This window comes from Fundulus heteroclitus, chromosome 12 (assembly GCF_011125445.2).
Source record: "Fundulus heteroclitus isolate FHET01 chromosome 12, MU-UCD_Fhet_4.1, whole genome shotgun sequence".
Classification (NCBI taxonomy): domain Eukaryota; kingdom Metazoa; phylum Chordata; class Actinopteri; order Cyprinodontiformes; family Fundulidae; genus Fundulus; species Fundulus heteroclitus.
This window is the reverse complement of record NC_046372.1, coordinates 19,579,133-19,651,221: the sequence shown is the minus strand read 5'-3', so window position 1 is coordinate 19,651,221 and position 72,089 is coordinate 19,579,133. Positions and strand designations below refer to the sequence as shown.

General features: G+C 41.4%; 4 protein-coding genes across 4 annotated transcripts; all 4 read left to right on the top strand.

Annotated features, from left to right (window-relative positions):
• Positions 1-11,623: 11,623 nt before the first annotated feature.
• On the top strand, positions 11,624-13,135 carry LOC105923235 (nuclear factor 7, brain-like). Its single transcript, XM_036144215.1, has one exon. It carries the CDS (start codon positions 11,708-11,710, stop codon positions 13,133-13,135), a length of 1,428 nt encoding a protein of 475 aa, XP_036000108.1. The 5' UTR covers positions 11,624-11,707.
• Positions 13,136-34,422: 21,287 nt separating this feature from the next.
• Positions 34,423-35,862, top strand: LOC118564884 (nuclear factor 7, brain-like). Its single transcript, XM_036144218.1, has one exon. It carries the CDS (start codon positions 34,441-34,443, stop codon positions 35,860-35,862), a length of 1,422 nt encoding a protein of 473 aa, XP_036000111.1. The 5' UTR covers positions 34,423-34,440.
• An 11,063-nt stretch (positions 35,863-46,925) lies between these two features.
• LOC118564880 (nuclear factor 7, brain-like) lies at positions 46,926-48,692 on the top strand. Its single transcript, XM_036144213.1, has one exon. The coding sequence runs from the start codon at positions 46,926-46,928 to the stop codon at positions 48,372-48,374; it is 1,449 nt and encodes a 482-aa protein (XP_036000106.1). The 3' UTR covers positions 48,375-48,692.
• A 14,645-nt stretch (positions 48,693-63,337) lies between these two features.
• Positions 63,338-64,839, top strand: LOC118564883 (nuclear factor 7, brain-like). The gene has a single exon (XM_036144217.1). The coding sequence runs from the start codon at positions 63,415-63,417 to the stop codon at positions 64,837-64,839; it is 1,425 nt and encodes a 474-aa protein (XP_036000110.1). The 5' UTR covers positions 63,338-63,414.
• The last annotated feature ends 7,250 nt before the right edge of the window (positions 64,840-72,089 follow it).

The window sequence follows — 72,089 nt, the reverse complement described above, 5'->3', positions numbered from 1 at the left end:
TGGGTAACTATAAGAAATTTTTTTTTGCAGTCTTTCTGATGGAAGTGTACAAAGAAAACAAAAAAAATGGAGTCAGAGGTTCCAGAACATGACTCACCGTTGGAGACCAGCCTTTACCGCTGTCTCTGTTGACATGTGAAAGACCACTACATATCCGCTTCAAGCAGCATGCAGAGCTTGGAGATAGGTCTAAGCAGAACACTTGTGCTGGTTTTCACCTTAGCCTGACGAACATGCCCTCTGCAGTCTTCTATTGTTTCCATAACCCGACCCATGATCCATGAATTCCTCGGGACTGTGTCGTCAATGATGAGAACAATATCACCTTCAGTGATATTCCGCCTTGGGAGACACCATTTCTGCCTCTGTTGTAGTGTCAGCAAATATTCCTTCGTCCAGCGTCTCCAAAATAAATCGCTCAGGTATTGGACCTGCCGCCACCTACGTCTGGAGTAAATGTCATTTCTGTCAAAGATACCTGGTGGTAATGGTGTTTTGGCTTTCATCAACAGAAGGTGATTTGGCGTTAATGCCTCCAAGTCATTTAGGTCATTGGAGACCTTTGTAATGGGGCGGCTATTCAAAATAGCTTCAACTTCACAGAGCAAAGTTTGCAGCCCTTCCTCATCAACTGTTTGCTGCTTTACAACTGAGTTGAGCACCTTCCTTATTGTCCGTATCTGTCGCTCCCAAATACCGCCAAAATGAGACGCCGCAGGGGGATTGAACATCCAAGTGATGCCTTTTGCTGTCAAGGTGTTCTGAATCTTTGCATCATTCAAAGCTTGCACTGACTCTCGCAGCTCACGCTCTGCTCCTACAAGGTTGGTTCCATTGTCGGAGCGAATAAGCTTGACTTGCCCTCTGCGAGCAATGAATCTGCGCAATGCATGAATACAGGAGCTTGTATCCAAAGAACTTGCTAGCTCAATATGTACAGCTCGCATTGTTAAACATGTGAAAATCACACCATACTTCTTTATCATGATTCGACCTCTCTTAATTTCAAAAGGGCCAAAATAGTCCATTCCAACGTTTGTAAACGGTGGTTCATCAGGTACAAGCCGTTCACTAGGCAAATCTGCCATGAATTGATGTCCTGATTTTCCATGCTGCCGTTTGCAGGTTACACATCTGGATAGAACTGTCCGGATGACTGAATGTGCTCTCAATATCCAGTATTGCTGTCGCACCTTTGACAAAACATGATTTCTGCCACTGTGCCCAAGATCTTCGTGCACAGATGTGAGAATAAGAGACGTGATGTGCATATCTTTGCTTAAAACTGCAGGATGTTTTAACTCCTCTTCCATTGAAGACTTATTCAACCTGCCACCAACTCTCAATATGCCCTTCTGCAGGACAGGTGCCAGCTGATAAAGACAGTTCCCCTTTGGCATCAGCTTACCTTCCTGAAGCAGCCTGATTTCTTTGTGGAATTTCTTTGCTTGACTGAGACGAACTACCTCCAACTCTGCTTCTACGATGTCACTCACGGATATTGACTGTCTTGGAAAGGAAGCTTTGATGTCCGTCATTTGTTTCTCAAGCTCAATCTTTTGACTGTTTTCATCGAGCTTTCTCGTTTCAAGAGACGTTTTTAACTCTTTTCTCTTCTGCGCACAGAGCTTTAACATGCTTTTCAGTTTCAGGTACCATGCAACGCCACGCTTCAAGCGATACCAACTTGAATAATGGTGAATGAGTTGGGAGGCTGGATCCATATCTCCACTAATATCAAGCGTACAAACAGAAACATCTTTGACCTCTGGGTCACAACTAAGTGTCTGATTTACGCTAAGTGGGAAATCTGGCCACTCTGACTCTTGCTTAGTCAAGAAGTCAGGACCCCTGATCCAAGTTTCTGCCTTTAAAAAGGCATCCATAGTAAGTCCTCTGGAAGCAAAGTCTGCTGGATTAGCAGAGGAATTCACAAATCTCCACTGAGATATCTCTGATTTATCTCTTATTGCAGTAACTCGGTTGGCAACAAACGTATGGTATCTGGCACTCTCATTTCGGATGTACTGAAGAACAGAAGTACTGTCGGTCCAGAACACAGACTCCTTCAAGTCAAGATCCAGTTCTTCTCTCATTACCATGTCCATTTTTGCGGCTACAACTGCAGCTGTGAGCTCAAGACGAGGTATGCTGACTGGTTTTAATGGCGTGACCCTGGCTTTGCCAATAACAAAAGCACTGTGTGACTGGTTTTGCCTGTTTATAGAAACCAGGTAGGTGACTGTACCATATCCCTTCTCACTTGCGTCCGCAAAGTGGTGGAGCCTTGCTGATATAGTCTCACCAAAATTTGTTGGTTTGAAACATCTCTTAACCTGAAACGTTGCCAAGTGTTGCAGTGTTGTCACCCACCTTTCCCACTGCACAGAGAGAGCTTCTGGCATGTTGTCATCCCAAGCATGCTTTGTTCTGCATAGCTCCTGCAGGATCTGCTTCACTGGAAGGATTAGCGGAGCTAAAATCCCAAGAGGATCATATATTGAACTCACCATTGAAAGTACTCCTCTTCTTGTCAGTGGCTTGTTCTGGATAACAACTCTAAATTTCAGAGCGTCTGATTCCACGCACCACTGAACTCCTAAAGCTCTTTCTACTGGGAGCTGATCCTTTCTTAGATCCAGTTCCTTGATTTCCTTAGCCCACTCCTCCTCCGGTAATGATGCCAGTACAACTCTACTGTTGGAAATCCATTTAGTCAGTTTGAAGCCTCCTGTTTTACATAAAACCAGAAGATCTTGAATAAGAGCAACTGCTTGTTTCTCAGTAGCAACAGACTTGAGACAGTCGTCAACGTAAAAGTTCTTCAATACTGTGCTTGTTGCCTCCAAGCTGAAACTTTCCCGATGATCCTCAGCACACTTTCTTAATGCAAAATTTGCACAACTTGGTGACGACGTCGCACCAAACAGGTGAACAACCATTCGGTATTCCTTCAGTTCTTGGTTAAGGTCACCTCGAGGCCACCACAGAAATCTGAGCATGTCAGTGTCTTCCTTCGGAACTTTGACCTGATAAAACATGCTTTCAATGTCAGACATAAAAGCAACTGGCTCCTGCCTAAATCTTGTCAGCACGCCAATGAGGGAGCTTGTCAGGTCTGGACCTTGTAACAAACGAGAGTTCAAAGAAGTACCTTGATACGAGGCTGCACAGTCGAATACCACCCGCAGCTTCTGTTTAGTTGGGTGGTAAACCCCGTGATGTGGGATGTACCATATTCTGCTGCAGCTTTTATGAACGTCGTTCATGGGAACTTCCTCAGCATAGCCCTTTTCTAAGGTTTCAGTCATGAATTTTTTGTATTCCTCATGAAACGTTGCATTTCTTAACAACTTTCGCTTTAAGCTTTCCATTCTCTGTACTGCAACAGTGCGGTTGTTTGGGAATGCTGCATTTTTCTCCTTAAAGGGTAGACCAATGCTATAATGACCATCAACAAATTTCACTGACTGTGAAACAGAGTCCAGAAACTGTTTGTCCTCATGAGACATCTCCAGTTTTCCAGTTTGTTGGTGCTCAGGGAAGTCAAACTTTATCTGCTGCTGGGTTAGATCCTCTAACCTTGCCACTGAAATCCTATTTGCTGTAACCTGGGACCACTCAGCATCTGCTTTACCGTGGGTCACTTCTCTTGGCAAAGGCCCATTAATTGTCCAACCCAGAACCGTCTTTATGGCATACGGTCCATTTCCCTGGCTGTTAATGACCTTCCATGGTTCAAGTGCCTTTGGAACATTTGCTCCAATCAGCAAAGCTATTCCTGCATCAACTTGTTTAAGCTGAACCTCTTTCAAATATGGCCACTTGTCTATGTCCTTCTGTTGTGGGACATTTGCTTTTTTAACTGGAATTTTAGTCTGTGAGAAGACTTGGGAGAGCGTCACAAACCTGCTTTCATCCAAGCTGCTAACTTCAAGACCACTGACAACATGTGTGCTGATTAGCTCCTCCTTTCCAATAGTGCGGAGTAATATGTTACTACTTTTACCTGTTACATTTAAGTCCTTCATCAGCTGCTCTGTGCAAAATGTTCCAGTGCTGCCTGGATCTAAGAACGCATGAGTTACAACCGTTCTATTACTTCTTGCACACCTGACCTTCACTGGCACGATAGAAACAGCACAGGTTGCTTCTCCGGCCCCAGTATAACCACAAGTTTCACTATCCGCAGGAAGCGCGGAATGTGGGACTTGTTGCTTGTCCTTCTCACTCTGGCTAACAGAGGGAGGTGATGTATCCTTGTTCAAATGCAAAATGGTAGGATGCCTTAGAGAACATGTCTGACATGTGAGTCTTTGCTGACAGCCTTTGCTCATATGCCCATGTGATAAACATCCAAAGCATAGCCCATTTGTTTTGAGAAACTCAAGTTTGTCTTTGTGAGATTTTTCTTTCAGGAGCCTGCAAACATCGACACTATGACCCATTTTCTGGCAGAAATGACACTGTTTTATGCTTGTGTAAACATTGCTTTCTCTAGCCTTTTTAACCTGTTCTGCATTTTTAGACACAGGTGTTACATCCATAGCAAAGCTGTTTTTCTTGACTTTTGCAAAGCTTTCCTTTCTTGTTTCAGGCTTGCTACAAATTCTAGTTGAAGCTGGCTCTTGCACGTTGCCAAACAACGGATCTGAAGCTATTTTTGCCTGCTTGTCCACAAAACTGACCAAATCAGCAAACCTAGCCCTTATTCCAGTCCTTTCCTGGATGTCAAAGGCAACCCCCCTCCATTTGTCTCTTAACTTGAAGGGAAGTTTGGTGGTGACTGCTCTCATGTTAGAGGGACTATCCATTTCCTCAATGTACTCCAAGCTGTCTACTGTATTACAGCAACTAGTGAGAAACACAGCAAACTCAGTGAGAGCTTTTCCATCTTCTGACCTTATAACAGGCCAATTCAGTGCTCTTTCAATGTAAGCAGAAGCAATAGTGTACTCATTTCCAAAATGCTTCTTTAAAAGCTTCTTGGCTTCCACATAACCTTTGTTTGGATGCATATGGGCACAACTGCGGACAATAACTTTCGGTCTGCCACGAGTGTATTGCTCAAGAAAATGTAATCTGTCTCTGTTGTTATCAGTCCTTTCTTCAATCCCATGCTCGAACGCTTTTACAAAGAACTCAAACTCTAAAGGATCCCCATCAAAGATGGGCACATCCAACCGTGGGAGAGTAGACACTTTCTGTTGCTTTACTAGAAGCTCTGTGATTTCGTTCTGACACCTCCCTGGAGAGGTGTTCCGGGCACGTCCCACCGGGAGGAGACCCAGGGGAAGACCCAGGACACGCTGGAGGGACTATGTCTCCCGGCTGGCCTGGGAACGCCTTGGGATTCCTCCTGAGGAGCTGGCCCAAGTGGCTGGGGAGAGGGACGGCTGGGCCTCCCTACTGAAGCTGCTACCCCCGCGACCCGACCCCGGATAAGCGGAAGACAACGGACGGACGGAACGGACGGACGCTGCATAACACTCAGCAAGTCTACAAAATTATCAACCCTTCTTTGTCCTGTACTCGGTTGTTCATGCAAATCTGAACGTGGCTGATAGAGTCTGCTCTCGCTATTTGAACTTCTTTGAGCAACAACATCTTGCATGACATCTGGCCCTGAGCGGTCATAGAAGCCTCTGGTATTCGAATGCCCAGATCTGAATCTGCCCTCACCACCTTGGCTTGCAGCAGTACTTATGTGAGCAGCCATTCCATCCACAGGTTCTGCTCGAACACTGTTAGCATGCTCTCCTACAGTCAACACCTCAAGCTTTGCATCAGCCATGGCAATAGCTGTTCTCAATTCCAGCTCCTCTTTTCTTGCCCTAAGAGCTGCCTCTTCCTGCTCAAGCTGTTGTTTGAATTTCAATGCATCAGCACGTGCCAAAAGAGCTGCCTTTTGAACTTCTACCTTAAGTCTAGCAGAGGATGCAGTTGAAGACACACTTGAAGATGTCACAGAAGATTCTTCACCACGCTTTCTGTCACGTTTAGATGACACCATTGAAGCACTGTCTGTTGGCTTAATTTCAGCATCAGCTGCTTTAGCCTCTTCGGATCTCTGTTTACTTTCATCCAACCAATTCTCAACTTTCTCAACAAAGGTTTTCAGATAGATCGCCTTTGGTTCAAACCATTGCACCTGGTCATCAAGCAGTTCCTGATCACTGAGATGCTCTTTAATGCTGTCATTTATTCCACAGAACTCCATGTATGTATTTGCAAAGTCCGACTTTATTTTAGCAGCGACCTCATCAGCATTAGTATCATCTTCCATCAAAGCTTCAATTTCCTTTATCCTTTTGGTAAGACAGTTTAACTTAGCTTTCCTTGTTTCTTTAAGCTGATTAAGCTTGCCCTCCAGCGCTTTAACAGTAAGCTTTGACACCCTTTTAGCTTCGTTTGTTAGCTCCATGCTAATTGCGTCCCACAAACTCTTAACGCAAATTAACACTTTACAGACGGACGTCGCTGTCAAAATCCAACGTTGGCTTTTACGTATCGATGCTTAACGTTTGCACGTTCTTACTTCATGTGAAGACGAGCCGCTTTTGGTCCTGGTTCAGCACATGTCTTTTCGATACGGCGAGGCGAGCTTTTCCCCGTTCGTAGCTCCAGTTCTCAATCCGCTGGCTCCACTTAATCCCTTGTGCAGCGTTTTGTTGAGAAATCCTCTTGATCAGGAGCAGTTTTTTGACTTAATGTCAGTGGCTAACCACCTTTTCATTGCCACTTTTGCAGGACGTGAAGGTCTTGACTCGTAGACATTGGTTTAAAAAACTTACGTGATCCAATGTAAGAAAAAATGACTTGTTTATTACGAACGTGAACTTGCAAAAAAGATTGTCAACATTACGGTAAGCAAAAAACCAAAACTTGAATCTTACGGTCAAAAAACTGTAGCTCCTCGCCCTGCACCATTGCTTTATTTTTTTTTTTTTACAGTACCCCGCGCATGCGCACCTATACAGACAAAACTGTGCACCTTTCGCTACTTAAACAGGACATCAAAGGAGCCTCTATCAAATATCAAATATAGAAAACAATACAAAATAAAACCAAATGTCTATCAATACACTAACGGTATACATTCCTCATAATTAAATTATGATAATCAGCAGAAAATAAAACATAATGTCTATATGGCTCTAACAGTACTTATACTCCTCCACAGTTAGGTCTGAGATATTTTTACCTGAGAGTTAGAGAAAAGCTTGGCAGACTTTGTTCTATAAAACAGATAAAAAACATTGATGAATCCTGCTGTTAAAAGGTTTATGTAAAAGGCCAGAAAATGCTGCTGTCCTTTTAGATTACAAACTTTAACCATTCAGTTCAGTGATAGGTTTGCCAATAGATTTGAAGGATTTAAAGAAAAAAAATCAGTTTTTAGGTTTCTTTCTTCATATGCGTGTTCTGATATTTCTATTTCATTGATCCCCAATTAAAACCATTGAGTACTGGAGAAGTTATTTCCATGCACTGGTTGTTCTGATGGAGGAGGCAGGAAAAAAACTTTCAGCCATGAAACATGTTCTCACTGCCATCTGCTGGCGACAAAGAGACACATCAGAGGTACTTCTCAGCAAATTGAACACGTCACTGATACTGTAGACTCAAAGCTTCTCTGCAATAAACAAAACTGATGTCACATTGAGATAGTTTTACTATAAAATTAAACAATAAAGTTATAATGATGCTGATAGTTTTTGTCTTATTTGCAGAACACCTTCAGGTGAAATACTAAACATAAATAACAGGTTCTTTAAGCTTTGTTGTCTCTTGGTTCATTGAAATTTTTGAAAATTATTAAAAGTTAGTATTCAGGTTTTTCAATAAATATCATTTTTAAATGTCAAAAGAATAAATTAAACATTCTTCACTGATCACATATTTCACTGAGCTCTCTTGATGTAAAACGCAGCCGGCATGAATCACAGTTGAATGATAACGAGGGTTCATTATGGACAACCCCATGGTTTCATCAGAGGTGAATTAAACGAAAAAAAACTGTGGACTGTTGCTGAAAATCAGAGAGATGAAACCAGACTAAAATAATCATCTAAAATGTTCTGGGTTTTGTTGAGTTGAATTAATCAGTCAGTTTAGACAAACATGTTCACAGTCATATGACATTTAATCAGGCTGTTACACCTGCAGTTAAAACATGTTGTCCAACAAGTTTATGGACTTTCTTCACTGACATTTCAAGGATTTTATCCTAGACTAAAAGGGATGGAAACAATTCATCTGGTAGAGTGAGACAAAAACCTGTCTGACTGGAAACACGTCACTAAGAGGAAGATGAAAGTAGTATTTAATAATTGTTGAACAGAGCTGAGACGCCATTACTGGGTGTCAGATCTGAGACAACACAATAAAAACAAGTTGAACTAAAAGATTCTTGGAATAAAAATGCCTTCAGCAGCAACTCCATAGAAATAGAAGCAGTTTGTTTAAAAGTCTGGCTGCAGCAGTTTGGAGAGATTGGTCTCCTCAGGTCCTGAAGCGGGTCCAGGATCCACTAGAAGGTTCTAATAAGATGAGCTCAGACTACAGGAGGAGGAATATGTCTGAATAAATTCAGCAACATAGGAAGGAGTCTGTCCATGTACAGCTCTGAAGGTTAAGACTGAGATTTTAAAATGAAATCTAGATCAGATTGGCAGCTAGTGATACGACGTTAAATTAGGTTGAATGAGTTCTTCTGTTTCAGTCAGTTGCCTTGCAGCAGAGTTTTGGACAACCTGAAGACGAGCCGATCTCTTCCTGTTGAAAGAAGTAAACAGATCGTTTCAATGCACACTCCTCTAGTTTAAAGTTTAGCAAAAAACAATCCATCAACATTCATTGTAACATTTCTCCTCTGATAAAAACACAACTAAGAAGGTTTCAGTTCCAGTCATGAACCAACAGAGAAAAGCAAACTGTCCTGCAGATCTTGGAGGTGACTGAGGAGATTGGACTCATCATTTAGCTTCAACCTCCTGTTGCTTCTCTCTTTTTCTTCTTCTCTGCTCTCTGTGGAGGACAGCTGAGTCTCTTCCTCAGTCTCCTGATTCTGCTGCAGCCTGGAGCGTTCAGTTATAGTTGGACCTCCAGGCCAGTTGATGGTTCCTGTGAAGGATCAGAGGATTTTAGACCAAACTTTAAATCTGATGATAAAATAATGTGACATCAAAATGTAAAACAGGCTGAACAAACATGCAGCAGCGAAGGACTCCTGTTGATATTTGACTTTCATCACAGATGATGAACAAAATCAGTTCAGAGGCGTCACTTCATGGTGGCAGCGGTCTTTAAGTCAACCTATGAGACACGTGTTGAAGATCTGTAGCCACAACTGACAACTGCAGCATAAAGGATGCAGAACAAACTGATCAGTGACTGAACAGGAATATAAATATCTGCTCAATCTGACAGCTCATGCTGGTAAAATTCTTTGTGTTTAAAATATAAATGAATTATTTTATCAATCAGTTGAGACTGAGTGAAATGATCGACCCAGAGATGCAGAAGAAATTCTAAGTAATTCAGATTATCTGTAGTGTTCTCAACAGAGACTCTGCTGTTCATGTCAGTTTAGAAGATTCAGGTTTAAAACGTTTTTCTTTCTATATCAGTTTTTGTCAGAAAGGTTTTAATTTGAATTGAAAAGTAGCAAGTTTAAATGGTAAACGGATAGAATGTTATAGAGCTTTTCCAGTCATACTAACCACTCAAAGCGCTGTACACTAGAGCCACATTCATCCAATCACACTCACTAACAGACACAGATATTCATACAAAGTTGCGCAGCTTGGTAGGAAGCTTGGAGTTAAGTGCCATGCCCAGGTACACATCAACATGTGACAAGGGAAAGTTGGAATTGAATCTAGAAGAGTTCATTAATAAAACTTAATGAAAATATACATTAAAGAGGTTTGCCTTTATATGCTTTTCTCTGCTATTTAACATTTATTTATACAGGTTGTCTCATTTAGATCCACGATCTGATTTACAAGACAGACCTGTTTTAATAAAACAAAAACCAACAAAAGTGACACAGTATGAATATGAATAATTAAAATATTTGATTCAGATTAAGTAATTGGTAACACTTTATCTGTGTGTGCATAAAACTGGCATTCACTATCATAGACATGAAGGAGTCTTTATGAATGTTTATGACTTTTATCATTAGGTGTCATCTGATAAAATATTACACATTTAATGGAAAGTTGACATTGTTTAAAATGAAATTGTAATGACAACTTGACAATAACAGAATCTAAAATTTCATTTGTGAGCATCATACCACATCATGACATCTTTGCAACCTTCATGTTTATGACAGTGTAATGTCAGTCTTACCCCTTCAGGTAAAGTGTTACCAAATAAGCAAATAAATTATGACCTAAAAATAAGAGCCAGTTTTATAGGAAGATTTCTCTATTTTCTTATAAGTTTAATTTGTTCCAGAGGAATCAATGTTGAGAGTTTCAGATCCGGCGACAGAGAGATCCAAATTAATGGGACAGAGTAAGAAAATTATTTTGTTCTCAGGTTCTGATCGTATTAACGGAGCACTGAAGTTGATAAAGTCCTGAGAGTGAAGTCTGTAGCTGGACTGTCTGAGTGACATGTAGGAGGATAAATAAAGTGGGAACAATCCAAGAATAACTTTATAGATGAAAATGTACCAATATATGAGTTTAAAGCTTGATAATGATGCCAGTTGATCTGAGAATATAAAGTACATCTATTTACAGCCTGTTATGAACCGTAATGCTCCATGATAGACAACATCCAACATCTGCAGAGAGGTGGCAGATGCATTCATAGAAACAACATCACAGTAATGTGATGTTCAATATGTGACTAAAATTAAAGAAAATTAAAGTTATGGTTGAAGTAAAAACAGACAAAAATTGTCCTAGGCTTTATTTTAGTTTCTGTTTCTCCATAAATTATCTTCATCTTTAAATTTTGTATAAAATAATTGAGTAACTTTTTTGTGATAGATTTCTATCATAAATTATTTAGTGCACCACATGTTCTTCAATAATCTGAGGGAGGATAAACTAATAACTTTAACACAAAAATACCAAAATAGTTTGTTGGACCAATATGAACAATGTTATGTAACATACTTTAAAATAATGCAGTGGTGTAAATATTTTTTGGCTTTTGATACTATAGTCCAATAAAAAAACCAAGCAGGTCCAAAAAATAATTTTAAGGAAAAAAACAATTAACTACGGGAAACTGGACCTAAATAAAATCCTGCCTTTAAAGATGATTTCCACAAATGTATTTCTTTAATTTGTAATGTAATATTACAAGGTAGGTTAAAATAGTGAGAAAGGCAAGTTAATTTGTAAATCACATTTCTGTAACCAGAGTATTAAAGTAAACATTGAAGTCAGTTTTCAACACTGTAAAAAAAAAAAAAAATTCAACTGTTTTATTTCAGCTGTGAAAGAAGTTCCCACAGCACCACCTGCTGGAGATAAACTGATACAGCAGATTGTTTGATTTAACACGTCACAAACCGGTTAGAGAACCAGAAAGTATTTTCAGACGTTATTTACTGAGCTGAGACGCCATTACTGGATGTCAGATCTCTGCTGAATAAACACGGAGATATTTAGAAGATTTGAAGAAGAAGCAGCTGAAACTTTTGGTGAGTTTGGCTGTTGAAATAATTCAATCCAAAATGGCTGAGAAAATCGCTCTTGTTGAAAGTTTCCTGAGCTGCTATGTGTGTTCAGAGACTTTCAGAGATCCTGTGTCTCTGAGCTGCAACCACAGCTTCTGTTCAAGCTGCCTGCAGAAATTCTGGGAACAAGCTGGAAACAAGAACTGTCCCATCTGTAAAAGAAGATCTTCCAAGGATTATCCAATAGTTAACTTCACTTTGAAGGAACTGGCTGACTCTTTAACTGGAAAACAGAAATCGGGATTATCTGAGGCAGAAAAAGGAGAAGAGCAGCTTATGGTGGTCTGCAGCAAACACCAAGAAGACCCTAAACTGTTCTGTAAAGACGAGCAGAAAGCTGTGTGTCCTGTCTGTGAGTTTTCTCTCCACCAGAGTCACAAAGTGGTTCCTATAGAACAAGCAGTCAGTGAGCTGAAGGAGCAGCTGAGATCTGATTTAAAGTCTCTGCAGGACAAGAGGAACAAACACGAAGAAGTGAAGACAGAATACGATGACATGATTGAACACTGCAAGAAGCAGCTGTTGTCCACAGAGAGACAGATCAGAGCAGAGTTCAACAAGCTCCACCAGTTCCTGAGAGAGGAAGAGGAGTCCAGACTGGCAGCTCTGAGGGAGGAAGAGGAGCAGAAGGGGAAGACTATCAGCAGAGAGATGAAGAGGATCCAGGAGCAGATCTCCTCTCTGTCAGACAGCATCTCTGCTGTTGAAGAAGACCTGCAGAAAGACAACGTGTCGTTCCTCAGCAGTTATAAAGCCACTCAGAGCAGAGCCAGAGGTCAGAGGTCACTGTCAAATCCACAGCTGGTCTCAGGAGCTCTGATAGATGTGGCCAAACACCTGGGCAACCTGTCCTTCAGAGTCTGGGAGAAGATGAAGGACAAGGTCCACTTCAGTCCTGTCATTCTGGACCCAAACACTGCGAATGGATTTCTCTACCTGTCTGATGATCTGACCAGTGTGAGGGATGGAGACACAAAGCAGCAGCTTCCTGATAATCCAGAGAGAAACACTAAGTACCCCTGTGTTTTTGGTTCTGAGGGCTTCATCTCAGGGAAACACAGCTGGGAGGTGGAGGTGGGAGACCATCCTGTCTGGAATATCGGTTATGTTAAAGAGTCAGTTGAGAGGAAGGGAGAGTTATATGCTTCACCAAAATACGGAATCTGGTGTTTATTTCATCGTGATGGAAAATACACTAATGGTGCTGGTAAGACTCTCACAGTGAAAAAGAATCTCCAGAAGATCAGAGTCCAGCTGGACTATGACAGGGGGGAGGTGTCCTTCTACAACCCTGAAGACATGTCTCACATCTACACTCACAAAGACACTTTCACTAAGAAACTTTTCCCTTATTTAGATGTTGGAAAAGCTGCTGATGCCACAACTTCTGATCTCAAAATCTGTCAAAGTGAGATTTCTGTTTAAAAATCAAAGTTGTGTTTTTAAAATTCTCTAAACATTTTTTTCCTTTTCAGATATTTTTATTTGCAGTCAGACCAACATTTGTTTTAAATTCTTAATGAACAAATTCTTTAGTGTTTTCAGGGTTTTTAAACCTTAATTTGAAAGTAACAATAGGAAAACATGACAATTATTTTTGAAAATCAAAAATCTTTAACATTTAATGAGTGTTTTTATTTTTGTGAAACAAGTAAAAAATAATCATTTAAGAATGTTTTTACTTCAGTACTTAGTTGTAATTTTTCTAACCAGCATTGGACAATTTTTCATTTGTCAATTTGACTGTTGAAGAAAAACTCTGTAGTTCACTGGACTTCAAATCACAGTCAGAACCAGCAGCCAGTTCTATTAGTCCAGTTATTATTTATGCTGATAGAAAGCTTTAAATCACAAAGGTTTTTTCTCCTGAAACATTTATCAGAATCAGTTCATATTCACCAGCAGAGAGTGGATTAATGGAGAACTGTACCTGATAGCAGTTCTGTTGTTCCTCACAGTAAACTGGATCCAGAACCCGACCTGGTCCAGATGCTCCAGGTTCTGGTCTCTTTGCAGCCTGCAGAGCTCCTGCAGCTCCTCCATGTAGGACAGGGGTGGACAAAGTTTTTGACTCGTGGGCCACAATGGGTTCTTAAATCTGACAGAGGGGCTGGGCTAGGAGAAGATATATGAAGTATTTGTGTCAACTACTAAAAATGACACGTAAAGCCATTGCATAAAAGGTTTTAGCTTTAACAGATAGTAAAGCATGAATATGCAAGGCTTATTGTACAAATTATATATATTTTTTTCACAACATAGTGAAATCATGTTCACTTTCAGTAAGAACAGTTGTTGACCTCCTTTTTTTTGCCAGTGCATCAAAGTTTGGAGTTAGTTTTGTTGTGGCGGTTCTCAGGATGGAGCTCAGGTGTTGCTGCATTAACTTAGATCTGTGATGGACTTTGTTGAAGTTCATGAGTCTGAACGTCTGCTCTAACATGTAGGTTGATCCAAACAGCGGCAGCATCTTCTGGGTTTCCCTCCGCAGGTTTGGAAATGTGACATCATTAAGTGAAGCATAAAAATCATTCAGTTTATGAGAGCTGAAATTGTCCTTTAACACGGAGTCAGACCTGTGGTTCTGTTTCAGGATCTTGTGATAATGGACACCAGCTGAAGTGATTTGTCCATTTTCTCAAAATCAGAGAACCGACAGCAGAATTCTCTGAGTAGGTCGCTCAGTAATTTGCTGTATTTTTTCATGTTTTGGGCAGCCTCTGTTTGCAAGGCTAATGTGGGAAAATGAGTGAAAGATGTTTTTGAAATTTGTTTGGAGAATAAGGTGAATTTGGATTTAAATGATTTCACATGTTGTGAACAAACTGATCTTTCCCCTCCTAGCTGTTCACTGTGGATAACTTCTGTTTATCTTGTGGTTTTATTTTTCTCTAGCTCTTAAAATTGTTTTGAATTGTGCTTTTATGCACTTTTTGTTTTTTTATCTCTTTTTATCCTGTTATTTTCCCTTAGATTTTTATATTTTATCTATTTTGTCTCAGCATCTTTTTGTTTGTATTTTAGATTGTATAGCACGTTGTGCACCATATGGACTGTTGAAAAATGCTATGTAAATAAACTTTGATTGACTTTGATTCCCCTGTAACTTTACGTTCAGGTCATTCATTCATTGAAATTTTTTTGGAGAATAAGGTGAATTTGGATTTAAATTATTTCACATGTTGTGCACAAACTGATCTTGTGATGAATTTGGATGGACCCAAGAAATACCCGAAACAAGTAAGTAAAAAACTTTAACAGTCTTTATTTAGATGCTGGCGGCGCGGCCCCCTGGCACGGCTCGCACTCTGCGACTGGCAACTCCTGAAGGCAGAGTGGTAGGTTAGTGACCAGCAGGAACAGACAGGTAGGTGAGAGAGAAGCAGGGTCACTAACCTGGCCGCACTGTGGGCAGAACTCTGACTCCTGATGTCGATGGGGTCCGAGAGGGGGTTATCCAGGGCTCTTTATCCAGGTCCAGTCCGGGTCTTTGTCAAGGGGGAAATCCGTTTGATCCAGGCAGCGGTTTCCAAGGGAGAGTCCAACAGAGTATCCAAATCCAGGTCCAGGTCCAAAATCCAAAAAGCACAGACAGAATGGGGGCAGGCAATCTCGTTTACTTACAGACAGGCTGGGGTCAGAAACACGGAAAGGCAGTCCAGATCTCTGAGGCTGACAGGCAGAACCCAGGCAGGCAGACAAATCCAAAAGGGGGCAGACTGGTTTCAAAAACAGAGGCAAAAACAGGTCGAGAGGCAGACAGGCAGACAGGATCTCAAATAACAAGGCTGGAAGCGCTCACCGTATGGCTAGAGACGTTCTGGCACTGGAGGCTGCAAAGAGCAGAGCTTTTAAGCAGGGAGGGCGGAGATGGAACAGGTGCGCTGGAACAGGTGCTGCAATTAGCAGCTCCAGTGCCAGAAACGTTACAGAGCCCCTCCCTCAAGGGCGGATTCCAGACGCCCTAGGCTGGTCCGGGTGGGCTCTGTGGAAATCCCTAATAAGGGACTTGTCCAAGACGTGGCGGGCCGGGACCCACTGCCGTTCTTCAGGCCCATAACCCTCCCAGTCAATGAGGTACTGGGTGCCTCGACCCCATTTACGGGACTTCAGGATCCTCTTGACAGTGTATACAGGGGAACCATCAACCAGACGGGTGGGAGGTGGGGATGTGGTGGTGGGAACCAGACTGGAGGTCTTGACAGGCTTGATGCGGGAAACATGAAAGGTGGGGTGGACCTTCATAGCTGAAGGCAGACGGAGTCGGACCGCCACCGGGTTAATCACCTTGGCGATAGTAAACGGCCCGATGAATCGTGGTGCCAACTTCTTACTATCCACCTTCAAGGGAAGATCCCTGGTGGATAACCAAACCCTGTCCCCAACCTGGTATGGTGGGGCTGGAACTCGCCGGCGATTAGCTGCGCGGGCCTGACTCTGAGAGGCGGCGAGTATGGCTTTCTTAGCCCTCCTCCAGGCGCGCTGACACCTCAAAGCTGAGAGACGGGCAGACGGGACTCTGGACTCTATCTCCTCTGTGGTAAAAACTGGCGGCTGGAACCCGTAAACCACATAGAAGGGAGAGAGGCCAGTAGAGCTGGAGGGTGTGGCGTTAATCGCATGCTCTACCCAGGGTAAATTCTGAGCCCACTTGGTGGAGTCTGACTGGCAAAAGAGGCGGATCTTGGTCTCGACCTCCTGATTTACCCTTTCAGATTGGCCGTCAGTTTGGGGGTGGAAGCCAGAGGAAAGGTTCACAGAGATGCCTAGCATGGCACAAAACTCCTGCCAATAACGGGCCACAAACTGGGGACCCCGATCTGACACAATGTCAGAGGGCAGACCGTGCAACCTAAATACCTCCTTGGCAAGGATCAAGCCCATCTCCTTGGCTGAGGGGAGTTTATGTAAGGGGACCAAATGGACCATTTTAGAGAAACGATCCACGATTGTGAGGATAACCGAGTAGCCATCGGAGGAAGGGAGACCAGTAATAAAGTCCATTGAAAGGCTGGACCAGGGCCGAGGAGGGATGGGCAGGGGACGAAGCAGGCCTGAAGGGGGGCGACGAGAAACCTTAGCCTGACTACAGGGAGAACAGGCGGCAACAAATCCCCCGACGTCCTTGGCCAGGGAAGGCCACCAGAATTGGGATCTGATGAGCCGAAGGGTTTTATTGATGCCAGGATGACCGTAAAGTCGGGAACTGGGACAAAACTCAATGACTTTATGCCTGAGGTGGGGAGGAACAAAGAGCCTGTCCTTGGGACAGGCCTCGGGTGTCTGCACAGAGCTCAGGGACTCCCTTACCTCCCTCTCAAGTCCAAGGCGGGAGACAGCACACCTCACAGTATCTGGCATAATGAACCCCCGTTCCTCCTCCGGATCCTCCTCTGTCGCCTCGAAAACCCTGGACAAGGCGTCTGGCTTGGTGTTCTTAGACCCCGGCCTGTAGGAAAGGGTGAAGTTGAAACGACTAAAGAATAAGGCCCACCTGGCCTGCCTGGGGTTGAGTCTTTTGGCAGTCTTCAGGTACTCCAAATTGCGATGATCAGTCCAAACTAAAAAAGGTGTCTTGGAACCCTCGAGCCAATGCCTCCATTCCTCTAGGGCCAGTTTTACAGCCAGAAGTTCCCGGTTGCCTACATCATAGTTCTGCTCGGACTTTGATAATCTCCTAGAGAAAAAAGCACAGGGATGAATACGACTATCATTAGACTCCAGGCTGAGGATAGCTCCAACTCCAGAGCTAGAGGCATCCACCTCCACTATAAATTGTTTCTCTGGGTCAGGAGAAACGAGGACTGGTGCTGAAGTGAACAGTTCTTTAAGAAGCTTGAAAGCTTTGTCTGCCTGTTCATTCCAAGCATATTTGGCCTTGCAAGAAGTGAGAGCGTGGAGTGGAGAAGCGACCTGACTGTAGTTATTAATGAACCTCCTGTAAAAATTTGCAAACCCCAAAAATCTCTGGAGTTGCTTACGATCCACCGGGGTGGGCCACTCAGTAACTGCCCGAACCTTGGCTGGATCCATGGCAATCTGCCCAGGTGACAAAACAAAACCAAGGAAGGAGGTGGATGTGGTGTGGAATTCGCACTTTTCTGCCTTAACATACAGCTGATTCTGTAGAAGGCGGAGGAGGACGGAGCGGACGTGATGTTTGTGAAGGGTGAGATTCTTGGAATAAATGAGGATATCATCCAGATAAACAAACACATATCGACCGACCATGTCTCTAAGAACCTCATTAACCAGATTTTGAAAAACGGCTGGGGCGTTGGTAAGACCAAAAGGCATGACCAGGTATTCATAATGGCCGGTGGGGGTGTTAAACGCAGTCTTCCACTCGTCACCCTCTTTAATCCGGACCAAGTGGTAGGCGTTGCGAAGGTCCAACTTAGTAAAAACCTGAGCTCCTTGGACCTGGTCAAATGCGGTGTTCATTAGGGGAATGGGATATCGGTTCTTCACCGAAATATTGTTAAGACCCCTATAATCAATGCATGGGCGGAGAGAGCCATCTTTCTTACCAACAAAGAAAAACCCCGCTCCCGCTGGTGAAGAAGAGGGGCGAATGATGCCTGCCCTTAGGGACTCGTTTATGTAGTCCTGCATGGCCTGGGACTCTGGGGGGGACAAAGAATAGAGGCGACCTCTGGGTGGAACGGCGCCTGGCAACAGGTCAATCGCACAATCATAAGGGCGATGAGGAGGTAAACTCGTGGCCTTGGCTTTATTAAAAACCTCCTTTAAATCATGGTAAACGGACGGAACTTTGGACAGATCTGGATAAAATTCATCAATTTTACCCTCGGATGAGTGGAGAGGTTGGGCGGAGAACAAACAAAACTCAGAACAGGACGAAGCCCAACCTGTAATCTCGACCCGCCGCCAGTCTAACTGGGGGTTGTGTTTACGTAGCCAGGTAGCGCCCAGGATGACTGGAACCTGCGGGGAGTCAATAATCAAAAAGGTAAGTTTCTCCTTATGATTACCTCCCAAGGTTAACTCCACAGGCTCGGAGACAAGGCGCGACTGGTTGAGTTCGTGCCCATCCAAGGTGAGAACACTGCGGGCAGCAGAACCATTGTGGAGTGGGATGTTAAGCCTCCTGGCCAAACCCTCATCCAAGAACTCAGTGTCGGCTCCTGAATCGATAAAAACAGAAACACTGTGGGATTGTGAGGAAAAGATCAAAGTTGCAGGAAGTAATCGATCGGTGGGGACAGCAAGTTTGGTGTGGCTCAGCAGGGATGCCCCACCCTCTACTGAGCTTGGCCTTTTGACTGGACAATTCCGGACCTGATGACCTGTCCCCCCGCAATAGAGGCAGAGTCCATGCTGCAGTCTGCGCTGGTACTCCTCCCTTGACAAACCCACCTTGCCCAACTGCATAGGCTCCGGCTCGGATGGTTTCTGAGAGATCGGTGAAGTGACAGGGGGAGGAGCCAACACTAGAGGATGGTTAGAAGGGGTTGAACGACGTTCCCTTCGCCGCTGCATGAGACGGAGATCCACTCTATTAGCCAGCTCCTCGAGCTGTTTCAGGGACTTAGGATACTCTCGAGTGGCAAGCTCATCCTTAATCTTGTTGTTGAGCCCAAAAATAAAAACGTCCATAAGAGCAAACTCGTTCCATAGACTCTCTGCAGACAATAAATGAAAATCAATAATATAATCAGAAAGAAATTACGTAGGCGACCTTGGACCGGTCAGAGGGAAATGAGGAAGGTTGCAGCTCGAAATGTATCTCACATTGCGTGAGAAAAGCCCTGCAATGTTCTGGATCACCAGAAAACATCCCCGGCGGAGTGAGACGGGGCTCTGACAAGGGCGACGTCACCGGAAGTGACGGAGGGCTAGGGGAAGCTGCTTGCGGAAGTGAAGGTTGCGGGCTTCCCTGACCTCGAAGATGACTTAAAATCTCCGAAACGCCGGCTTCTAATTCTGAAATGGATTTCTCTACCCCCGCGCGCCACTGGCTTTCGGGTACAGGGTCCATGTTTCTTGGCCAGAACGTACTGTGATGAATTTGGATGGACCCAAGAAATACCCGAAACAAGTAAGTAAAAAACTTTAACAGTCTTTATTTAGATGCTGGCGGCGCGGTCCCCTGGCACGGCTCGCACTCTGCGACTGGCAACTCCTGAAGGCAGAGTGGTAGGTTAGTGACCAGCAGGAACAGACGGGTAGGTGAGAGAGAAGCAGGGTCACTAACCTGGCCGCACTGTGGGCAGAACTCTGACTCCTGATGTCGATGGGGTCCGAGAGGGGGTTATCCAGGGCTCTTTATCCAGGTCCAGTCCGGGTCTTTGTCAAGGGGGAAATCCGTTTGATCCAGGCAGCGGTTTCCAAGGGAGAGTCCAACAGAGTATCCAAATCCAGGTCCAGGTCCAAAATCCAAAAAGCACAGACAGAATGGGGGCAGGCAATCTCGTTTACTTACAGACAGGCTGGGGTCAGAAACACGGAAAGGCAGTCCAGATCTCTGAGGCTGACAGGCAGAACCCAGGCAGGCAGACAAATCCAAAAGGGGGCAGACTGGTTTCAAAAACAGAGGCAAAAACAGGTCGAGAGGCAGACAGGCAGACAGGATCTCAAATAACAAGGCTGGAAGCGCTCACCGTATGGCTAGAGACGTTCTGGCACTGGAGGCTGCAAAGAGCAGAGCTTTTAAGCAGGGAGGGCGGAGATGGAACAGGTGCGCTGATTGCAATTAGCAGCTCCAGTGCCAGAAACGTTACAGATCTTTCCCCTCCTAGCTGTTCAGCTGTGGATAACTTTTGTTTATCTTGTGGTTTTAAGTTTCTCTAGCTCTTAAAATTGTTTTGAATTGTGCTTTTATGCACTTTTTAGTTTTGATCTCTGTTTATCCTGTTATTTTTCAATAGAATTGTATCTATTTTGTCTCGACATATTTTTATTTGATTTTAGCTTGTAAAGCACGTTGTGCACCATATGGACTGTTGAAAAGTGCTATATAAATAAACTTTGATTGACTTTGATTCCCCTGTAGCTTTACGTTCAGCTCATTCATTTGTGAATATATGTCCACAGCAAAAGTAAAGCCACAAAGCCAGTTCTTGTCCCTCAGCTCAGGAAATTCATCTGATTTCCCCATTAATTTAAAAAAAATACCCAAATCTCCTCTTTCAGCTCCCACACTCATTGGAACCCAAACCTAACCAGCGGACACCAGAGGGGTAAAGCAGGTCCTGATGATCGGCATCGGTTTCCTCCAGAAACATAAACTGACGATGCTGAATTCCCCTTTGCTGGTATGAAGTTAACGATTTTACAGCTGGATTAATGATGTGATTAAACTGCTATATGCGCTGACCGGTACACAGATTCCTGATGGAGGATGCAGCTTCATTCTTTCCATGACAGCAGACAACCGGTAATATAAATCCTCTCCCTGCGATTGTCCTTTCAGGGACTCCATGGTCAGAATCTCTGTTATCTCAAAACTGTCATGAATCCCTCGGATAAAACCGAGGAGCTGAACAGTGTTTTTGGTATTGTTACTTTCATCCAGTGCCAGTGAATATAAATGAAGGGACTCCGCCTTTTTGTTTAACTCGCCGCTATATGTTCATCAATTGAGTCACTGTCCTGCGTGATAATCAGATTTTTTCAAACTTGTCTTTTGCTCTCTGGACACAAGACACCTGCAGTCTCAATCATGCGTTCTTTTAAAAAGTCTCCCATGGAGAAAGGTTTGCTAGACTTTGCTAATTTGAATGGCAGCTAAAAACTTGTCTTTTAGCTTCAGTCTTGGATCATAGTTTGTTGATGAAAAACGTTTTGCTGTTTTGTAAATTAGCCGCCAACGACCCGTTCTTGCGTTGGCTGTTTCTGAGTATAGCTGGATGCTTGGTAGCAAAGCTGCAGCTGAAATTATAGTCTTTGTTACATGTCTTCAGGACATGTTTGTGGTGTTTCTCCCCCTCTTGTTTTGTTTCCTCCTCAGGTTGGGTGTACAGGCTGGAGCCACTTGCCCAAATTGGTTCATGAATCAAGGAGCCAATCAAGATTAAAGACAACCGCCATATAAGGTGTTCAGCTGAGGCCAGCTGGAGGGGGCGGATGAGGGCTGACAATCAAGCAAACACACAAACTTTTGATGTTGCTTGGCTCTCGGTTGTGTGAGATGTGGTGGTGGGAGTTTAGAGACTAGGTAAGTTTGGGGACCCCATACATTTCCAGCACGTAGGTGAATCTCTGTTAGAGACACTAGGTAAGTAGGCTGGTGCCACCTATGTAAAGTTTTGTGAGCTGTTTTGTTAGTTTAGGATAGTAAGGTTTATTTTTACTTTTATTTTTGCTTAGCTTAGATGGTAGAAGGTAAGGGTTGTTTTGATTTGTTTGGCACAGTCTAATGGTCTCTTTACTCCCACCCCTTCCCCCCTCAGTTTGTAAAACTTCTTTTGTGGGATTGTTTTTGCATAAACAATAAATCCCGTTATTTATTTTAAAACATTCACCTGGCTCCCGTCTCATATTTGTGGTTGTCGTGTTACCCTCCCTGCTTCAGTGGTGGGGGGGGGGGGTCTGTAACACAAGTGGGGGCTCGTCCGGGATCCTTTTTGTCCTGAGCTAACTACAACCACAATATTTGCCGGGTCCTTGTGACTGTTCAACAATGAGTTTTGACTTAGGTGAGTTCATTCACACTCCTTGTTATGAGAAGTTGGAAAGATGTCGCAAGAATGACTTGTTGTGCATTGCAGAACATTTTGATATTCCTGTGAAGAAGCATTTTGCTAAATGTGAAATTAAGAATATCATTGTGAAGAGATTGATTGAGCTTGAAATCCTCATGGATTCAAGTAAAAGTGACCCAGAGATTTGTGATAACCCTGTTCCTTCTATTGAAGCGTCTGCCATAGCAACTCCCCCAAAGGTGTTGGTGGAACCTGAGGCGCCACCTGGGACTTTACCTCGTTTTGATCCTGTCTCACCAGACTTCAATGGATCTACTGGTAATGTTAAGCTTAAGGTTCGTCTAGCTCGCCTTCAGTTGGAAGCACAAGAGAGGGAGCTAGTACGCAAGGCTGAGTTTGATTACAAACTGGAAGTTCGTAAATTGGAAATTGAGGCTGAGAAGGAAATCAGATTAAAACAGCTCGAGATGGAAGCTATGAAGCTTTCACAGAGCAGATCAGCTGATCCTACGCCGGGTTTGCCTGTTAAGAGCAAGTTTGACGTCAGCAAAAACATTGCTCTAGTGCCGCCTTTTAGGGAATCAGAGGTGGATTCCTACTTCAATGCTTTTGAAAGGATTGCAGTAGCATTAGAATGGCCAAAGGAGATGTGGGCCGTGCTACTACAGTGCAAGCTCATGGGAAAAGCACAGGAGGTTGTCTCATGTCTATCTACAGAGGATGGCATGAATTATGAGGTACTGAAAAAGTCCATATTGCGTGCTTATGAGCTTGTGCCGGAGGCCTACAGGCAAAAATTTAGGAATCACAAGCGATCTAATGGTCAGTCGTATATGGAGTTTGCACGGGAGAAAGGAATGCTTTTTGATAAATGGTGTGTTGCTAGTGAAGTAAAGGAAAACTTTGAATCTCTTCGCCAGTTGATTCTGCTAGAAGACTTCAAGAATACATTACCTGATAAAATGGTAGTTTTCTTGAATGAGCAAAAAGTGTCTTCACTAGCAAATGCAGCCATTCTGGCAGATGAGTTTATGTTGACACACAAAAATGTATTTCTTTCTGCACCTCGCTCAGATAAAATTTTGGCCACCCGTCTGCAAAAACCTGAACCTGTTCAGACAGAAGCCCAGGCTAGAAGGCCAATTCCTCCACGGGAGGTTCGGGAGTGCTTCTTTTGTCATAAAAAAGGTCATGTCATTGCTGACTGCCTTTCCTTGAAAAACAAGGCTTTGTCATCGCAACCAAAAGGTGTTGGTTTGCTTAAAAATGTGTCACCCCCTTTCAACCAAAAAAATAATGAGAACAATCTAGATCCCTGTTTTAAACCTTTTGTTACTCAAGGATTTGTTTCCTTAACAGGAGACCCCAAAGATGAGCTAACAGTAAAAATACTGAGGGACACAGGTGGTTCCCAGACCATTATTCGGGAGGGTATTTTGCCTTTGTCTGGTAAGTCATCTTGTCAGTCCAGTGTTGTTGTCCAAGGTATTGGAATGAATGTTGTGTCGACACCCTTGCATAATATTCACATTAGCTCACCTTTTGTGAGTGGTTTTTTCAGAGTCGCTGTTCTTCCCGTCTTGCCCATAAGGGGGATTGATCTCATCTTAGGAAATGACTTGGCTGGCGGTAAGGTGTTACCTGTGCCTGAGGTTTTGGATACACCTGATACAAGCTCAGAGAGTGAACACCCAATGGCTCCAGACATTTTTCCTGCTTGGAAGAGCCCAGACAAAAAAATATGGTCTTGACTTGTCTGACTCTTTCCTTGCCATGGATCAACCTTCTGAAGCCGTAAGATCTGAGAGTGGCCGTAGATCTGAAAGTGTATTTTCTCTTCCAGATCTAGACCTGGCAGACTTACCAGTTTCGAGAGAGGAACTTATCGCCGCACAGAAACGGGATAAAACTCTGATGAAATGTTTTTCTGCTGTTCTTACACAGGAAGAAGCCAGAGGGAAAAAGGTAGCATTTGTGGTTGACCAAGGTCTTCTGTTGCGTTGCTGGGCTGGTGACAACTCGGAAGACTGGAATGTCACACATCAAGTAGTTTTGCCAACGGAGTGTCGCAGGCAGGTACTAGCTTTAGCACACGATCATCCATTGTCGGGGCATTTAGGCATAAATAAAACTTATAAAAAGGTTCTCAGGCACTTCTTCTGGCCAGGGCTCAAGTCTGCTGTTTCACAGTATTGTCGTACCTGCCGGGTTTGCCAAGTTGCTGGCAAACCAAACCAAGTTATTCCCCCTGCTCCTTTGTCACCGATTCCAGTAATGGGTGAACCATTTGAACGGGTAATAGTTGACTGTGTAGGGCCTTTGCCAAAGACAAAAAGTGGAAACCAGTTTATATTAACAATGATGTGTGCTTCCACCAGATTTCCTGAGGCCGTGCCCCTCCGGAAGATCACAGCTCTTGTTGTTACAAAAGCACTGGTAAAATTCTTCTCAGTATTTGGTCTTCCCAAGGTTGTCCAAACTGACCAAGGCACCAACTTTAAATCGAGGACCTTTGCCCAAGCATTAAAAGAGTTGGGTATAGAGCATGTTACATCAAGTGCTTACCATCCTGAAAGTCAGGGTGCCCTTGAAAGATTTCACCAGACCTTAAAAGCAATGCTTCGCAAATACTGTATGGACACAGTGAGGGACTGGGATGAAGGCATCCCACTTCTGTTGTTTGCTGCACGTGAGGCAGAGCAGGAAAGTTTAGGTTTTAGTCCTGCTGAGCTTGTGTTTGGACATGAGGTTAGGGGTCCTTTAAAAATTCTCAAGGACAAGTTGGTCTCAACCTCTAACCCTGTAAAGAGTATCCCAGAGTATGTTGCAAGAATGAGAGAGCGCCTGCAGGCAGCTCGCTCTCTAGCTCAACGTTCTTTAACCTCAAAACAGGTTAAAATGAAAAAACATTATGACCGGAAAGCAGTGGCTCGTGAATTTAAACCTGGTGATAAGGTTTTAGTCTTGCTACCCACGCCTGGCTCTTCTCTCCAGACAAAATTTTCTGGACCATATGTTGTGGAGAAGAAACTTAGTGGCACAAACTACATTATTCGGACTCCTGATCGGCGCCGTAAGACTAGACTGTGTCATGTTAACATGATAAAACTTTATCATTCAAGAGAAAATGGTGGTGATAAAGAAACTAAAAGTCAGGTAGAGCCTGTAGCCTGTCTAGCTTCACATTCTGCTGAGGAGGAGTATGTGGTCAGGGACAAAGATGGCCCCCATGTTGGAAGGCTTAGTAATAGTGAGGTTCTGTCTAACTTACCACATTACTTGTCACACTTATCGAATGACGAAGTTGGAGACATTGCACAACTCATTATGGACTTCAAATGTCTGTTCGGTGATACTCCTACTCAGACTAATGTAGTGTCTCATGACATTGTTCTGGTTAACCCAGTACCTATAAAACAGCGAGCATATCGTGTCAACCCTACAAAAAGGGAAATAATGAAAAAGGAGGTGGACTATCTCGTTACAAATAAACTTGCGGTTCCAAGTTGTAGCCCGTGGAGTTCGCCATGTTTACTGGACATAAAGGCTGATGGAAGTCCAAGGTTCTGTACAGACTTTCGCAAAGTAAATGCTGTAACAGTACCTGATGCCTATCCTTTGCCACTCATCGATGATTGTATCGATGAAATTGGACCAGCAACATATGTCACTAAACTTGACATGTTAAAAGGATATTGGCAAGTGCCATTAACAAAAAGTGCTTCTGACATTTGTGCTTTTGTGACTCCAGATAGTTTTCTCCAGTACACGGTGATGCCTTTTGGATTGTGTAATGCCCCTGCTACATTTCAAAGGCTTGTAAATAAAGTACTGGGAGATGTGCCAAACTGCCGGGTATACTTGGATGATATTGTTGTATACTCTCGTGAATGGACCAACCACCTTGCCACTCTGCTTGAGGTTTTCAAACGCCTCTCGGCTGCCTCACTGACTCTCAATCTTTCAAAGTGTGAGTTTGGCAAAGGTTCCATTATCTATCTTGGTCAAAAGGTTGGTGGAGGAAAAATGTGTCCTGTGGATGCAAAAGTCAAGGTAATTTCGGAATTTCCGGTGCCGTCAAACAGAAGGGAGCTTCGTAGATTCCTCGGGATGGCAGGATTCTACCGTCGCTTTTGTAAAAACTTCTCAACAGTAGCAGCTCCGCTGACTGCTTTGACTAGTCCTTCAAAGCCTTTTTCTTGGTCCAAAGAATGCCAGCATGCATTTGAGAACCTTAAAGGATTGCTTTCCTGTTCACCTGTTCTTTCCGCCCCAAACCTCAGTCTGCCATTTAAGCTGGACATAGACGCAAGTGCAGTTGGGGTAGGAGCTGTTCTTCTACAGGATGATAAGGATGGTCTGGAGCATCCGGTGAGTTACTTCTCGAGAAAATTCAACTGTCATCAAAGTAAATACTCTACTATTGAGAAGGAAACCCTTGCCTTACTCTTAGCATTGCAGCATTTTGAAGTTTATCTTGGCTCGAGTGAGGAACCCATAACTATTTACACTGACCATAACCCATTGGTCTTTCTTTCCAGGATGTACAATCAAAATCAACGTCTTATGCGATGGGCCTTAATGACCCAAGAGTACAACCTAAAGATTTGTCATAAAAAAGGGTCTGAGAACGTTTTGGCGGATGCCTTGTCACGTGCGTTTTGATGTTGGATTTCCCAAAGGTTTTGGTTTGGATTTAAAAGGGTGGGGGTGTTACATGTCTTCAGGACATGTTTGTGGTGTTTCTCCCCCTCTTGTTTTGTTTCCTCCTCAGGTTGGGTGTACAGGCTGGAGCCACTTGCCCAAATTGGTTCATGAATCAAGGAGCCAATCAAGATTAAAGACAACCGCCATATAAGGTGTTCAGCTGAGGCCAGCTGGAGGGGGCGGATGAGGGCTGACAATCAAGCAAACACACAAACTTTTGATGTTGCTTGGCTCTCGGTTGTGTGAGATGTGGTGGTGGGAGTTTAGAGACTAGGTAAGTTTGGGGACCCCATACATTTCCAGCACGTAGGTGAATCTCTGTTAGAGACACTAGGTAAGTAGGCTGGTGCCACCTATGTAAAGTTTTGTGAGCTGTTTTGTTAGTTTAGGATAGTAAGGTTTATTTTTACTTTTATTTTTGCTTAGCTTAGATGGTAGAAGGTAAGGGTTGTTTTGATTTGTTTGGCACAGTCTAATGGTCTCTTTACTCCCACCCCTTCCCCCCTCAGTTTGTAAAACTTCTTTTGTGGGATTGTTTTTGCATAAACAATAAATCCCGTTATTTATTTTAAAACATTCACCTGGCTCCCGTCTCATATTTGTGGTTGTCGTGTTACCCTCCCTCCTTCAGTGGTGGGGGGGGGGGGTCTGTAACAGTCTTTCAGAAAACTGAAACCATTTCTTGGCATATCAAACATAGAGCGTTGATCGGACTTCATATTTTTGATCCACTCCTTATTAAACACTAGGCAGTTATTGTTCACTTCTTTGATTTCCCTCTGGGATTATTAAAGTATTTCTGATTCTGATTTTTACAGAAGAATTCAAGGAGCAAAGCATGAAGAAGTGTTAATAAAGGCCAATGTGTTTGGAGTGTGCCACCTAAAATGCTAAATGAATGAAATTTGATAATATTTTTGAATTAGACAAGTTTGGTGGGCCAGATTAAAAAACAGGACGAGCCGCATGTGGCCCGCTGGCCGTACTTTGCCCATGGCTGATGTATGAGGATCATAAAGCTCAGACTGCAGGAAGTTAGATTTGTTCAGAGGATCAAAGTGCAGCTCTGGTTCTGATCAGAAACAAGTCATCATCCTGGTTAAATATTAACGTTACATTTATTACTGAGATCATTCAACTTTATCAAAGCAGGTAAAGAAATACAAGATAAAGTCAGAAACTGGTTGAAAACACATCAGAGCCGGTTTTAGAGCAGATAAAACAAGAAGCTTGAAGGTTCTGGAAAGGTCTTCCCAAAGTCCTGACATCAGTCCTGTTTCCAGTTTGTGGACTGGGATTAAAAGTTGGGTCAGTGACGGGAAACCAACCAGTTAATGATTGAACTCCACCTTTTCTGGAAAAAAGAGTCAGAAATTTGCCAGACGCTTGATGGCGGCCACAAACAGTGTGTGGTCCAGGTCCAGCTCACTAAGGGACATTAAACCAAAGGGTAGAGGGTCTGGAGGAGTATATTTCAGCCTGTATGTATAATTATGACCCTTAGTGGATAAAACTAAATCTAAACTTGTTATGAAAGATCATTTAGGCTGTATGTGATCATCGTATTCCAAAAAACAAAACAAAAAAAAACAGTAAAATTAAATTATTAAAAGTCCAGAATAATGACTTTCATTCCCACTTTGAGTGGATTTAAACTTCTGACCAGAACTGGATGTTTTCTGTTAGTCATAGGCTGTTTGTGTTAAACAGGAAGAGAAAGATGAAGGTATATAAAAAATGAGTCAATGAAATAAGATGTATTTAACCTTTTGTTTAAATATATAGATCAAACTGAATCACAACAACATTGCCATTTGCAAAAATAACTAGACTTCATTAAAAAAGTCTGTTATTTTGGTGAAACCATTATATAAAAAATATTTCTTTATGAATGTTCTGAAAGTGTTGGTTTTTGTAATCTCTCTCACCACCATTGGATAATTCTTCACAAAGTTATTTACATAACTTTCAAACTTTTGCGGAAATTATCTTTACTGGTTAAAGATAAAGCGTATGATAATGAATTTCAGGTCATTAGAAATAATGCACATGTAGTTTTTGGAGAACAGTTAAGTGAGTAGGAGATTACATTCCCTTTAAATACAGAGTAACATTCTGCGTTCATATGAGGATTTACTTTCTGGATCAGGCTGCATACTTGGAGTATACTAGAGTCAGACAAACCCAGACATCACTTCAGTAATTCATGCCCCCTGGAGAGAGTCTGTTGCTCTGAAGGACACAACTGAAATATAACTTTAAAAAAGGAAAATCTAGTTATGACAACCAAACAGAAAGATCCTAAAGATTGGGTAACAATAACAAAACCCACCAAAGTTAGGATCTCCACACGATTTGAATAAAGCCACTAAAAGAGAACATTATCCGCTGTACGCAAATGAAGAAGTGGTTGCTGAGACACGAAATACCACATTCTTGTCAATGTTGGAAGTCAACCATGAATTTTAGCAAATCCAGATTGGTGAGGAAAGCTCTCACTTCTGTACGTTCAACCCGCTGTTTGGGAGACACAGGTCTTTATATCGTCAGCACCTGAAGTATTTCAGAGGTTTGTACGTTAGACGTTAGAGCCATTCCAAACTTGGCTGCACCAGAAGACAAAGCTGCTCTTCAGAGGTTCACAGTGTTACTGCAATACCTCTCTAAATTCACCCCAACCTTTCAGACTTTAGGGCTTCTTTAAGGAAGTTAGAAGGAAATGTGGAATGGCAGTGAGGATCAGACCAACAACACAGTTTTGACAAACTTATAGCTCCTGTCAGGTTTGCACCAGTGCTTGAGTACTATAATGTCAGCAAGTCAGTTACTTTATCAGTTGATGCAAGATCTGAGGGTCTAGGAGCCTTGCTTCTCCAAGAGAGTCAGTAGCATCAGCTCCAGAGCATTAACTGACAAATGCTTAAAATTATGTCTGGCTGTGAAAAATTCCCCTAGTATCTACATGGAGGATCTGTCCATGTAGAAAGTGATCACAAGCCACTGGAGGCGATACTAAAGAAATCACTCCTCAGCGCCCCAGACAAATTGTGAGCAATGCTCATTAGACTGCAAATAAACATTTACAACGTCTTGATGTTAATTACAAGTCAGGAAAGGAAATGCACAATGTTGGTGTTTTCAGCAGAGAATGTCTAAAGGAGCATTATGAGAACCTTTTTTATGATGAGTTGGAGGTTATTTATGTAAATCATCAACTACCCGTATCAGATGGAAAGTTACAAGAGTTCAAAGAAGCAACAAAAGGAGATGATAAATTAAAATTGGGCACAATTGCCTTTGAGAGATGCAGCTGGCCAGATAAAAAGAGATGGGTTCCAGACAAAATCAGAATACTGCACATTTAAGGAAGAACTGTCAAATGTTGATTGACTCGTATTCAAGAACTCAAGGTTGGTAGTATAACATAAACTGAGAACTGAAATGCTCAGGAAAATCCACGAGTCACACATTAAGTGTAAGGAGTGACCCTGTGAGGTACTGTTCTGGTCAGGCATTATGGGCTAACAGGCTGAAGGAGTTGTGGCTCGGTGTGCTGCATGAAACACACCCAAGAACAATCATCCAAGAGAGTCCACTCACGTCACATCCAGTGTCTGAAGCAGTGAGGGCAAAGGTTGGAATAGATTATGCAGGGTATCTACTGTGCATAGATTAGTTTACAAAGTTTCCAGAGATCATAAAACTGAAACAAGCACACACATCATCACTGGACTGAAGTCTGTATTTGCATGGAAGGATGTAATGGAGGAGCTAATTTCTGACATTAGCAGACAGTTTGTGAGCAAAGAGATGGTGGATTTCACTGAGCAGTTGGGTTTTAAACACACAACTGCAAGTTCCCTTTTCCACTAGTCAAATGGACAATTTGAGAGAGCAGTTCAGAGAATAAAGGACCCATTGAAAAAATCACAGAACACCGTGGGTGACCCATATCTAGCGTTGCAGGAACACACCATTGTGTGGAGTTGGATTGTCATCTGCTCAGATGCCCAAGGATAGAAGGCATAAGTCAAAATTACCTGCGACAAACACATTGTTTTTCTCCATGAAAATGACAGGAGAAACCTAGTGAAAAGACAACAAGGACAGGATCAATAATTAGACCAAGGAATCAGGACACTACCTGACCTCCAGGATGGTGAGACAGTGAGGATTAAGAAAGCCATCAAGCAGGAACCAACCTCATCTGCTCAAAACCAGGAGACTGTATTCCCACCTGATGACAGCACACCAAAGTATTTATACTATTGACTGACTACTGTCTCCTCTAACAGCCCTGTAACAACAGCTGACTATGGAAGACCTGTTAGAATTACTTAGACTTAGACAACTTTATTTGTCATTTTGTATGCACAGAATGCGTACAGAATGATATTTTGTTTGCATAAAGCTTGAAAAATCACAGTAAATTGCAGTAAATTACAGTAAATTACCGGATAAGGTGCAGCGGTGATTTATGTAAACAATTGAAATGTAAACAATGTAAACAATGCAGGGAAAATAGACAGTGTGCAATTTCACAGTGTACAGGTGAGTATTATTAAAAACTGTGTAGTCTACGAATGTGGTACAGAGTCCATTTGAGGCTTCAGCAGTTCAACGGTCTGATGGCATATGTGCAAATGTGCAATATGTGAATGTGGTACAGAGTCCATTTTGCATTTTGCGGCTTCAGCAGTTCATATAACGCAATTACAAGGCGTTATATGAACTGAAGCTGATTTTATGATTGTCGCCAAAGTTAACTAAAGGACTGCTTTAGACTAAATTAATGTTGAAAAATGAAAAAATAAAGAAAACTGCAGAAAGAAGTGAAATATTATGAATACGAATATGTAGTTGCTTGGTGCTGCCAGTTGGTAGTTCCTGTTTCTCTTTGAAGTCTCTTCCTCATCATAATTAGTAAAAATCAGTAAAAATAAATAAATAATATTTAGCACTTTTTTGTGATAAATTTTCATCATAAATCATTTAGAACATCACGTGTTCTTCATCAATCTGAGCAAAGTCAAAAGGAAAAAAACTTCAGAAAGGGCGCTGTGACACTGGTGGTGTGTTGTTATAAGAGACCAGATAAAGGCACATTAAAAAGACTTTGTTCCCATTACACAATGTATTACAGCCACTATGGCTTCCTTTGTTTCTCCTGTTTCTTTTCTATGTCTGTCTAAGTCTCCCCCGCTCTCCTGCTCTCTGTGTCTGATACTCAGTTATAGCTTTGCTTGCTTTAGCAAAAATGATAATAAAAGTAGTATTTTTGTAACTTTGGAACCAAGTGTGTCAGAATTTCAGGCCCCACTCCACACTGTTGAGAAACTAGCAGAGGCTCTTTAGCTACCATGGAGCCACAAAGATTAGCTTCACGTTGTGCTCCATCAGCAGAACCCGTGCTGCCGGGACCTCAGGCCGGCTGGGTGATGGTCATAGGAAGCATAATCCTTGATCCCAGCCCAGGGGTTTAGTTTTGGAAGTATAATTTTTTACCCCATATGTTGCAGCAGTGGTCACTGCAGCCAACCTCGAGTTTCTGAAGACCTTCCTTTGAGAAACTGTTGTACAACATCTTGCATAGATAAAACTTGTACATAAGGGACTGATTAGTTTGGTGTAGTTGGAGCCAAATTAAGCAGGAGAGACCAGACCTGACCTTCTACTGGGCATGTGTCCCATACTGTTCTCCTGATGAAAAGATAACTTCAGACTTTGATAAAATGCCAATCTCTGACATGGTAATTAAGGAAAGCAATGAGAGAGTTTTTTCCAGTTACAGACCTTAAAGTACGCTACCACAGCAGCAGCCTGAGTTAAGGAATCAGAGAAGATGCACAACTCTCTTCTCACTGCTGCTGAAACTCCAGTTTAAAGATGGAGAAACAAACAAACCATCAATATTCATTCTAACATTTCTCCTCTGATAAAACCACAACTAAGAAGGTTTCAGGTGTGGATATTTTTTTGGCTTTTGATACTATAGTCCAATCAAAACCAAGCATGTAGAAAAAAAAAGATTTAAGGAAAAAATACTGCAGGAAACTGGACCTAAGTAAAATCCTGCTTTTGAAGGTGTTTGATTTCCACAAATGTATTCGCAGGCCAACAATAACCTTAACCACTCAATTCAATTCAATTTTATTTATATAGCGCCAAATCATGAAACATGTCATCTCAAGGCACTTTACAAAATCAAGTTCAATCATATTATACAGATTGGGTCAGATTATACAGATTGGTCAAAAATGTCCTACATAAGGAAACCAGTTGATTGCTTCAAAGTCCCGACAAGCAGCATTCACTCCTGGGGAACCGTAGAGTCACAGGGAGAGTCGTCTGCATTGTACATGGCTTTGCTGCAATCCCTCATACTGAGCAAGCATGAAGCAACAGTGGGAAGAAAAACCACTCATTAACGGGAAGGAAAACCTCCGGCAGAACCGGGCTCAGTATGAACGGTCATCTGCCTCGACCGACTGGGGTTACAGAAGACAGAGCAGAGACACAACAAGAGAGACAAAAAAGCACAGAAGCACACATTGATCTAGTAATCTGTTCTACATTAGATGGTAATAGCGGGTGAGCCGTCTTCTCTGAATGATGTCACAGTTAACAGAACGCCAGACCAGGTGTACCTACTATGAAGAAAAAGAGAGAGAGCACTCCCCATTACTAAGAGGTGGACTTGTTTTGTTTCAATTTGCATGTTACCTAAGCCATTACAAGGCCTTTGCAGGGCAGTACAATAAAGCTTTGAACTCCACATAACTCCAGACATTTTTATTTGAGAAAGCTTTCAGGATGGGAAGTAAAACGTCTTTGAATTTCGGGAAAAAAAGTCCAGTTGTTTTTTATTTTTATTTATTTTTTTATGTTTTTGTAATGACCATGACCTGGATGACTGAAAATCTTCACCAGCACACAAATGTATTTGTTTAATTTATAATGTAATGTTACAAGGTAGGTTAAAATAGCAAGGAAGGCATGGCAAGTTAGTTTGTAGAGCCCATTTCAGTAACAAGACAATTCGAGTAAATGTTCAAGTCAGTTTTCAATTTTGTAAAAATAGAAAAACAAAAGATTTCAACTGTTTTATTTCAGCTGTGAAAGAAGTTCAGACAGCACCACCTGCTGGAGATAAACTGATACAGCAGATTGTTTGATTTAACACGAGGCTCAAAGGTTAAAGTACAGCAAGAAAATTCAGACGTTATTGAACTGAGCTGAGACGCCATTACTGGGTGTGAGATCTCTGCTGAATGAACACGGAAATATTTGGAAGATTTGAAGAAGAAGCAGCTGAAACTTTTGGTGAGTTTGGCTGTTGAAATAATTCAATCCAAAATGGCTGAGAGACTTCTGGAAAGTTACCTGAGCTGCCATGTGTGTTCAGAGACTTTCAGAGATCCTGTGTCTCTGAGCTGCAACCACAGCTTCTGTTCAAGCTGCCTGCAGAAATTCTGGGAACAAGCTGGAAACAAGAACTGTCCCATCTGTAAAAGGAAATCTTCCAAGGATAATCTAGGAGTAAACTTCACTCTGAAGGAACTGGCTGACTCTTTTACAGGAAAACAGAAATCTGGATCATCTGAGGCAGAAAAAGGAGAAAAGCAGCTGATGGTGGTCTGCAGCAAACACCAAGAAGACCCTAAACTGTTCTGTAAAGATGAGCAGAGAGCTGTGTGTCCTGGCTGTGAGTTTTCTCTCCACCAGAGTCACAAAGTGGTTCCTGTAGAACAAGCAGTCAGTGAGCTGAAGGAGCAGCTGAGATCTGACTTAAAGTCTCTGCAGGACAAGAGGAACAAACAAGAAGAAGTGAAGACAGAATACGAGGATGTGATTCAACACTCCAAGAAGCAGCTGTTGTCCACAGAGAGACGGATCAGAGCAGAGTTCAACAAGCTCCACCAGTTCCTGAAAGAGGAAGAGGAGTTCAGACTGGCAGCTCTGAGGGAGGAAGAGGAGCAGAAGGGGAAGATTATCAGCAGAGAGATGAAGAGGATCCAGGAGCAGATCTCCTCTCTGTCAGACAGCATCTCTGCTGTTGAAGAAGACCTGCAGAAAGACAACGTGTTGTTCCTCAGCAGTTATAAAGCCACTCAGAGCAGAGCCAGAGGTCAGAGGTCACTGTCAGATCCACAGCTGGTCTCAGGAGCTCTGATAGATGTGGCCAAACACCTGGGCAACCTGTCCTTCAGAGTCTGGGAGAAGATGAAGGAGAAGGTCCACTTCAGTCCTGTCATTCTGGACCCAAACACTGCAAATGGATGGCTCTACCTGTCTGATGATCTGACCAGTGTGAGACGTGGAGACACAAAGCTGCAGCTTCCTGATAATCCAGAGAGAAACACTATGTACCCTGAGGTTTTTGGTTCTGAGGGCTTCAGCTCAGGGAAACACAGCTGGGAGGTGGAGGTGGGAGACCATCCTGACTGGAATATCGGTTATGTTAAAGAGTCAGTTGACAGGAAGGGGGAATTATTTACTTCACCAAAATATGGAATCTGGTGTTTATGGCATCGTGATGGAAAATACACTAATGGTGTTGGTAAGACTCTCAAAGTGAAGAAGAATCTCCAGAAGATCAGAGTCCAGCTGGACTATGACAGGGGGGAGGTGTCCTTCTACGACCCTGAAGACATGTCTCACATCTACACTCACAGAGACACTTTCACTGAGAAACTCTTCCCTTATTTAGGTGTTGAAAAAGCTGCTGATGCCAAAACTTCTGATCTCAAAATCTGTCAAACTGAGATTTCTGTTTAAAAATCAAAGTTGTGTTTTTAAAATATATATATTTTTTAGACTGCAGTTAGACCAACCTTTGTTTTAAATTGCAAATGAACACAATATTGTTTTCAAGGTTTTTAAACTTTATTTCGAAATTAAAAATAGGAAAACATGACTAAATTTTTTTTTTGAAAATCAAAACATCTTTATCATTTAATGACTGTTTTTATTTTTGTGAAACTAGTAAAACATAACCATTTAGGAATGTTTTTACTTCAGTATTTCGTTGTAATCTTTCTTACCAGCATTGGACAATTTTTCCTTTTTCAGTTTGACTGTTGAAGAAAAACTCTGTAGTTCACTGGACTTCAAATCACAGTCAGAACCAGCAGCCAGTTCTATTAGTCCAGTTATTATTTATGCTGATAGAAAGCTTTAAATCACAAAGGTTTTTTCTCCTGAAACATTTATCAGAATCAGTTCATATTCACCAGCAGAGAGTGGATTAATGGAGAACTGTTTCTGATAGCAGTTCTGTTGTTCCTCACAGTAAACTGGATCCAGAACCCGACCTGGTCCAGATGCTCCAGGTTCTGGTCTCTTTGCAGCCTGCAGAGCTCCTGCAGCTCCTCCATGTAGGACAGGGGTGGACAAAGTTTTTGACTCGAGGGCCACAATGGGTTCTTAAATCTGACAGAGGGGCCGGGCTAGGAGAAGATGTATGAAATATTTGTGTAAACTACTAAAAATGACACGTAAAGCCATTGCATAAAAGGTTTTAGCTTTAACAGATAGTAAAGCATGAATATTCAAGGCTTATTGTGCAAATTATATATTTTTTCCCACAACATTGTGAAATCACGTTCACTTTCAGTAAGAACAGTTGTCGACGACCTTTTTTTTGTCAGTGCATCAAAGTTTAGAGTTATTTTTGTTGTGGCGGTTCTCAGGATGGAGCTCAGGTGTTGCTGCATTAACTTAGATCTGTGATGGACTTTGTTGAAGTTCATGAGTCTGAACGTCTGCTCTCACATGTAGGTTGAGACAAACAGCGGCAGCATCTTCTGGGCTTCCCTCTGCAGGTTTAGAAACGTGACATCATTAAATAAACCATAAAAATCATTCAGTTTATGAGAGCTGAAATTGTCCTTTAACACGGAGTCAGAGCTGTGGTTCTGTTTCAGGATCTTGTGATAATGGACACCAGCTGAAGTGATTTGTCCATTTTCTCAAAATCAGAGAACCGACAGCAGAATTCTCTGAGTAGGTCGCTCAGTAATTTGCTGTATTTTTTCATGTTTTGGGCAGCCTCTGTTTGCAAGGCTAACGTGGGAAAATGAGCCAAAGATGTTTTTGAAATTTGTTCAGAGAATAAGGTGAATTTGGATTTAAATGATTTCACATGTTGTGCACAAACTGATCTTTCCCCTCCTAGCTGTTCAACTGTGGATAACTTTTGTTTATCTTGTGGTTTTATTTTTCTATAGCTCTTAAAATTGTTTTGAATTGTGCTGTTATGCACTTTTTAGTTTTTATCTCTGTTTATCCTGTTATATAGAATTTTATCTATTTTGTCTCAGCATCTTTTTATTTGATTTTAGCTTGTAAAGCATGTTTTGGACCATATGGACTGTTGAAAAGTGCTATATAAATAAACTTTGATTGACTTTGATTCCCCTTGAATTCCCGAACTGGATTAATGATGTGCTTAAACTGCTTTTTGCGCTGACCGGTACGCAGAGATTCCTGATGGAGGATGCAGCTTCATTCTTTCCGTGACAGCAGAAAACTGGTAATATAAATCCTCTCCCTGCATTTAATAAAACAGAGGATCAAACCGATGTTGGTCAGTGAGAACTAGAGTCAGATTTCTTAATTATAACCAGACCTGGTAGACATCCTGCTGAATGAGTTTTACCAACAATCACAAAACAATCAGAACTATACTGGCGACAGCTTTATTCAGATTGATCAGAACATCCTGGGATTAAATGACAGTCGGTCTCATCAGAGGAACTGGGTTGGTAGCAGGTTCCAGCGCTGTTCTTTTTTTTTTTTACAAGCATGAAGGTAAAGTAGAAGTTTATTTTTATCTTTTTGTAGAGAAATGTCAAAGTTCTCCACAAAAGGGGAAACCCAAAAAACTACACAACAATGTACGATACATGAAAGACAACACAAGAAAAACAAGTTGAACTTAAAGCTTCTTGGAATAAAAATTTCTTCATCAGCTTTCTAAAAGCTAAAAGAGTCCAAACTTCATAGAAATAGAAACAGTTCCTTCAAAAGTCAGGCAACAACAGCTTGGAGAGATTGGTCTCCTCAGGTCCTGAAGCGGGTCCATGATCCACTAGAAGGTTCTGATAAGATGAGCTCAGACTACAGGAGGAGGAATATGGCTGAATGAATTCAGCAACATAGGAAGGAGTCTGTCCATGGACAGCTCTGAAGGTTAAGACTGAAATTTTAAAATGAAATCTAGATCAGATTGGCAGCCAGTGGAACGACGTTAAAACAGGTTGAATGAGTTCCTCGCCAAGATAGCGCTGCGGAAACCCTGATGTTCATACTTTCACTGTGTTGGTCACCAAGCATATCAACAAAAAGTTTAATGAAAAAAATACTGCAGGAAACTGGACCTAAGTAAAATCCTGATTTTAAAAATGTTTGATTTCCACAAATGTATTTGTTTGATTTATAATGTAATATTACAAGGTAGGTTAAAATAGTGAGAAAGAAAAGGAAAGTCTTTTTGTAAAGCGCATTTCAAAAACAAGACTATTCAAGTAAACATTCAATTCAGTTTTAAAATCTAATCTAATTTAAAATAAGACTTAAACGGTTTTATTTCTCCTATGAAATTAGAACAGACAGCATCACCTAAAGGAGATAAACTGATAAAGCAGATTGTTTGATTTAACTCGTGGCTCCAGGGCCGGCCTGTCGCTTAGGCAATATAGGCAAATGCTAGGGGCGCCGGCCTGTACCTCTACTTTAATAAAAAAAAGATAAGTCTGACTTCCTCTTGGCATCCTCCCAAACATGATTACCTCATCCTCAGTAAGTGAGGCAGCATTGGAGGAATCCTTAGAACCTGCGCAGTGTCTGAACTGTTTAAAAGCAGTAGAGCTTTTTGAGCTATCTAAAATTTTAGCTTCATCTAAACCTTCTACCTGTATGTTAGACCCAATCCCAACCAAGTTGTTTAAGGAGGTATTCCCTCTGATCAGTGGTCCTATTTTAGACATGATTAATCTATCCTTGGTAAATGGATATGTACCACAGGCTTTTAAAGTAGCTGTTATTGAACCTTTACTTAAGAAACCATCTCTTGATCAAGATGAGTTAGTAAATTACAGACCTATATCTAATCTTCTTTTCTTATCTAAAATTCTTGAGAAAGTAGTTGCTAATCAACTATGTGAACATTTACAAAGTAATGACCTACTTGAGGAGTTTCAGTCAGGCTTCAGAGCTCATCATAGCACTGAAACAGCTCTGGTGAAGGTCACTAATGATATTCTCATGGCCTCAGATAATGGACTTGTGTCTATACTTGTCCTGTTAGATCTCAGTGCTGCATTTGATACAGTTGATCACAATATTCTCCTACAAAGACTTGAGCATACTGTAGGGATTAAGGGAAAAGCATTAGGCTGGTTTAAATCTTATCTGTCGGACAGATTCCAGTTTGTTCATGTTAATAATAAATCTTCCTCAAACTCTAGGGTCACCTGTGGAGTACCACAGGGTTCAGTCCTTGGACCAATTCTATTTACTATATATATGCTTCCGATTGGCAAAATTATCAGACAGCATGGGATTAATTTCCCCTGTTATGCTGATGACACTCAGCTATATTTATCCATAAATCCTGATGAATCCAATCAGTTACTTCGACTGCAGTCATGTCTTGATGACATCAAAAGCTGGATGACTTTAAATGTCCTGCATTTAAATTCTGACAAGACAGAAGTTGTAATCTTTGGGCCAGAGTCTTCAAAAAATAAAGTTCTTAATCAATCCCTTAATCTGGATGGCATTAAATTGGCCTCTGGTAATAAAGTTAAAAATCTTGGTGTTGTTTTCGACCAAGACATGTCATTTAAATCCCATATTAAACAGGTTTCCAGAGTTTCCTTTTTTCACCTCCGGAATATCGCCAAAATTAGAAACATTCTGTCCAGGAGTGATGCTGAAAAACTAGTCCATGCATTTGTTACTTCAAGGCTGGACTATTGTAATTCTTTACTATCAGGAAGTCCACAAAATGCAGTTCGAAGTCTTCAGCTGATTCAAAATGCTGCGGCAAGAGTTCTGATGAAAATCAACAAGAGGGATCATATGTCTCCAATTTTAGCTTCCCTTCATTGGCTTCCTGTTAAATCAAGAATAGAATTTAAAATTCTCCTTCTAACGTATAAAGCCCTTAATAATCAAGCTCCATTATATATCAGAGCTCTGATTACCCCGTATGTTCCAGTCACAGAGCACTTCGCTGTCAGACTGCAGGTCTGCTGGTGGTTCCTAGAGTCTCTAAAAGTAGAATGGGAGGCAGATCCTTTAGCTATCAGGCTCCTCTCCTGTGGAACCAACTCCCAGTTTTGGTCCGTGAGGCAGACACCCTATCTATTTTTAAGACTAATGTTAAAACTTTCCTTTTTGACAAAGCTTATAGTTAGAGTGGCTCATACCCTGAGCTATCTCTATAGTTGTGCTGTGATAGGCCTAGGCTGCTGGAGGACATCAGGGTCTAATTTTCTCACTCTACTGATTTCTACTGTTCTTCAGTCTACGGTTCAGATGACCGTTCATACTGAGCCCGGTTCTGCCGGAGGTTTTTCCTTCCCGTTAATGGGTGGTTTTTCTTCCCACTGTCGCTTCATGCATGCTCAGTATGAGGGATTGCAGCAAAGCCATGTACAATGCAGACGACTCTCCCTGTGGCTCTACGCTTCCCCAGTAGTGAATGCTGCTTGTCGGGACTTTGATACAATCAACTGGTTTCCTTATATAGGACATTTTTGACCAATCTGTATAATCTGACCCAATCTGTATAATATGATTGAACTTGACTTTGTAAAGTGCCTTGAGATGACAGGTTTCATGATTTGGCGCTATATAAATAAAATTGAATTGAATTGAATTGAACTTCTTTTACCTGCAACTCGGTTTTTGGTCTTTGTTGCATCTAAAACCTTATAATATCAACAAGTCCTAAACTGTCTGGTGCCCAGGGGAGGAAAAAAAGAAAACAAGAGGAGGAAAAACGTGACAAAGACAGAGGTAATGTTAGAGTAAAGATGATGATAATATTATTTTGCTGTTGCATAACAATGATCGATTAGCCGTTAGCATGACATAGTTGGCTAATCAATAAATAGCGAGCGCTATTTGTTAGTTTTAACATCAGTTAATGTTATGGAAGGGCCCAGTTGTTGGAAAATAGTGATTTAAATGCCCCCTCCCCGCTGCTCCTCCACGTCGAGAGGAGCCAGTTGAGGTGGCTCGGGCATCTGGTCAGGATGCCTCCTGGACGCCTCCCTGGAGAGGTGTTCCGGGCACGTCCCACCGGGAGGAGGCCCAGGGGAAGACCCAGGACACGCTGGAGGGACTATGTCTCTCTGCTGGCCTGGGAACGCCTTGGGATTCCTCCTGAGGAGCTGGCCCAAGTGGCTGGGGAGAGGGACGTCTGGGCCTCTCTACTGAAGCTGCTACCCCCGCGACCCGACCCCGGATAAACGGAAGACAACGGACGGACGGACGGACGGATGCCCCCTCCCCCCCATTGCCATCCTCAGGCAAATGTGTATATATTAGATTTATTCAGCAGATATACTGTTAATTGCATTGACATGGTTATTTTACCTTTTCCCACGCATAGACATCATATAAGAGTAGACGCGTCGTTGGGCGGGTTCTGCCTATGCTGCGATGCGTCAGAGCGTCCGCCATGTTGAATGTGGAAAATCTGCAGTTACTCAGTCACTTAAACAGCATCAGAGGGACTTTAATCTCAGAACATACTTTGTATTCGAAATATTTTATTTATCCCTTTAGCTTCATTCTCCTGAATTTATTCTCGTAAAGAATAAAAATAATTAAAATAATTTAACCTGGTCCTATTACTTTAGGAGTGAAATAATTCTGCAAACTGTGTGTCACTTTTACCACTTCTTTAACCGTGGGATGTCAGTAAAAAGAGTTCGTTTGACTGATGGCAAGATGTCTTTATTTTTCTTTGCACAGTCTTTACAGGCTCATGATGCCACCGTCTTACAGCTTCACATGACACTTACGCCATCCACGCCACCGTCAAACTGAAATACAACATAAACTTATAGTAACAGTAAGACAGTAAACATCCATCCATCCATTTTCCGAACCGCTTTATCCCTCATGGGGTCGCGGGGGGTGCTGGTGCCAGTGACGTGCGGTGAGGTTCATAGCTGGTGAGGCACTGACGTAATCAGAATCAGATTTGCAAATAGATGCACAGATTGACAGCAGTTTACAGGTTATGTTTCACTTCTGCATCCTTACACATACAAACTGTAGCTCACAAAACACACATTTCCTTAAAAAAACAAAACAAATGTTATTACTGTCTTACCTTTACTTATAAATGAAGTCCATGCGTCGCTCCTTCTGCACAAAAACATCCGTCACTTTGCGATAGAAGTCCTCCTTATCTTCCTTCAGTTTTAAAAGTCTCTCAGTCTCAATGGAGATCACTGCCAGGGAAGAAAGCCTTCCTTGATCCGTCCTGTTCCTGCTGTATGTTTTCAGTCTCTTCAGGGCTGAGAATGACCGCTCCACTCACGCTGTAGTAGCTGGCACCGTGAGCACGAGCTGGAGCAACTTTGTCGCCTCAGGAACAGTTACAACAAGATCCTTCTCGGCCAAAAAGTTGAGCTGTCCAGGAGATTTCCCAAGAGAGGAAAAAAAATCACTCTCTATTATAATCTATCGCTGCACTTGACTTGCTTCCTGAATCGTTTAGCCTAGCTCGCTGTCACTAAAGCCGGGCGTACACTGTACGAGTTTTTCCCCTTTTCGGGCCGATTCTTCAGTCGTGCGAGCATTTTTTGAATCGGCCGAATTTCAGCTTGATCGTAGAGGGGGGGAGGAGGGGGGACTGGCTTCTCACGACTACCTCCAGATCAGGAATCGGACGATCGGTGAAAATCAAACATGTTTGAAATTCAGTCGGCTGTCATGAGGTTTTTGTGAGCGCATCCTGCTGTTCAAGCAGAGCTACGAGGGGGCGCCCTCCCCTCCTCTCCGTCCCCGCCAGCGGAGGGAGGGAAGCGGGCGTCCCTGAAGCAACCTCCGGCCGGTGTTGGGGAGGGCGAGCCGTCCGGTCCGCGCAACGCGCTGGCCGCCTGTTTCGGCACTCCTCCGCGGTCCGCAACGCGCTGGCCGCCTGTTTCGGCACTCCTCCGCGGTCCGCAACGCGCTGGCCGCCTGTTTCGGCACTCCTCCGCGGTCCGCAACGCGCTGGCCGCCTGTTTCGGCACTCCTCCGCGGTCCGCAACGCGCTTGCTGCCTGTTTCGGCACTCCTCCGCGGTCCGCAACGCGCTGGCCGCCTGTTTCGGCACTCCTCCGCGGTCCGCAACGCGCTGGCCGCCTGTTTCGGCACTCCTCCGCGGTCCGCAACGCGCTTGCCGCCTGTTTCGACACTCCTCCGCTTGTTGGGGGGGGCGGGCCGGGCGACCTGCCGTGCCGCGCGGCCGCCGGTGCGTCTCTTCCCTCCTCTCTCCCCTCCGTTCCCCTGACGCCCGGTGCCTCCTGCGGGCTTCGCCAGAGCTGGGCTCGAACCCCTGCTCTGGGTCCCTGTCACCTGCCACCACAGCGAGCGGTCCCAGAGGGGACACGACGTACAGTGTGAGCAGTCCGGTCTCGTCCGAGCGTCGCGCCGCACAGATCGTGAGCGGTGAACTTTTAAACCCCGCGGTTCCCTCGCACAGTTTGAGATGTATATAAGTACCACGACTGAAAAACTCGTACAGTGTACGCCCGGCTTTACTCGGCAGTTGAGGAGTGAACAAGACGAACGTCTGGGATCTTGAGCGCCCCCTGCCATGAGGCAAGAGAACTGCCTGCCTCACCTCGAACCTGTTCTCTGCCGTTTATAATCGCTCATTACACGAAACACGTTACACAAACACAGTTGGTGACAAAAAGCACTGTACATTATATACATAAGCTAAATTATTGGAAATAAGTTCACATATTAAATTTGTTTAAACCATTTTATTGACGCCGTACAGCAACATGCTCTCTCCGCTTAGCAGCCAGCGCAGAGCCAGGGGTTGCGCAATCCAAGGTGAGGCAGAGCTCGCTGCTGCCTCACCGGCATCGCTTCCAAGCATTTGAATGGGAAAATAAGAAAATTCAGCGATTTTGAACAAATAAAAATCGAAATTGGTGAAGCTACATGAAAAATAAATATTTTTTAGTACAAACCACCGGATGAATATAACAATTTAAATTACTTTATGATTATATATTTTCTTTCTTTCCATGATGGCTGGTGAGGCACTGCCTCACCTGCCTCCCCTGACCGCACGTCACTGGCTGGTGCCTATCTCCAGCGTTCACCGGGCGAGAGGCAGGGTACACCCTGGACAGGTCAGACAGTAAACAAAGAAAGTTATATTAACATACAAAAAAAACATGCCTCGCTGGCTGATCCAGGCATAGAAGTAGAAATGAAGAACAAACAGACATCTTAAACTTCCTTCCTTGCTGCTGCTCCACAGCACAGCTTCTCTACTAATAACCGTCTTGCTCACATAATTAGCACGTCTTCTTCTTCTTCTTTTTAAGTTTTTTTGGCGGTTGGCAAACAACTTATAAGTGCATTACCGCCACCTTCCAGACTGGAGTATAGATTAGATGTCCTATCACTATAATCTTCCCATAAAACCTGATTTCCTAAGATAACTAAAAATGCTATTAAATATCACATCTTCAGAGGACCTTTGCAGCAGATTTTTAATATCTAAAATTACTTTATTTCTTTTTAACTCTCTGACTAATATCTCTCTTTCCCGATTGTAGTTATCACAATCTAGAAAAATATGCTGCACTGTTTCTGACTCTCCACAATAATTACACAACCCTGTACTATGTTTATTAATTATTTTCAAAGTACTATTTAGCCCCGTATGCCCAAACCTTAATCTGGATATAATATCCTCTTCTTTTCTATTCCTATTACCTTCCCTACATTCCCCTACTTTTATTAGCACGTCAATCAAAGGTGTGCACTTATCACCGGTGTGCAGGTAGAGCTAATTAGTCTCGGCAAACTCTTTTTTGGGTTTTCAAAATAAGGGTCTGTCTTGGTGACAAATCTACACAATGCAAATAAAATACACAAACTGCCGTTCTGGCAGTAAAACTGTGACTATTCTTGAAATGTTCCCTCTTAATTCTCATAATATGACGTTTTTCTCATAATATTACCATTTTTTTATTTTTTATTTTTACTTTATTGTCCTAGGTCTTTTTTTTCCTCATATTAGTAATTTTACCTCTTTAATAGTCCCCCAAAAAGTCTGTTCCTAAAGTTTCACATGTGACACGGTGTCAGGATCCTCAGAGTTGTGTTCTTGTTTGATTGGACTCACCTGCATTTAATTATCCCCATTGTGTATTTAAGTTGCCTCAGTTTGTTTCCCCGTTGTCGGGTCATTTTGGTCCTCCTGCTTCACTGTGTTCTGCTTCCCTGTGTGCTTCAGTCTCTGTGCTCCTGTGAAACTTGTAAGTTTAGCTTCATTAAAATATATTTTGTTTAACCCCATGTGCCTGCCTCTGCCTCGTTGCCACCTAGGTCCTCGCCTCCCCAATCATGACACACGGTTTTATGAAATAATGAAGACCACAATGTTTAGATTTAAGAAATTGATCCTTATATTCATAACACATATACACACACAAATATATATATATATATATATATATATATATAATCACACAGCTATTTATTTGTCTTATTTATAATACTTGAGAATCTTTATATGCACGTCTATGTCTAAATACAGTAGTCTATACTGTATGCAAGCTTAAAAACCTTGAAAAAGAATGGTCTTGCACAACTTTTTCCTTGTGTTGCCACTCTGCAGCTTTAGTGTGTCCAGTTTTGCAACATGGTGCAGCCTTAGTTTATAGAAGGCAGAAACAAGTAGTGAAATCAGCCTGAATACGTTTCCATACAGCACAGGAATGACGCATCTTCTCTGATCCACGTTCACTACAACAGAACTTAACTTTTTTCTGCCACATACAGTATGGCGTTGACGTGCGAACCTGCGCCCAACGACGCGTCTACATATATTATGTCTATGTTCCCAGGTGGTAATAGTCATTCAAAATACTATTAATTTTTCATAGTTATCAGCCTAGCTATTAGCTGTATTATAGCTCATATTATCTAAAGTGTGTTCATCATGTTAAACTATGTTAGTGTTAAAGTGTACATTAATGTTACAGCAAAGTTAGCATTGCCACATGTTATAGTACATTATACTGCAGTTTACTGATCCATTGCATTCTTCTAATTAGCATTTCACTGTAATAACAATAAATTACAGTAATAAATATTACTAAACCAAAAATTATATTGTTATTGAAGAATAACGACCTAAATAAAATCCTGCCTTTAAAGATGATTTCCACAAATGTATTTCTTTAAGTTGGAATGTAATATTATAAGGTAGGTTAAAATAGTGAGAATGGCAAGTTTATTTGTAAATCACATTTCAGTAACCAGACTATTCAAGTAAACATTGAAGTCAGTTTTCAACTCTGTAAAAAAAATAAAATATTTCAACCGTTTTATTTCAGCTGTGAAAGAAGTTCCGACAGCACCACCTGCTGGAGATAAACTGATACAGCAGATTGTTTGATTTAACACGTCACAAACCGGTTAGAGAAACAGAAAGTATTTTCAGACATTATTGAACTGAGCTGAGACGCCATTACTGGGTGTCAGATCTCTGCTGAATAAACACGGAAATATTTGGAAGATTTTAAGAAGAAGCAGCTGAAACTTTTGGTGAGTTTGGCTGTTGACATAATTCAATCCAAAATGGCTGAGAAAGTCGCTCTTGTTGAAAGTTACCTGAGCTGCCATGTGTGTTCAGAGACTTTCAGAGATCCTGTGTCTCTGAGCTGCAACCACAGCTTCTGTTCAAGCTGCCTGCAGAAATTCTGGGAACAAGCTGGAAACAAGAACTGTCCCATCTGTAAAAGGAGATCTTCCAAGGATAATCTAGCAATAAACTTCACTCTGAAGGAACTGGCTGACTCTTTTACTGGAAGAAAGAAATCTGGATCATCTGAGACAGAAAAAGGAGCAAAGCAGCTGATGGTGGTCTGCAGCAAACACCAAGAAGACCCTAAACTGTTCTGTGAAGACGAGCAGAGAGCTGTGTGTCCTGTCTGTGAGTTTTCTCTCCACCAGAGTCACAAAGTGGTTCCTGTAGAACAAGCAGTCAGTGAGCTGAAGGAGCAGCTGAGATCTGACTTAAAGTCTCTGCAGGACAAGAGGAACAAACACAAACAGGTGGAGAAAACATACGAGGATGTGATTCAACACTCCAAGAAGCAGCTGTTGTCCACAGAGAGACAGATCAGAGCAGAGTTAAACAAGCTCCACCAGTTCCTGAGAGAGGAAGAGGAGTCCAGACTGGCAGCTCTGAGGGAGGAAGAGGAGCAGAAGGGGAAGACTATCAGCAGAGAGATGAAGAGGATCCAGGAGCAGATCTCCTCTCTGTCAGACAGCATCTCTGCTGTTGAAGAAGACCTGCAGAAAGACAACGTGTCGTTCCTCAGCAGTTATAAAGCCACTCAGAGCAGAGCCAGAGGTCAGAGGTCACTGTCAGATCCACAGCTGGTCTCAGGAGCTCTGATAGATGTGGCCAAACACCTGGGCAACCTGTCCTTCAGAGTCTGGGAGAAGATGAAGGAGAAGGTCCACTTCAGTCCTGTCATTCTGGACCCAAACACAGCGAGTAGATTTCTCTACCTGTCTGATGATCTGACCAGTGTGAGACGTGGAGACACAAAGCAGCAGCTTCCTGATAATCCAGAGAGAAACACTAATTACACCTTTGTTTTTGGTTCTGAGGGTTTCAACTCAGGGAAACACAGCTGGGAGGTGGAGGTGGGAGACCATCCTGACTGGAATATCGGTTATGTTAAAGAGTCAGTTGACAGGAAGGGGGAATTATTTACTTCACCAAAATATGGAATCTGGTGTTTATGGCATCGTGATGGAAAATACACTAATGGTGTTGGTAAGACTCTCAAAGTGAAGAAGAATCTCCAGAAGATCAGATTCCAGCTGGACTATGATAGGGGGGAGGTGTCCTTCTACGACCCTGAAGACATGTCTCACATCTGCACTCACAGAGACACTTTCACTGAGAAACTCTTCCCTTATTTAGTTGTTGAAAAAGCTGCTGATGCCAAAACTTCTGATCTCAAAATCTGTCAAACTGAGATTTCTGTTAAAACATCAAAGTTGTGTTTTTAAAATATATATTTTTAGATCTTTCTATTTGCAGTCAGACCAACCTTTGTTTTAAATAGCAAATGAACACATTATTGTTTTCAAGGTTTTTTAAACTTTAATTTGAAATTAAAAATAGGAAAAGATGACTACATTTTTTTGAAAATCACAACATCTTTATCATTTAATGAGTGTTTTTATTTTTGTGAAACAAGTATAAAATAATAATTTAATAATGTTTTTACTTCAGTATTTAGTTGTAATCTTTCTCACCAGCATTGGACATTTTTTCCTTTTCCAATTTGACTGTTGAGGAAAAACTGTGTAGTTCACTGGACTTCAAATCACAGTCAGAACCAGCAGCCAGTTCGATTATTTCAGTTATTATTTATGCTGATAGAAAGATTTAAATCACAAAGTTTTTTTTTCTCCTGAAACATTTATCAGAATCAGTTCATATTCACCAGCAGAGAGTGAAATAATGGAGAACTGTTTCTGATAGCAGTTCTGTTGTTCCTCACAGTAAACTGGATCCAGAACCCGACCTGGTCCAGATGCTCCAGGTTCTGGTCTCTTTGCAGCCTGCAGAGCTCCTGCAGCTCCTCCATGTAGGACAGGGGTGGACAAAGTTTTTGACTCGTGGGCCACAATGGGTTCTTAAATCTGACAGAGGGGCCGGGCTAGGAGAAGATGTATGAAGTATTTGTGTGAACTACTAAAAATGACATGGAAAGCCATTGCATAAAAGGTTTTAGCTTTAACAGACGGTAAAGCATGAATATCCAAGGCTTATTGTATCAATTTTTTTTCCCCCCACAACATAGTGAAATCATGTTCACTTTCAGTAAGAACAGCTGTCGACCTCATTTTTTTTGTCATTGCATCAAAGTCTGCAGTTAGTTTAGTTGTGGCGGTTCTGAGGATGGAGCTCAGGTGTTGCTGCATTAACTTAGATCTGTGATGGACTTTGTTGAAGTTCATGAGTCTGAACGTCTGCTCTCACATGTAGGTTGATCCAAACAGCGGCAGCATCTTCTGGGCTTCCCTCCGCAGGTTTGGAAACGTGACATCATTAAGTGAAGCATAAAAATCATTCAGTTTATGAGAGCTGAAATTGTCCTTTAACACGGATTCAGACCTGTGGTTCTGTTTCAGGATCTTGTGATAATGGACACCAGCTGAAGTGATTTGTCCATTTTCTCAAAATCAGAGAACCAACAGCAGAATTCTCTGAGTAGGTCGCTCAGTAATTTGCTGTATTTTTTCATGTTTTGGGCAGCCTCTGTTTGCAAGGCTAACGTGGGAAAATGAGCCAAAGATGTTTTTGAAATTTGTTTGGAGAATAAGGTGAATTTGGATTTAAATGATTTCACATGTTGTGCACAAACTGATCTTTCCCCTCATAGCTGTTCAACTGTGGATAACTTTTGTTTATCTTGTGGTTTTATTTTTCTCTAGCTCTTAAAATTGTTTTGAATTGTGCTGTTATGAACTTTTTAGTTTTTATATCTGTTTATCCTGTGAATTTTCTTTAGATTTTTATCTATTTTGTCTCAACATATTTTTATTTGATTTTAGCTTGTAAAGCACGTTGTGCACCGTATGGACTGTTGAAAAGTGCTATATAAATAAACTTTGATTGACTTTGATTCCCCTGTAGCTTTACGTTCAGCTCATTCATGTGTGAAAATATGTCCACAGCAAAAGTAAAGCCACAAAGCCAGTTCTTGTCCCTCAGCTCAGAAAATTCATCTGATTTCCCCATTAATACCAAAAAATACCCAAATTTTTCAGCTCCCACACTCATTGGAACACTTTAGCCAAACCTAACCAGCAGATACCAGAGCAGTAAAGCAGGTCCTGATGATCGGCATCGGTTTCCTCCAGAAACATAAACTGACCATCCTGAATTCCCCTTTGCTGGTATGAAGTTAACGAGTTTACAGCTGGATTAATGATGTGATTAAACTGCTATATGCGCTGACAGGTACACAGAGATTCCTGATGGAGGATGCAGCTTCATTCTTTCCATGACAGCAGACAACCTGTAATATAAATCCTCTCTCTGCGTTTGTCCTTTCAGGGACTCCATGGTCAGAAACTCCGTTATCTCAAAACTGTCATTAATCCTTCGGATAAAACTGAGGAGCTGAACAGTGTTTTTTGTATTGTTACTTTCATCCAGTGCCAGTGAATATAAATGAAAGGACTCCGCCTTTTTGTCTAACTTGCCGCTATATCTTCATCAATTCAGTCACTGTCCTGCGTGATAATCTGATTTTTTCAAACTTGTCTTTTGCTCTCTAGACACAAGACACCTGCTGTCTCAATCATGCTTTCTTTTAAAAACTCTCCTATGGAGAAAGGTTTGCTAGACTTTGCTAATTTGAATGCCAGCTAAAAACTTGTCTTGGTGCTTCAGTCTTGGATCATAGTTTGTCGATGAAAAACGTTTTGCTGATTTTGTAAATTAGCCGCCAACGACCCGTTCTTGCCTTGGATGTTTCTGAGCATAGATGGATGCTTGGTAGCAAAGCGACAGCTGAAATTATAGTCTTTGAAAACTGAAAACGTTTTTTTGGCATATCAAACATAGAGCGTTGATCGAACTTCAGTGAAGAAATATTTTTGGTCCACTCCTTATTAAACACTGGGCAGTTATTGTTCACTTCTTTGATTTTTCCTCTGGGATTATTAAAGTATTTCTGATTCTGATTCAGATTTTTGCAAAAGAGTTTAAAGGCCAAAGCGTGAAGAACTGTTAATAAAGGTGGTTGGAGTGTGCCACCTAAAATGCTAAATGAATGAAATTTGATAATATTTTTTATAAGACAAGTTTGGTGGGCCGGATTAAAAAGCTGGATGGGCCGCTGTGGCGCACAGGCCGTACTTTGCCCATGCCTGATGTAGGAGGGTGATAAAGCTCAGACTGCAGGAAGTTAGATTTGTTCTGAGGATCAAAGTGCAGCTCTGGTTCTGATCAGAAACACGTCATCATCCTGGTTAAATATTAACGTTACATTTATTACTGAGATCATTCCGTTCAATCAAAGCAGGTAAAGAAATACAAGATAAAGTCAGAAACTTGTTGAAAACACATCAGAGCCGGTTTTAGAGCAGATAAAACAAGAAGCATGAAGGTTCTGGACACGTCTTCGCAAAGTCCTGACATCAGTCCTTTTTCCAGTTTGTGGATCAGGATTAAAAGTTGGGTCAGTGATGGGAAACCAACCAGTTCATGAATGAACTCCACCTTTTCTGGAAAGAAGAGTCAGAAATTTGCCAGAAGCTTGATGATGGCTACAAACAGTGTGTGGTCCAGGTCCAGCTCACTAAGGGACATTAAACCAAAGGCTAGAGGGTCTGGAAGTATATAATTGAGCCTGTATGTATAATTATGACCCTTAGTGGATGAAACTAAATCCAAACGTGTTATGAAAGTTCATTTAGGCTGGATGTGATTATTTTATTTTTTTAAAAAGTCCAACTAAATCATTAAAAGTCCAGAATAATGACTTTCATTCCCACGATGAATGGATTTAAACTTCTGACCTGAACTGGATGTTTTCTGTTAGTCAAAGGTTGTTTGTGTTTAACAGGAAGAGAAAGGTGAAGGAATATTAAAATGAATCACAGTCAATGAGAAAAGATGGTAAACATTAATTTTATTACAGATCAGTGAGAAATCTGTAGAAGTTTAAATTACTGATGTCTGAATTCAAAAAGAGACTTAAAGAAATGAGAAGCAGCAAAACATGATCCATGAAACATCGTTATCTGTGAGGATATTATCCTTTATAACAGTTTTGAGCTACTAACTCATAAATACAGTTTAACATGAACCAAGATGATGAAATGAGAAAAAACAAACAAAAGGAGCAGAAAGAAACATGAACCTCTGATGAAATCCATCAGCAGCTCCTGATGCATCTTCAGCAGGAGCATGAACTCATGTTCAGGTCTGTTACCGTGTTCATGACTTCTGTGAAAGTTCAGAGGACTTGAAATCAAACTTTAAAGCTGCTGCTTAGATCAGTGGTTCCCAAAGCTGGAGTCAGGACCCCACTGGGGGTCACGGATCAGCAAGTGTGGGTCTGGAGACCCTCTTCAGAAATCCAGCTGAACAACAAAGATAATGTTAAAGCATCTTTCTGATATAAATGATAAAACTGTAAATTAATAAAAGCAAAATGTTGGCTGTTGATGCTGCTTGTCCTGTCATTATATCCTTGTTTAATTAAACTGGTTTTATACTCAGTCACCAGTTGAGCTCATGAGTCTCTTCCTGTTAGTTTGTGGGTCAGAAGCTGAAGGTTTAGGAAGAACCGGCTTAGATGATATAACAACAGAACACAGACTGAACAAACAAACACTGTGAAAACTATCATTCTAACAGAGTTCTGGAGTCTAATAAGTTACCATAGATCCTAATTGATTCTGTCATTCTGTAAACAACCTTTCTCCTAATTTAGCACCAACACAGCAGCTGAAAAATAAATGAAATCCCTTCTTGCTTTTAGTATCAAGGATGCAACCAGGGTCAGACTGGGGCTAGAAACTAGGAAACTTTCTCCTAAACAGATCCACCACCTGAATGTGTGAAACAGTTGCTAACAGGGTTGTCCTGATATCTGCCTGTTTCAAATTATATTACAACAGATATCATTCACAGATAACATCATCAAAAAACCTGAGGTTCATCTTTCACACACACAGAAAAATAGAAATACTGTGACAGAACCCTCAATATGCAGCTTCCTGCTCTTTCCGTGTTATTTTTAGTGAGAACGTGTCTGCTGATAAAGAAAACACTGAACTGAATGTTTACTGTTTGCAGGATGAAAAAGTTCAGTCTTTAGGGTTTTTTCTTTATCTAAATTCTCTGAACTTGTTATTGATCTGCAGCTAAAGCACATGAAGTATTGGAGAAATTATTTTCTTCAGTCTGAAGGATATTGTGATGAATTATTACAGAAATTAAACGTCCAGCTATGATGTCCTCACCACCAGCGCCACCTGCTGGAGACAAACACACACAGCAGAGATAAATCACCTTGAAAACACGTCACTGATACTGCAGACTCAGAGCTTCACTGCATTTAATAAAACAGAGGATCAAACCGATGTTGGTCAGTGAGAACTAGAGTCAGATTTCTTAATTATAACCAGACCTGGAAGACGTCCTGCTGAGTGAGTTTTACCAACAATCACAAAACAATCAGAACTATACTGGTGAAGTCTTAATTCAGATTTATCAGAACATCCTGGGATTAAATGACAGTCGGTCTCATAAGAGGAACTGGGTTGGTAGCAGGTTCCAGCGTTGTTCTTTTTTTTTTTTTTTTTTTTTTTTTTTACAAGTATGAAGGTAAAGTAGAAGTTTATTTATACCTTTTCATAGAGAAATGTCACAAAGTTCTCCACAAAAGGGGAAACCCAACCAACTACACAACAATGTACGATATATGAAAGACAACACAATAAAAACAAGTTGAACTAAAAGCTTTTTGGAATAAAAATGCCTTCAGCAGCTTTCTAAAAGCTAAAAGAGTCCAAACTTCATAGAAATAGAAACAGTTCCTTCAAAAGTCTGGCAGCAACAGCTTGGAGAGATTGGTCTCCTCAGGTTCTGAAGCAGGTCCAGGATCCACTAGAAGGTTCTGATAAGATGAGCTCAGACTACAGGAGGAGGAATATGTCTGAATAAATTCAGCAACATAGGAAGGAGTCTGTCCATGTACATCTCTGAAGGTTAAGACTGACATTTTAAAATGAAATCTAAATCAGATTAGCAGCCAGTGGAACGACGTTAAAACTGGTTGAATGAGTTCCTCAGTTTGAATGAGTCAGTCGCCTTGCAGCTGAGTTTTGGACAACTTGAAGACGAGCCGATCTCTTCCTGTTAAAAGAAGTAAACAGATTGTTAAAATAGTCCAGTCATGCAGAGAAAAAAGCTTGAATTATATTCTGAGGCTTTGAGATAATCCTCAAATTAAAAAGCAGTTTATTATTGTCTGTTTTAAATGATGCTCCATATAAAATAAATCTCAGACTCCAGTTTCAATGCACACTCCTCCAGTTTAAAGACATAGCAAAAAGCAACCCATCAACATTCATCGTAACATTTCTCCTCCTAAAAACAGAACTAAGAAGGTTTCAGTTCCAGTCATGAACCAACAGAGAAAAACAAACTGTCCTGAAGATCTTGGAGGTGACTGGAGATTGGACTCATTATCAGTGTTGGGAGTAACACATTACTACAGTAACAAACCACAGTAATATCATACATTTCTAAATAATTAGGTATTATAACGCACTACTTAAATAAAACATGCAAAATATTTGTTGTTACAGTATCAGTAACATCACTCATTACTTTCAGTTCATGAAAGATAAGGACAAAAACATAACAGTAAAGGGCAATTTGTATGCTACACCAAAGGAACTATCGACCTCACAAAACAGTACAAGTAATTAAAAAAGCACATTCAACAATGTCATGCTAACACAAAACTAATAGAAAAATGTTCTGCTGGATCAGACAAGAGAAAGTCCCCAGAAGAGCAGGACGCCGCCACTCCAGGCAAAAGTTCTAAACAACAAACTTTAAACTTCTTTAAGTCTCCAAAGCTGCTGGACCCACGTGAGGTTAAGAGGTTGGTGGTGGAGTACATCATCGAAGATACGCAGCCCTTATTAACCAGCTTTTAGAACGCTGGTTAATAAGATAACAAATGACAAGGTAAGCTAACGCATGTCATTGCTATTGTAATGCTGCAACATTAAGGAGTTTGAAGGTTTTTCCAATGAGATCCTTTTTAAAATGTATTAGCAAACCAGTTAACTGATGTTAAAATAAAAAAGTACATACAGTTGTTTTTTATGTTTTGGTAAATAAATATCGCGCATATTCAACTACAAGCATACTGATACATATAAAATAATGTTTTGTTTTATGATAATAAAACAATCATGCACACACAAAAACGTGTTCAGTTTCATAAAAACTGTTCAAGGCTGATCATAAATTTAATTGCAATTTTCTAACATTTCAGCACACACTGCCAGACAGGAAAACATTTGCCAAAGAGGTGAATAAGGCCGATGCTGCAATGGAAATGGAGCTGAAGAAAACAATTAAAGAACAGGAGTGTGTAAGAACAGCTGCTGAGATATGGACTGCCTCCACTATGAAATGTCTCCACCAGTTTACTAGAATCCAAAAAGTTGCAGTGCGATATAATTATCCAAAACCACCAGCTCACCGGTTGAAAGACGGTTCAGTCTTGGTAGAGTCAAACAGACCCGTCTTGGTAATGAACGCTTTCAGCGCCTTCTTTTGATACGATTTAATAAATATATCAGTCAGATGGACTGTAGAGGGATGTTCTGTACCACAACAAATATCAACTAAAGTGTGAAACACTGTGAAACCTTTGTTAGTTGGCTTCCTCTGAGTTCTTTATTTTTCGTTTTATTCTGGTTTATTAATTGCTCAAGAATGCAATTCCTATTTAATTTGTTGCGTGTCTATTTTGTAAGATTCTTGAGTATGTGTCATGATTTCGGCACTGTTGCCTGGTCTAATTTCTCATGTCACACACCTGCTTAGCTCCGCCCATTCCTCATCACCTCAGATCTGTTCCACCTGCTCCCACTAGTATATAACCAGCTCTTTGACAACACAGCAAGCCAGTAGTGGGATCTATTCCAGCGTTCTTTGTTCCGATTACCTGATCCTGACCTGTTTTGCCTCTCGACCTCTGAGACTGCCTGATCCCTGCCTGCTTGTGTATCAAACCGGACCTGCTACCTGACCTTGTCTGGCCCGTATGCCTGACCGTGTACTAGTGATGTTACGTGATGTGCCGAGGCTTCGAGGCGTGTGTCGAGTAATGGAGGGGGCGTTTCCGCAATGCGCGTATCGAGGCTTGCTTCATTTAGGGGAGGAGCCGAATAACGATGACGTCCGAAGCCTCGCTGGCCGGCTGTACCACGTGACTGCTTCGGGAAGTGGTTCAGATGTTGGCGCGGCTTCGACAGCTTTTAGAAACCCCACAGGCTCCATTCAAAATGTGGGTTGTTGTAGGCGAGTTGCGGTCAGTTGAGAGAGTGGATAGAGTTTTGATAGTTTGGATAGCAGAGTTTGGATAGTGGTTATTTAGTTTGAGACAGTTAGTTTGGTGTTTGGAGAGTTTAGGAGAGAGATAGGAGATCAGTGCTCTCAACTATCACGCATTGACCGCGTGACACACGCCTTTCACTGACTTCACACGGTCAAACGCAAACATGGCATTTTTCACGCATAAAAATCCCAACGCCCATCTGGGCAGCGGACGATAAAAACTCCGCCTTCTGCTGAGATGTTTCAGCTTCTTTCACAGGTTGTGGTCATCAGTAATTCCTGCTGCAGTTCATGTTAACAGAGCAGCAGGAGGAGCGATCAGAGTTATGAATAATTTTAGTCTTAACCAGTGGTGAAAGTGAGCCGGTACGGTCCTGTACTACGTACGCAGAGAACTGCTGCCAGATAAAGCCTTCATTCCGAACCAGTGATGGCTGCACTCTGGATCATAAAACAGTTCTGCTCACCAGATGCAGTTTAAAACGCTACTTCTGTTTATAAGTTGTTTTTATTAATTCTGCATTTTTTAACTACATGCACCGTATTTCTGTGCCTTAGCGCTTGCTTCTCTCCCCCCTCCTTTCCCTCGAACCCAGGGGCTTTTATCACCGTTCACCATTCAAAACGTGAATCACTACGTTTAATGTTCTCACACCCGTAAGAAAGTGTGCCAATTAAAGTCACTAGGAGAGTTATGGCTGTGTTTCATGATCTTTTGTTTTAAACAAAACAGAACCGTGGCGCTTCGGTGCGCTGCTGCCTTGCGCTTTAATTCAGGTGCGCAAAATTACGTTACTTGTAATTTAGGTGCGCACTTTTAAGAGTCATTTTAAAGAACTTGTAACATCAGGAGGTTGATCTCAGACCGGTCAGCTCCTATGATCACTGTATAGGAGCCCTTTACAGTTTTTACTTATGCATTTCCCCCGTTTATCCCTCGCACGCAGCGCACCATCGGGTAAAATCCTCCCACCTCACCGCCCAGAGCGCACTGAGGAGAGCAATAGAGATTTGTCTGGTCGACTGAGATGAGAAACCTGTTGCTGTGAAAGGTGATATAGGTTATAAACTGTTACTGTCTAGAATTGCATTGAGCTGAAAAGAGAGGACACATCAGCAGCTGGATCGTGCGTAAAGACGCAGCGGGAACCTCTGTGTTCTTCAGTATTGCTGCTGAGGGTAAAATGTGGGACCGTATAGTACTGGGCTAATCATTGGTCACAGTACCCCAATCTGTACATACTTGCACTTATTTATTTATGCACCCCGGCATCATCTGTGCCATGTGAGCGTGTCTTTTCAAAGGCTGGAGAAGTATTATCAAAAAAGAGAAATCATTTGAAACCAAAAACTGTGGGGAAATTGTTGTTTCTTAATAAAAATGCATGAAATCATCCAAGTTACACAAGCATTAGCCTATTCACTACCCCCTCTCTAGTTCCACAAGCACTTTCATTGTCCTCTGCCTGATTAAGCCCATGCCATTTTTCTAGAGTCACAGAAAAACATTATTACATAACATGCCATATCATATGTCACTACTATTTTGGGAATAATTACACACGGAGAATACATTCAAACAATATTTTATTATACACGTGTATACAAAATTCATGTAGACAAATTATTTCGTCCTACACCTTTTGTGAAGTCATTCCCAAGAGCCATAATAGACAGAAATTCAATGCATCACACGTGTTAAGATACAGCTGGCTGTGATTTTACACCTGGCCAGTAGGTGGTGCTGTGTGCACATGAAGCTTCAAGAAATGAACCCTTTCTCGAACCAGTTGGCTCAAGTGGTTCAATGCCTCATGAGGCTTCATCTCACCATCACTACTTTATTGTCCTAGGTCTTTTTTTCCTCATATTAGTAATTTTACCTCTTTAATACTCCCCCAAAAAGTCTGTTCCTAAAGTTTCACATGTGACACGGTGTCAGGATCCTCAGAGTTGTGTTCTTGTTTGATTGGACTCACCTGCGTTTAATTATCCCCATTGTGTATTTAAGTTGCCTCAGTTTGTTTCCCCGTTGTCGGGTCATTTTGGTCCTCCTGCTTCCCTGTGTTCTGCTTCCCTGTGTGCTTCAGTCTCTGTGCTCCTGTGAAACTTGTAAGTTTAGCTTCATTAAAATATATTTTGTTTAACCCCATGTGCCTGCCTCTGCCTCGTTGCCACCTAGGTCCTCGCCTCCTCAATCATGACACACGGTTTTATGAAATAATGAAGACCACAATGTTTAGATTTAAGAAATTGATCCTTATATTCATAACACATATACACACACAAATATATATATATATATATATATATATATATATATATATATATATATATATATATATACATATATAATCACACAGCTATTTATTTGGCTTATTTATAATACTTGAGAATCTTTATATGCACAGCTATGTCTAAATACAGTAGTCTATACTGTATGCAAGCTTAAAAACCTTGAAAAAGAATGGTCTTGCACAACTTTTTCCTTGTGTTGCCACTCTGCAGCTTTAGTGTGTCCAGTTTTGCAACATGGTGCAGCCTTAGTTTATAGAAGGCAGAAACAAGTAGTGAAATCAGCCTGAATACGTTTCCATACAGCACAGGAATGAGGCATATTCTCTGATCCACGTTCACTACAACAGAACTTAACTTTTTTCTGCCACATACAGTATGGCGTTGACGTGCGAACCTGCGCCCAACGACGCATCTACATATATTATGTCTATGTTCCCAGGTGGTAATAGTCATTCAAAATACTATTAATTTTTTATAGTTATCAGCCTAGCTATTAGCTGTATTATAGCTCATATTATCTAAAGTGTGTTCATCATGTTAAACTATGTTAGTGTTAAAGTGTACATTAATGTTACAGCAAAGTTAGCATTCCCACATGTTATAGTACATTATACTGCAGTTTACTGATCCATTGCATTCTTCTAATTAGCATTTCACTGTAATAACAATAAATTACAGTAATATTACTAAACCAAAAATTATATTGTATATTATAAACAATAGTGTACATGCATACATCTCTTTTTTGTTTAAATTATTTTATTTTATTTTACTTTATACTTGGAGATAGGCACCAGCAACCCCCGCGACCCCATGAGGGATTAAGCGGTTTGGAAAATGGATGGATGGATGGATACTTTATTCTTGAAATCATGTGTTTATTATTAGACTGGTGTCACATATTCCTCTTCTGTCTTCAGATGTGCTGCTGAGGTTTCTCAGTCAAACCCCTGCAAATCCTCCTGCCGCTTCCACCTCAGCTGCACAACCCAGCAGCGATGAAGCAGCATCAAACGGTCCTCCTGTTGCTCCAGTAGACCCGGCTGACTGGCCACATCCTCTAACTGATAAGGTACGAACATAGTTGGTTCACAGAGTTCCATTTCAAACAGAAAACTGCTTCACATTCCCTAAAACAAAAGACGGACGAAGGCGTTGAGGCAGTAAAGTATCAGGCTGGGCAAATCCGGGAGGCTCTTCTGGAGGTGAGAGGGGAAACTACAGACCCTGTAGTGAGAGTTGAAGCCCAATCTTTAGCTGAGGAGATTGGATTATTTCGCTTTTGCATTTGTACAGCCATATGGTATGACGTTCTCAGCAAAATCCAGCATGTCAGTAAACTGATGCAGTCACCCTCCATGCAGCTTGACGTAGCTGTTGACCTGCTGAGGAAAACAAGAGATTCCCTCACCAGTTCCAGGAACACTGGATTTTCTGACATCAGCCAAGGAGATGTGTGAAGACATGAATGTGGAGACTGAACTAGAAATAAAACGATTGAGAACCACAAAAACTCACTTTGGCTATGAGTCTCCAGATGAGCCCATTCAAGATGCACTACAAAAATTGGAAACCACATTTTTTTAATGTAGTCATGGATACTGCCATTTCTTCATTTGATGAGAGATTTCAGAATCTTGGAGACGTGAATAACATGTTTGGTGTGCTCCTCGATTTCCCCAACTTAGAAGAAAAAGAGCTGCTACAGAAGTGTCAAACCTTAAGTACCGCTCTGACCCAGGAGGACAGCCAGCAGGACATTGATGGAGCAGAACTTACAAGGGAAATGCAAAATTTCCCACCATTGCCATCAACAAATATGACAAACTTGGAACTTTTAGCCTTCCTGCATGAGAAGAAGCTAGCAGAAATTTACACCAACATGTGGGTCGCTTTAAGAATCTCAGCCACTCTTCCTGTTACGGTTGCTGGTGCTGAAAGAAGCTTTTCCAAGCTTAAACTGATTAAAACTTACCTGAGATCCACTGTGATGCATGAACGTCTCAGTGGACTTTCCATCATAAGCATTAATCATGTGGTCTCAAATCAGTTGTCATATGATGATGTTGTGGATGACTTTGCTTCAAGAAAATCCAGGAGAGAAAAGCTGTAGTCATGTGAGAGTAAGGAATGTGAGAAAAGTGGTGGCATATAGTTTTTGAAGTAATTCAAGTTAAGGAAGACTAAATACACCACAGGAGCTATTTGTAAGATCATATTTTTATGTTATTTTTTTCTTTTATTTAAATCCTTGTATGTTTTGTGCCTTCTCATTTCTTTGATTTCTTACTTGGCACAGTGCCATATTTATATTATAAATATGGCACTGTGCAATTGTTAATGTCACTTGTTTACACTTTTTTGGGAGTATTTAAATGTAATACTTTCTATAGGTTATTTATATTGTATTTAAGTTAATGTCACTTATTTACACTTCTTTGGGAGTATTTAAATGTAATAATTTATATAAGCTATTTATATTGTATTTAATATGTTGAGTTCATTTGTTTTGTTTATTTAATTATTTTAAAGTTTAAAGTCCAAGACAAAGGTTTTTAGTTTCTTGTGAGGATATGTACACTAGCAGACATGCAAGTACTGTACAATAATGCAAGGGGGCGCCACCTAAAGTCTTGCCTGGGGCACCAAATTGTTTAGGGCTGGGCTTGAGAGTAAGAAAATGGTTTTGTTCCCAGGTTCTGATCGCACTAACGGAGCGCTGAAGGAGATAAAGTCCTGAGAGTGAAGTCTGTAGATGGACTGTCTGAGTGACATGTAGGAGGATAAACAAGGTGGGAGCCATCCAAGGATAACTTTACAGGTGAAAATGTACCAATGCATGAGTTTAAAGATTAATAATGATGCCAGTTGACTAGACAATATAAAGTACAGTGATGAGTGAGAGATTCACTGCCTGTTATGAACCGTAATGCTCCATGATAGACAGCATCCAACATCTGCAGAGAGGTGGCAGATGCATTCATAGAAGCAACATCACAGTAATCTAACAGAGACAGGAAGGTCATTAAGACAAGATGCTTCCTGCACTGAGAGAAAAGTAAGATTTATTTCTGAAGAAAACCTCTAGTTTGATCTTCCAACTTCTTTACATGTTCAATATGTGACTGAAATTAAAGAAAATTAAAGTTATGATTGAAGTAAAAACAGACAAAAATTGTCCTGGGCTTTATTTTAGTTCCTGTTTCTCCATAAATTCTCTTCATCTTTAAATTTAGTATAAAAAATATTTAGTAACTTTTTTGTGATAGATTTCTGTTATTAATCATTTAGTGCAGCACATGTTCTTCAATAATCTGATCAACTAATAACTTTAACACAAAAAGACCAAAATAGTTTGTTGGACCAATATGAACAATGCTATGTAACATACAGGGGTTGGACAATGAAACTCAAACACCTTTCATTTTAGTGTGGGAGGTTTCATGGCTAAATTGGACCAGCCTGGTGGCCAATCTTCATTAATTGCACATTGAACCAATAAGAGCAGAGTGTGAAGGTCCAATTAGCAGGGTAAGAGCACAGTTTTGCTCAAAATATTGCAATGCACACAACATTATGGGTGATATACCAGAGTTCAAAAGAGGACACATTGTTGGTGAATGTGCTGCTGGCGCATCTGTGACCAAGACAGCAAGTCTTTGTGATGTATCAAGAGCCACGGCATCCAGGGTAATGTCAGCATACCACCAAGAAGGACGAACCACATCCAACAGGATTAACTGTGGACGCAAGAGGAAGCTGTCTGAAAGGGATGTTCGGGCGCTAACCCAGATTGTATCCAAAAAAACATAAAACCACGGCTCCCCAAATCACGGCAGAATTAAATGTGCACCTCAACTCTCCTGTTTCCACCAAAACTGTCCGTCGGGAGCTCCACAGGGTCAATATCCACGGCCGGGCTGCTATAGCCAAACCTTTGGTCACTCGTGCCAATGCCAAACGTCAGTTTCAATGGTACAAGGAGCGCAAATCTTGGGCTGTGGACAATTTGAAACATGTATTGTTCTCTGAGTCCACCTTTACTGTTTTCCCCACATCCGGGAGAGTTACGGTGTGGAGAAGCCCCAAAGAAGTGTACCACTCAGACTGTTGCATGCCCAGAGTGAAGCATGTGGGTGGATCAGTGATGGTTTGGGCTGCCATATCATGGCATTCCCTTGGCCCCATACTTGTGCTAGATGGGCGCGTCACTGCCAAGGACTACCGAACCATTCTGGAGGACCATGTGCATCCAATGGTTCAAACATTGTATCCTGAAGGAGGCGTCGTGTATCAGGATGACAATGCACCAATACACACAGCAAGACTGGTGAAAGATTGGTTTGATGAACATGAAAGTGAAGTTGAACATCTCCCATGGCCTGTCACCAGATCTAAAGGGAAAGAAGTTCCGACAGCACCACCTGCTGGAGATAAACTGATACAGCAGATTGTTTGATTTAACACGTCACAAACCGGTTAGAGAAACAGAAAGTATTTTCAGACGTTATTGAACTTTGCTGAGACGCCATTACTGGGTGTCAGATCTCTGCTGAATAAACACGGAAATACTTGGAAGATTTAAAGAAGAAGCAGCTGAAACCTTTGGTGAGTTTAGCTGTTGAAATAATTCAATCCAAAATGGCTGAGAGAGCTCTGCTGGAAAGTTACCTGAGCTGCCATGTGTGTTCAGAGACTTTCAGAGATCCTGTGTCTCTGAGCTGCAACCACAGCTTCTGTTCAAGCTGCCTGCAGAAATTCTGGGAACAAGCAGGAAACAAGAACTGTCCCATCTGTAAAAGAAGATCTTCCAAGGATGATCCAGGAATAAACTTCACTCTGAAGGAACTGGCTGACTCTTTTACTGATAGAAAGAAATCTGGATCATCCGAGGCAGAAAAAGGAGCAAAGCAGCTGATGGTGGTCTGCAGCAAACACCAAGAAGACCCTAAACTGTTCTGTAAAGACGAGCAGAGAGCTGTGTGTCCTGTCTGTGAGTTTTCTCTCCACCAGAGTCACAAAGTGGTTCCTATAGAACAAGCAGTCAGTGAGCTGAAGGAGCAGCTGAGATCTGACTTAAAGTCTCTGCAGGACAAGATGAACAAACACAAACAGGTGGAGAAAACATACGAGGATGTGATTCAACACTGTACGAAGCAGCTGTTGTCCACAGAGAGACAGATCAGAGCAGAGTTCAACAAGCTCCACCAATTCCTGAAAGAGGAAGAGGAGTCCAGACTGGCAGCTCTGAGGGAGGAAGAGGAGCAGAAGGGGAAGACTATCAGCAGAGAGATGAAGAGGATCCAGGAGCAGATCTCCTCTCTGTCAGACAGCATCTCTGCTGTTGAAGAAGACCTGCAGAAAGACAACGTGTCGTTCCTCAGCAGTTATAAAGCCACTCAGAGCAGAGCCAGAGGTCAGAGGTCACTGTCAGATCCACAGCTGGTCTCGGGAGCTCTGATAGATGTGGCCAAACACCTGGGCAACCTGTCCTTCAGAGTCTGGGAGAAGATGAAGGAGAAGGTCCACTTCAGTCCTGTCATTCTGGACCCAAACACTGCGAGTAGATCACTCTACCTGTCTGATGATCTGACCAGTGTGAGACGTGGAGACACAAAGCAGCAGCTTCCTGATAATCCAGAGAGAAACACTAAGTATAGCAATGTTTTTGGTTCTGAGGGCTTCAGCTCAGGAAAACACAGCTGGGAGGTGGAGGTGGGAGACCATCCTGTCTGGAATATCGGTTATGTTAAAGAGTCAGTTGAGAGGAAGGGAGAGAGATATGCTTCACCAAAATATGGAATCTGGTGCTTAGTTCTTCGTGATGGACAATACACTAACGGTGATGGTAAGACTCTGACAGTGAAGAAGAATCTCCAGAAGATCAGAGTCCAGCTGGACTATGACAGGGGGGAGGTGTCCTTCTGCGACCCTGAAGACATGTCTCACATCTACACTCACAGAGACACTTTCACTGAGAAACTCTTCCCTTATTTAGAAGTTGGAAAAGCTGCTGATGCCAAAACTTTGGATCTCAAAATCTGTCAAACTGAGATTTTTTTTTAAACTTGTTTTTGAGTTTTCCGAAATATTTAATATTTTTTGATCAGCGTTTCTATTTTCTTTCAGACTTTATTCTAAAATATTGAATTAATATATTTAATCATTTTTTATTGGAAACAAACAAAACATATTGATATAATTTTGTGAAACGAGGATAAAAATATTACTTAATTAGTGAGTTTTTTTTAATCTCTTTCACCAGCATTGGACATTTCTATATATACTAAATGGTGTGAACAAAGATGATTTTTTTTCAGTTTGTTCCTAACTGTATTGTTAAAACGTTTAACACAAGTTCAGAAACAACACAATGATCTCAGGTTTCTTAACTAGGTTGTCCTGTTTTTATCATTGTAATTATTTAATTTTGCAGCAAACCTCTGAAAATAAACATTTAGATCCAGTTTTCTCTCTCTGACTGTTTCTGCTCACTGAATTTTTGTTTTCTTTTCCTCATGGTAAAAGTTATTTCCATGATATTAAAACTGCTGCTGAAAATCATCTGTATTGGTTACTCTTAAAGATTTCTTTAGTTCTTCAACACATTTATTTATTTTACTTTGACTGTTGAAGAAAAACTCTGTAGTTCACTGGACTTCAAATCGCAGTCAGAACCAGCAGTCAGTTCTATTAGTCCAGTTATTATTTATGCTGATAGAAAGCTTTATATCACAAAGGGTTTTTCTCCTGAAACATTTATCAGAATCAGTTCATATTCTCCAGCAGAGAGTGGATTAATTGAGAACTGTTCCTGATAGCAGTTCTGGTGTTCCTCACAGTAAACTGGATCCAGAACCCGACCTGGTCCAAATGCTCCAGGTTCTGGATCTCTTTGCAGCCTGCAGAGCTCCTGCAGCTCCTCCATGTAGGACAGGGGTGGACAAAGTTTTTGACCCGTGGGCCACAATGGGTTCTTAAATCTGACAGAGGAGCCGGGCTAGGAGAAGATGTATGAAGTATTTGTGTCAACTACTAAAAATGACACGTAAAGCCATTACATAAAAGGTTTTAGCTTTAACAGATAGTAAAGCATGAATATTCAAGGCTTATTGGATCAATATCTTTTTCCCCCACAACATTGCGAAATCACGTTCACTTTCAGGAAGAACAGTTGTTGACCTCCTTTTTTTCGCCAGTGCATCAAAGTTTGGAGTTAGTTTTGTTGTAGCAGTTCTCAGGATGGAGCTCAGGTGTTGCTGCATTAACTTAGATCTGTGATGGACTTTGTTGAAGTTCATGAGTCTGAACGTCTGCTCTCACATGTAGGTTGAGACAAACAGCGGCAACATCTTCTGGGCTTCCCTCTGCAGGTTTGGAAACGTGACTTCATTAAGTGAAGCATAAAAATCATTTAGTTTATGAGAGCTGAAATTGTCCTTTAACACGGAGTCAGACCTGTGGTTCTGTTTCAGAATCTTGTGATAATGGACAGCAGCTGAAGTGACTTGTCCATTTTCTCAAAATCAGAGAACCGACAGCAGAATTCTCTGAGTAGGTCGCTCAGTAATTTGATGTATTTTTTCATGTTTCATGTTTTGGGCAGCCTCTGTTTGCAAGGCTAACGTGGGAAAATGAGCCAAAGATGTTTTTGAAATTTGTTTGGGGAATAAGGTGAAATTGGATATAAATGATTTCACATGTTGTGCACAAACTGATCTTTCCCCTCTTAGTTGTTCAACTGTGGATAACTTTTGTTTATTTTGTGGTTTTATATTTGTATAGCTCTTAAAATTGTTTTGAAATGGGCTTTTATGCACTTTTACGTTTTTATATCTTTTTATCCTGTTGTTTTCCTTTAGATTTTTACATTTTATCTATTTTGTCTCAGCAGCTTTTCATTCGTATTTTAGCTTGTAAAGTACGTTGTGCACCATATGGACTGTTGAAAAGTGCTATACAAATAAACTTTGACTTTGATTTCCCTGGAATTCCCGAACTGGATTAATGATGTGATTAAACTGCTATATGCGCTGACCGGTACACAGAGATTCCTGAAGGAAGATGCAGCTTCATTCTCTCGATGACAGCAGACAACCGGTAATATAAATCCTCTCCCTGCGTTTGTCCTTTCAGGGACTCCATGGTCAGAAACTCTGTTATCTCAAAACTGTCATTAATCCCTCGGATAAAACCGAGGAGCTGAACAATGTTTTTGGTATTGTTACTTTCATCCAGTGACCTGTCCAGGGTGTACCCTGCCTCTCGCCCAGTGAACGCTGGAGATAGGCACCAGCAACCACCGCGACCCCATGAGGGATAAAGCGATTTGGAAAATGGATGGATGGATGGACTTTCATCCAGTGCCAGTGAATATAAATGAAAGGACTCCGCCTTTTTGTTTAACTCGCCACTACATCTTCATCAATCGAGTCACTGTCCTGCGTGATACTCTGATTTTTTCAAACTTGTCTTTTGCTCTCTGGACACAAGACAACCTGCGGTCTCAATCATGCATTCTTTTAAAAACTCTCCTATGGAGAAAGGTTTGCTAGCCTTTTGCTAATTTGAATGGCAGCTAAAAACATAACTTTGTACTTGAGTCTTGGATCATAGTTTGTCGATGAAAAATGTTTTGCTGATTTTGTAAGTTAGCCGCCAACGATCCGTTCTTGCCTTGGCTGTTTCTGAGCATATCTGGATGCTTGGTAGCAAAGCAAAAGCTGAAATTGTAGTCTTTGAAAACTGTGACCATTTCTTGACATCAAAATGTAACATGTTTCTTCAACATAGAGCGTTGATCGGACTTCAGTGAACAAATATTTTTGGTCCACTACTTATTAAACACTAGGAAGTTACTTTTCACTTCTTTGATTTCCCTCGAGGATTAATAAAGTATTTCTACATTCTGCTCTGAATATATATCTTTTATTTTTTTGAGTGACTCTCTTTCTTTTTTTGGCTTCTGATTTTTGCCTTTTTGTCATTTTGTTTTCTCCACCCAATCTGTCTAGTGAACACTTCTTCCTAGGTGTGGCTGGCTGGTTGTCTGATTACTCATTCTCCTTATTTGCAGTCAACACCCTCAACTATACTAGCAGTCAGTTCAATTACTTCCAGTGCAAAGAGTCAGTTGGCAAACTGGAAATTTTAAGTTATTAGTCAACAACCCAGTTTCCTTCATGTTCATGGAAAGGATTCATACAATCTGACACACCTGCTCAATTACTCCCTCGTTTGAATATTATAGACCGACCAAGAGAGAAGCTTGGAGGCTTGAGTCCTAGAAACCTTCAGCCGGTGCTTCTACTGGACCAGATCATTAAATCACTTCAACTAAATTATTACTAATGCAGGGTTTGAAATATTCACTCACTCCTTCTCTTTCTACATGTGCAGTAGGAATTAGTGAACAACTGGCTCACAGGGCAATTACTTATGCAAACTTGAACCACACCTGCCTAACTTCTCCATAGCCCAGTCCAGGTCTAAACAGGTTTTCATTAAATCCTGAGATCTTAAGACTGAAAGTAATGGATTGATTAAAGTCTTCAGTCAATTTTGTGATTTCACCATTAAGTGGGAGAAGACTGTTCTGATGCCTCTTTCTGATTATCTAGATGCTAGTTTTCTTAATAGTTTAGAGACAACACTGAGCACTTTGAATATTTGGGAATCAGTATTCCCAAAAATGATGATCTTTTCAATCTTAATTTCTCACATTTAATTGAGAAAATTAAAATCAAGATTGGTAGGTGGAGATTGCTTCCAATTCCCTTAACTGGACACGTCAATATTGTAAGAATGGTTATACTTCCATTCTTACAATATTTTGGAAGAAATAGTTCCTTTATCTCTTCCAAAATATCCCCTTATTTCTTATTTCCTCTTTTTAAATCTAGTTTTCTTATTTCATTTACTTGGTCTGGCAAGTCCCCTCGTATTTCTAAATTACATCTGCAGAAGCTCACATTAGAAGGTGGACTTGGCTCGTCTGTCTTAAGGCACTACCACTGGGCCTGTGATGCTAGGGCTTGAACATTGTGGAATAAAAACAGTGACATCTGCAAGCCCTGTTGGCCGGAAATTGAGTCACAGAGTTTTATGTCTCATACTGGAGCATCTCTGTCCGGATTATTATTTACCGAAGTTGACATACCAATTAGAAAGCTTGAGCATGATTCTATTTTCTGCAACTCTATTAAAATCTTAAAACAAATTAAGAGACTACTAGGCCCTCCAAAATTGTCAGTCTACTGCCCTATGTTTTAAAAATCTTACATTTATGCCATGATAGATTCTGTGCTTTTGCAGTGGTCATACAAAGGTTTAATTGACACAGAGGATCTTTGTATTGATAATAAATTTGCATTATTTGCTCAGTTGCATACAGGGTTCAATCTCCCACGAGACCATGTTACAGGTACCTGCAAGTCAATCATTAACCCAGTTTGAAAGTTTACCTGTACAACATGTTTTATGAGATAGTGGAGAAAATCTTGCACAACAAAACTTTCTCTATAGCAACTTCTTCAGCCTATATCAAAGAGGACTTAATAAAAGATACAAATGCTGCTATTTCAGATGTTTTATGGGAGAAAGCTTGGGGTGGGATCAAAACAAGCTCAATTGAATTGAATTAATGCTAGACTACAGCTTATACAGTTTAAAGTTATACATCGATTGCATTACTCTGAAATTAAGCTAAATAACCATTTTTCTCTCTGTTTCCCCAAAATGTGATGGTACACTGGGTCATTTATTCCTTTTTTGCCTACTCCTTAAATTTTTTTGTCTGACATTTTTCAGTTGTACAGTACCATATATAAGGAGACAATAATACATGACGCTTTAACTGTGATACTTGGATGTGTTGTAATAGTATTATTGGCCTAATTCTGCTTCGCTAATAAAGGCTCATTTTTACCCTGGTTTAAGATTTGACAATAAATGAGAAAAGCATTGATCAGAGGTAAAACATTGTAATATGCATATTTAATTAATAGAAATTAAATATGGAGACAGAGTTTACATTACCATTCAAGATAATTTCACAGCGCAATGTAGAAGTGTGTCTGAAGTAAGTTTTGCCAAAACATCCTTTTTACTACAGTGTCTGCCCTCCTCTAATTTAGGGAGGTATGGGTGATCTATTCGAACAAAGAAACTCTTCTGGCCTACTCCCCCACCTGCCATAAAACTCTGTGTTATTCTACCCAGCAACACGAAGAGACAGTCAACACTCTGCATTCCTCAGAAACCCCAACTAAGATATATTTTTTATTCTCAACAACTCCCTCTGTTTTGATCCTAATAGATCAAACTAATAACTAGGCTAAACTAAGTCCATGTCTTGAAACCCTTAAACAAAGTGTAAATGGTAAGATGCAAAATTGTAACCCACTGTCCCCTCTTTTGGCGGCTTATGAAATCAAAGTAAGTTCAAATTTACCCCTTAAATGTAAAATAACCCAAGTATACACTAATAAGCTACTAAACCTATCTGAATCTCAAGCATACTAGAATTAAGAAAAGTAAGCACCTTTATCAAGGAGGTGCAAGGCTAAAATAACTTTGCAACTACCAATAAACTGTTATATGAGCTAAATATGACTCTAAGAGTCCTAACCTAGATTAATAAAATCTCTTTTTAGAAATTAATATAACCTGTGAAAGCACTACACTCAGATCAAACCACAGAATAAAGACCAAATTATCATGCAATGCAAAACCAAGATTCTAACACTACTAGGATTTAACATCTTAGGAATATGTAACTTATAAGACAAATACAGTGATTACAATTTTTTTTTTACACAATGCATTCAATTGTTGTCATGATGTCTTGCGTCTCAGAGATGTCTTCTTCTTGCCCTTAAAGATAATGGTTTATAGAGTCATTGTTCCAACCGCCGATCCCCACACATCTGTATGTGAATTATTTTATTAGAAATACAAAACAGAAACAAAATAAAAATCCAGCAGCCTCATCCGTGAGTGGCAATTCAGCGCTTCAAGTTGCTCCGGTGATCTTTCCTTGAACTCTCTGGTGGTTGGTACACACAGCTCCTGGAATCTGAAGGGCCTCCTGACCCATTGGCCCACCACATCTGCCTGTCTATGACCTTAGCGCGCACTCATTCGAGGTCGGGGGTTGGTGGACTCTCCTTCACATTCCTGGACTCTCCTGATTGTATGTCTCCAATACAACCTGAAACTTACACGACAATCTTTAGATATCGAATGTTGTGTGCTACCTGTAATTCCGGAGGTTGACTTCGGCCCCGAAAAACTCCTTTCAGTCATATGGAATTGTATTCTGTAATGAAATTAACTGAACACTCCCACAAGAAACAAACATCGAAGCTTTTTACCCCATTTTCAATTTTAGTCTGTGCACAGATTTTAGCCAATTGTTTTTAGAATCCCTCATTTTTAGAATGAGAGAAACAGCAAAACCCCATCAGGTCATTTTATAGAATGTAGTCCCCTTGCAATGAATTCCTCCATTTGTTTACCTTCAAGAGATACCATCCTCAAATTAAAAAGTCTTGCATCCACATCTGTGGTTTTAAACTAAGCCAAGCAGGGCCTTTAATAGGACTAGCTTAGATATGCATTAAGTTACCCTCTGTTTTTCCATTTTATCCATTTTTTCTAGTTTATGTAGTTTTTCTATTTTATTTAACATTCACTTATTGTAATGCTAAACCTGTGGGCCTGTTTCCAAAACCTATCTGTTTAACCCTTCCAGGAACCCCAAGGGGGCTGAGCTAACCGGCCTTATGGAGTCTTTGTCTAGCATATACGTGCTGTCTGACACCTCGCCCATTAAATCTAGTTTATGGTCCCGGCCTGTTTCTTAGGAGTCGACTGAACAAACATTCAGAGAGCCATGGGAGAGTTCTTTCGGGGTTTTTTTAAACAACCGTTATCTAATTTGTTATCTAATTTACAACGCAGTCACATACCTCCCGTTGGGTCTTGCAAAGGAACCCCCCATCCAAGTTTCTGTTCTCTATCCCTCTGTTTGAGAACAAAATAAATTTTGTGACAAAACATTAACAATGATCAGTATTTAGTCATCATAGGGAGTCAATTAACTGCAAATGCTCACCTGTGTTAAAGTAGGAAGAAGTTGCATAAGATCAGTGTATCTAAATGAAATAATAACTAAGGGTTTATGTTCTCAGTGGCACACAGCAATTCGGCTTTGTGAGAATGCTGGATGTTCCAAGTTATTTACATACTGAGACAGGGTGGTGTATCTGGGCAAAAGACAAATAAAACATTGTTTTTAACCTGAATAAAACACC

Excerpts from the sequence above, each read along its gene's own strand:
- LOC118564880 (XM_036144213.1), top strand. The coding sequence starts at position 46,926 with ATGGCTGAGAAAGTCGCTCTTGTTGAAAGTTACCTGAGCTGCCATGTG.
- LOC105923235 (XM_036144215.1), top strand. The coding sequence starts at position 11,708 with ATGGCTGAGAAAATCGCTCTTGTTGAAAGTTTCCTGAGCTGCTATGTG.
- LOC118564884 (XM_036144218.1), top strand. The coding sequence starts at position 34,441 with ATGGCTGAGAGACTTCTGGAAAGTTACCTGAGCTGCCATGTGTGTTCA.
- LOC118564883 (XM_036144217.1), top strand. The coding sequence starts at position 63,415 with ATGGCTGAGAGAGCTCTGCTGGAAAGTTACCTGAGCTGCCATGTGTGT.